A 72,089-nucleotide genomic window follows, 5' to 3' on the forward strand; every position below is an offset into this window, starting at 1 on the left:
TTAGTCAAATGTATATGTGTATGTAAATATATTTTAATCATTTTAAACATCATATGGCTCAGAAACCATATCAATGTTTTTACAGTATTATTTTATACTATTGCTTTTAATGTATGCACTTTACTTAACTATAAGTATTGCAATAATATCGATCCATTTCTCTTGTACGAGAAAAGAGACTGATCAATAAATAACACCTTTTTATTGAACACGCCCGTCTCTTCCTTTTCTCTACAATCTGATGAGACTAAGAATGCACGTACTGACTGAGTAAAATAATTGCCTTGTGCTCACACGACTCTGGAGATACACTCTTGATTAGGGGAGAGCAAAGTTGTCATGTTCTATGGTTGTCAGAAACTAAATCCCTTCTTGTCTAATCAGGGGAGTTAATTCTTTCATGAACATTCGAGAAAGTTTCTAGCGAACTCTGAGCTACGCTGGCAAACCCAAAACTTAAGTCTAGTATCGACAGTAGTAGACCTAGTTAACGTCTGGCCTAGGCCTTTACTGCTGTAGGTATTATTCCAATGCGCAGAGCCTATTGGGAAGATAGGAACTACACTACATGGCGCCCAACGCGTTTGGAAAGGGCGATAAAACTAACGTAAGACATTTAGAGTAACTCAGTCGTGCTTTCTCACTCAGACCCCTTTTCCCAAATACTCCAAAGACGTCTGGAGTGGGTGAAAGGTAATATCCTCCAAAACCTCGCAGGAGGGAACTCCTATGTAAGGTTCTTGGTTTAGTCAACGTTGAAGGATACACTGTTCCAAAATATTGTGCATCTAATCTTTGTTCCATAAGAAACCTGATCTGCAAACAAACAAAATAACCATCCTGACAGTAAAATGTCAGAAAGTGATGAAGAAAGAGAGGCAGTTAGATTAGCAGCTGAAATAACAGCAGCAGATACTGCACTAAAGGATGCAGACGCGGATATAATACTCATTCCGGTCAGCAAAAGGAAATCTATAACCTTAAAACTTATAGAAAATGGACTGACACCTAGAGGTGGCACAGTCATATTCATAATTGAGGCACACGAATATCGGCAGACAGAGGTATACTATACATGGATAAATTTTCCAGCAGCAAATGCTGTAACAAAGTACTTCCATTATTACAAAATAGAGGTTCCACCCGACATTTACACTCCTTTCGAGGAGGTGGAAGTACCACTCAAATTCCAAGAGCATTTGCTCTTATTTGATGGCGCCCTAATACATAACAATCACATTACAAGGCTCGGTCCTTTAGGTAGACCAGGAGCAACGTGGCCGGTCTTAGCCGGATACACACCACACCCAGACATCGAAGGAATGTCTACTGGAGAGCTGTTAATACAGCTAAAACAATTACTAAAAATTCATAGACAATTAGTCCAGTATGTAATGCGGACTTCAACAATTCAGCCAGCGATTAAACTTCCACAGCTGACCCCTCACCAGGGGAACACAAATAAAATCACACCACAGAACATCCAATCCTGCCTAGGTAAAGTTCCGGCTAAACGGGAACAGATACCATTCTGGTTGGCACAGAAAATCACCCAAATAGAGGCGGTGTTTCCTGACACCACCCCGCTAGAAAAACACAGGATTCTGACTATATGCCTCCCAATGGGAATCGCACCACACATAGAGGACTGTGACACTTGGGGTACAGTCTTTGCTTCAATCTACACAAAAACGCACGGTGTTCCATCCATTTCGGTAATACCAGATGTGCTAAAACAAATTCAAGATGAATACGGTCCAGAACCAGCTTTAACTCTTGGTATGAAATTACTGAAAGACTTCAAGCAGGTCTCGGCTATATTACTAGCCAATATAAAAGGTGAAGCAGCAAACGTGGCGATCCGCCAGAGGTTAAAAGAGACAGATATAGCAGACCAACCAGCTGAAATTGCCAGAATCATAGAAAAATCTTATGAAGAACTAGGTAGAGATAGTTTAAGTGGAATACCAGTAAAACCGCAACTGACTGAAAGTCCAGAAAAAATATTTTTTAATAATAATTCACCAAAAAAGAACTGGGATGGAAACAAACAATCCAATCCAAAAGAAAAGAAATTCCAGTCCCGAGGAAGGTCTCCTAGGCGAAGGGAGAAATCTCCGAACCAGAGACACAGGTCACCCCAGAGTGACCCCTCTGGGAAAAGATATAACCTTAGAAATAGGGATAATATTAAAAAACCTGATAGATATCAAGACATTGATACACGTCCCTCTCAATCTTTTCAGACTTCCTCGCAGAAATCGGAAAGAAGAGGACGATCAGAACAAAGAGAAGAGCACGCCAAGTCCAAAGACAAGGAACCTGCTCAACAAAAAAAGAAATTACAATTTCCAAAAAAGAAGGTAGCCAGTATCAAGGTAGTTAACAATGCCGAGAATACTGAGGACACAACTGAAAAACGGAGAGTGGGCTCAGACAATGCTAGACAGCGCAGCAGAAGTGAGCATAGCTCGCAAAGTCCTTATGAATCATCTGGAGACAGTGGACACGAATGAATATCTTCAAGTGGAAACTGCAGACACCAGAGTTAGCAAACCCCACAAGATATACGAGATAACATTACGTATAGAGGGAGATAAGACTAGGAAAATAAGGGGACTATTTTGGGATAACCTCTCCAAGGGTTATGACATCCTTCTAGCTGAAAAAGACTGGCCACCAGAGTTTGTCAGGGAGTGCCCTCATGGCGAAGAAGTAATTATGCCTGCCTTCTCGAATCAAATCCCGATTCATAAAAAATACACACTTGCTAGAAAGTGGGCAGTGGCCTTAGCACCTGCTTTATATAAAAATCATGTAGGATGGGATGAGGATTCTCCTCCTCACAAAATCCAGTTAAAATCACAACCTACTGCACAAAGGCAGTACCCAATTAAGCAAGAAGCTAAAAAACAGGTAAATGAAATACTAGATCAGCTAGAATACCAGGGGGTGATTGAAACTTGCACCTCACAAATGAACAATCCTTTGTTTCCGGTCTCCAAACCAGACAATTCATATCGTCTAGTTTTGGATTACCGACACCTTAACACATGTTGCAAAACCTTTGCAGTGCAAAACTCACACAGTGCTGCACTAATGAATAACATAGTGCGCAAAAAATACAAAACAACCTTGGACATCTCCAATGGATTCTTTTGTCAAAACATAGCACCAGAGAGCAGATATTTAACTGCATTCTCAGTAAATGGCACTCAAAAGCAATTCTGTCGGTTAGCCCAGGGGTACAAGAACAGCCCGGGGGTATTCTCAGTGAGAGTAACAGAATTACTACAACTATATGATGATGAAGCGTTATCTTATGTCGATGACATTTACTTAACAGATGATGACTTGGATACTCACTTGAAAAGAGTGAACACCATAATACTTGGGTTCGCAGCAGAGGGTTACAAATTCAACTTTAAAAAATCCAGAATTGCCCATCTGACAGTCCTATTCTTAGGATATGAGTTATCAAGTGAAGGTAAAAGCCTGGCAGACAATTTCCTAGAGAAATGTGCCGTAATCCAAGCTCCTAAAACACTAAAAAACCTACAGTCAATTCTAGGCTTCCTAAATTTCGGAAGAACATACATTGCAAATTACGCAGAAAGGGTCAAACCCCTTTATGATCTAATTAAACCAGACTTTAAAAGATCCAATTGGACTCAAACACACACAGAAATTTTGAGATCCTTACAAACAGACATGCTAATTAAAACAAAATTAGAAACACGTGATAACACACTCAATCTTGTGATTCGAGTCATCCCAGGGAGATGCGGATTCACATACCTAACCTCTAATGAGGGAGAAAAGGTACCAATTGCATTCAAATCACACTTGTACACAGAAGCTGAACAGAAATTCAGTAATACGGAAAAAATCATTCGTGCAGTTCAAACCGCAATAGCTAGAGAAAAAGACATAGCTGACGGTAGACATATCACAGTCAGAACAGCAGAATCAGCCTTTGAGGCATTAACAACACCGTGTAATTTACCAACAACAACATTGAATCCGGAATGGATACAATGGGTGAATTCAATCACAACGGACAAAGTATACTACTACTTTGATCCAGAACTAGAAGAATTAAAAAATCTAAAATATGAAAAGACGTATCCTCTGCCAATCGACATTCTGCCTCTAAGACATTACGCCTGTGTAATTTATACAGACGGACATGCTCAACCCTCCGTTTGGGGAGAACATGCATACAACCCCACATGTGAGATTACAAAAGAAGTGTGGCGCGGAGGTAAACTAAGACCTCTATTAACAAAAACACACTCAGTTGAAACTAATTCAGAACTACAAACTGAAATAATAGCATTAAAAATGGCGCTGGATAATGCGGATCGCGAATTCCCGACACTTATAGTGTCAGATTCATATTACTGCGTCAAAGCATATAACAAGGATTTGCAGACATGGATTCAGAACGGTTACAAAGATGACACAGATGCACCAATAAAGCAGAAATTGCTCTGGGAACAAATAGCTCTTTTACAAAAAGAACTACCAAAGACTCACGTGACACACTCACTGAGTCATCAGCGTGATGGCGTTCACGTTGTAGGGAATTCATTGGCTGAAACAGCCGCAGCGGCAGCCACTATACCGGCTCCCGTAGATCGAAAAAAGCGTACATTAAAATACATTGACGGTGAAACAATGCTGGCGGTGAAAACGTCATCAAAAGGCGACTGCTCAGCGTTACCGATCAACTATCCACTCAATTATACATACATAATCGATGCAAACTCCGTCCCTTTTGCTCGAATCCCTGGAGTGGGGGATAGAGTGATTCCAAACATGGACAGGAGAAGCTTGTTAATCGCAGACGCACACATGGGCGAGGGTCTCAGACACCTCAAACTGAAAGATTCTCTGGAAGAATTACAATCACGGTACTGGTGGCCAGGCATGAGCCTGCATTACACCATGTTTGTAAAAAACTGCCCAAACTGCAACAGAGATCGCAGTGGGGAGAGAAACAGTTTAATACCTCGTCGTATCAAGGCAGATAATATGACCAATAAAAAGCAGGGCTTGCGATTAACATATACAGGCTAGTTTCCACTTATAATGTAGATCACCAGCACTCGGCTGACGTCCGGACTGTTATACAAAGATTTGCGAGTCTAAATGGCATATACGCTAAGAGCATGCTACGTTCGACCATTGTTTTCACTCAAGCCCACCAGCCTGGGGGGAAACATGGCCGAATGAGCACAGTCCAGCGGGAATCTTCTCACTTCCTTCCTGAGGGTACGGGATGGTGTAAAGAAAAAACCAAGGCAGAAAGCAATCTATAATGGAAAGGATATTAGGTTCGGGAGCTGGGTGGGTCAAACATCTAATAAGTGTCCAACGTAGTCTAAATAACTTGCCAAGAAATTCTCTGAAGGGATTCAGTCCGTACGAATTATTATTTGGAACTAGAATGATTATCTCTGACCTCGACAGTCAGACTTCAGTGGTTAAAGAAAAAAGCTTTGATGTCAAAGACCGTTTGGCTATTTTGCAGGACTTAAACAAAACAAGAAAAGACCTGAGCAACATACAGTTGAAACAACAGCCAACAACCACTGAAGAATCACCACCTGTCCCAGCAAGACCTGTCTGGATTCCAAAAGTTGGGGATCTAGTCAGGGAGAAGATCGCGGTAAAGAAGGAATTTGGGCCTTCTTACAGAAAAGCAGTTCCTGTCTTGTCTGTCAACGGGACAAGATCAGTTGTACTACCGCCACTTGCTGGTAAAAAGGAGAACCGAGTTGTATCCATCGACCTGGTAAAACCACAACATGTGGCCGATAACTAACAGTAGGCCAAGTGGACTCCCAATAAGTAGCAGAACACCAAGGTTTGCTACCAGTACAGAGGTCCTAACAAAGAGGCTCATCACATTCGAAACGCCTACAGAAGAACAACAAGGACTATGCAACGATGCAATAGAACTCAGACCTCTGAAAACCCAAATAAAAACATTTAGCAGAGACACACCAATCTATAATGAAGTACCAAGTGAAAATGCAAGAAACAAAAATCCTGAAGCAATTGGAACAATTGACAGAACTGCATCCGGCTACTTCATCAACTTCGATGATTCCTCTGAAAGCCTCAGTGAATCAAAGACACAGCCATCATCAAAATCCTTTAAAGACAAAGCTAAGGAACTTTTGAACCAACTGAAAGAAACATATCTGATTTCTCCATGGATTGAATTTTGGGTGGGTTTTGGTGCATTTATCCTCATACTTTGGCTCATCATGGTATTAACTTTGGGACGCTTCATTGAGGGAAAATATGCTAAAATGGACACAGCAAGTCAGAACATCAACTTGGTCCTCAAACCACACACATCTTCACACGTCGAGAAAAGAGAACTTTCTTCAGCCAACTTCACAGCCAATCCTATACCTGGTGGGGTAGCCTGGGACAACACTGACTATGAAATTTATGGTCCGGTCGAGATCCTGAAATACCCACACCAAATCAAGATCTCCTTGAGTGACTTTGCAAAACCAAACTCATTTGCTGATGATTGGGACTTCGAAAGCATTAATAACATGATGTCTGACTTAGTAATGTCTGCTAAATTTACAAAACATGATTATTTGCAAGGTTCTACAAATTATAATAGTATGTATTGTTATAACCACTATGGTAACCATTTTTTACATAAATCTGCACAACCTAGAAATGTTTTAAATTATAATCAATGGGAACATTGTGCAACACCTCCAAAAGGGAGCTCAAGAACTGTTTACGACAAATAGTCATATTTTTCTGGTTTTAACACAAGTAATGCTGAAACATTTTATTATAAATTGTCAAACAAGACAGGGATGAAAACCATGATAACCAACACAAAGTTGATATATTCAGATTCATTCTTCGAGGAAATGAATACTTTAGGATTTAATTATTGGGACAAAAATGTTGATTTAAAAAGTGTTTGGTGTACAAAAGAATGGCAAGTACAGGGTTTAGAAGCTTTGTTTAGAGCTTGCATGATCCCAGAACAAATGATATTTTTAAATGACACTGTTCAACAAACCACCTGTCTTGGCCTAGCCAAAATCAAAGATTTAAATAAACCGTCTATTCCAAAGCCAACAATGTTTAGCAATAGCTCTAATACTGATGAAGAGATAGACGTAAACCATATATTAAACCAAAACAGAACACATCCTAATTGGAAACAATGGTTGATCTGGCCCAAAGATACAAATAACTGTCAAGACAGATTCCTGAATAAAACACAGGGGTTCAAAATGACCAGGCCAGACCCTAGATATCCCCAAAGACATCACCCAGGGATAATAACAACCTACAGTGTGGGCAAATTATGCCTTCAGTGGCTACAAACTTCCACACTGCCTGAAATTAAGCAACACCTAACTTTACTTACTGATAGTGCTGACTTGCGTGATTTCATAATAGGACCACGCAAACAGCGTCAAAAGCGTTTCATAGCAGCCTCTGTATATGCAGCATACAATGAGGCCTGGAAGGTTAATCAAATTGAAACAGCAGAGAGAATACGGGAAATTGACCGTATTAATTTGGAAAAATCACTTTCTGTAGTGGACAATGGGTTAATGACTCTGTCCTCCAGAATTTTTTCTTTGGACAGCATTGTGTCGTCAGCAATCGATATATTATCGCAAGACTTACTGTTATTACAACATGGTCAGTCACAATTGCGTTCTATTGTACAGCTTGGCTGGACGTTACAAAATCTGCGTTCAGGCTATGTGCCTTGGCGTTTAATCAACACAACGTCACTATTCCAAATCTTTAACCTTACTGATAGACAAATCGGTATGGCGCAAAAGGGTGCTGATTATACAATCTTGAGCATTGAAAAACTAGAAAGATTACCAATGACAATGTCAGAACGACCTGTCAGTGAATGGATAATCCACGGAATCATAAATATTCCAATCTCAACCTTCAGGTTTCAATACTGCCAAAAATATATACAGGCTGGCATGTACGAGAAATTGGGAAAGGGGTACCTTAAAACAACTTGGAACCTGCCCTATTCGCATGCATGTGTCAGTAATAAAGGACAGAAAGTGTTTCTTAGTGGCAACAATTGTGCTATGTCACTAAGCGGCACGCTTCTGTGTAACGGAATTAGTTTGCATGGAGCCTGTGAAGGGAATTCATACAACCTTTCATGTCACCAGCAAGGCGCACCTGCAACCGAAATAGAACCATTCTTTCAAAGACTCTATAATGGGAGTTACATTCTTATTGTAGACCGCAAATGTTGTAGTCTTATGCCCGGGACTCCTTATCTAGTCACTACGACTGCAAAGGTCAAGTGCTGTGGACGTTCTTTGTTCCCCAGCTCCTTTCCAGACAGGGAGGCAAGGGCATGGCCCAGTTTGAAAATTACTTCTATTCGAATAGATACTTTAAGCAGAATGAAAACAGTGCTTCTTCAGACGCCTACAAGGCTCACGTCATCAAAAGAAACGTATGATCTACAAGTCGCAAGGACGACTGCAGAGATACATACATTATTATCGACTAATTCCCCCGTACATTTCGCGGAAATCCTGAGCGAAATCTTAAATATTTCTGATACCACTGGGGTCTCAAAAGTATTTAAGACAGTATTTTCGATGGCATTAACACCATTCAAAGCCATACTGGGTATTTTTCCAGATTTCGTCCATTCGATTTTTGGCGGACTTCCCCTGATCCTGGGACTAATTGCAGGAATCCTATTCTTAGTCCTTATTTTTCGTTATGGCAACCCATGTCACAGATCAAACTCTCGCGACAATGGAAGATACAATCCTAGCCATTGGATACCGGGACCGGATATCAAAAATCCTGGGACTATCCCGGCTTAGAGACCTGAACATGACTTGGTTTCTATCATTTCGACCAATGTGGCAAAGATGTGTTTTACCTGTATTGAGATGTCTGCTATGCGGAGAAGAATGCGTGTTAGACACCTGTCTGACGCTACAATCGGATGCGCCAGTGGATGCAGATACATTGTTGGTTCCTACCAAGGTTCACGCTTTGTGCTGCCCTCAAAGGCTGCCAATCCTGATGACGGCATTCGTGGAGTCTTCACCACTACGATTGAAGAGTAGTGAAGTTCAAGATGAAAGCAGCATTAATCAGGTACGACCTTCTGTCAGCAATGCGAATCAGAATGTCAATGGAGACAATCATGCGCACGAATGCATGGTTACACCTATTTCCGACTTAGTGGAACTTTCCCATGAAGCTGTTGAAAGTTTTTTCGAAAGCCTTAATGATATGATGTTCTCTCCAGAACAGAAATAGAGACTTTTGAGCAAGCTCGCACACGGCGTTCCCTGAATTCGGCCTTCAACTTTAAAAAAAAAGTCACATGAACAATTTTTCCCACCAGTTCACGGACAGCAATTTTTTAGCAGCCCCAAATTATTTTTTACAAAATTTTCGGGACACTTATCTTCTGCTTAAAGTAAGAAACTATTCCTAGAGAACTAAGATTTCTATTTTTAGATACTTTACAAACTTTAGTTGCCCGCTGGTATGTTCACAAATATTTTATTATGTGATGAAATGGTCTCGAACTTTCTTTCTGTATAGCCATATTAAGAGCCATTTCATGTGTATTTCTCATATACCAAATAAGCAATAATGTCTACAAATGCGTGTTTACTTTAGCGTTTAATTCATAGCTTAAGTGCATACAATATATATGACTGCAATTTTTCAGTATATTTGAAAATTTCAAAATGCATTTATGTATTTTGGGGTGGTGAGGTATACACTATACTCTATAGTATGTTGTACTATGTTATACTATGCATAGATTAGTAAATATGACCATAGTTAGCGTGGAGTGGGTGTCATGTATTCCTATAGGTTCTGAATCGATCCCCCTATTCCTGACCCTATCCTGGTTAAACTAACTATCAAGTTAACTAACAGTCAGCCCATGAGGCAAGAAAAGCCCCCATGATGCAGATACCGTTATCTGACGCAGTCACACTACGGCACAGGAACGTGTTATCTGATTAGGTCATAACGCTTGAGATCTAATTAGACAAGCGACATTCCTCCAGCCCCTGATAAGGCATACGACGTTCTCATAACAAATCAAACCTATGACAACCTGGAAAATCTGTGCGGCCATTGTTTTGATTTCACAGAGAACTTCAGTAAAAGAATGTGCTAACGAGCAAGTCGTATGACATCTTTATTGACGCATCTATGTCCATCCTTACGTCAATCGCGGCACCTTTAAGGTATAAATATTGCCGATCTTGCCCTATGCAAACACACGCGTGGTGACGAGATGGAGCAGCCATACTTGCCGAAGCCCAGAAGCAGAGCAGACCCCGCTGGCAGCAGCCCCGCCTTCCTGACGCGCTGAGAGACGCGCTGCTATCTCCTACCGAGAGACCCAGCACCGGCGCTTTCGGGCAGCCCTCGCAGGCAGCCTGGAATATCGAGAGCAGAGAAAGAGATACCATTCCTCATTCATCCTAACTTCCAGGTACAGAACTGAATAACCCCTCACAGAGAATTCTTTAGTTATTCACTTGGCAAAAACAAACTTAACTTAAACTGTAACTTTCTATTCCCGCCCACGCATTAGACTTAGGTCAGGTACACGGGGTAGGCGTATTTAGAAACACCAGTTGAGTACGTTTAGTCAAATGTATATGTGTATGTAAATATATTTTAATCATTTTAAACATCATATGGCTCAGAAACCATATCAATGTTTTTACAGTATTATTTTATACTATTGCTTTTAATGTATGCACTTTACTTAACTATAAGTATTGCAATAATATCGATCCATTTCTCTTGTACGAAAAAAGAGACTGATCAATAAATAACACCTTTTTATTGAACACGCCCGTCTCTTCCTTTTCTCTACAATCTGATGAGACTAAGAATGCACGTACTGACTGAGTAAAATAATTGCCTTGTGCTCACACGACTCTGGAGATACACTCTTGATTAGGGGAGAGCAAAGTTGTCATGTTCTATGGTTGTCAGAAACTAAATCCCTTCTTGTCTAATCAGGGGAGTTAATTCTTTCCTGAACATTCGAGAAAGTTTCTAGTGAACTCTGAGCTACACTGGCAAACCCAAAACTTAAGTCTAGTATCGAAAGTAGTAGACCTAGTTAACGTCTGGCCTAGGCCTTTACTGCTGTAGGTATTATTCCAATGCGCAGAGCCTATTGGGAAGATAGGAACTACACTACACTCTCTGCGTAAAGTCTTGCCCTCCTTAATTCATCACACCCAAGTGGGTTTCATACCTGGACGCTCCACTAGAAACCATCTGCGTACTTTGGCGCATACGCGCCATTCTGCCAAATCTCTTCAGGATGATGCGTTGGCATTATCACTTGATGCCGAAAAGGCATTTGACCAAGTGGAATGGCATTATCTCTTTCAAGTCCTAGAGAGATTTGGTTTAGGGCCCCAATTTATAGGAAAAGTAAAATTACTGTATCAATACCCAACTGCTCAAGTTCATTGTGGGGGTTTCCTCTCCGACTCCTTTCCAATTTCTAGAGGAACATATCAATGCTGTCCCCTTTCCCCTCTTTTATTTCTGCATGTTCTAGAACCTCTAGCCGCAGCAATTCGTCAGTCAAGCAATATTGTGGGAATTCCTCTTTCAGTGGGGGATTCGAAAATGTATCTGTATGCAGATGACATACTACGAACTATTACTGATTTGCCTCATTCCCTGCCTTCCTTATTTAAAATTATAGAAGACTTCTCCTCTTTTTCTGGTTACAAAATTAATTGGGATAAGAGTGAAGCGCTTCCCATATCAGATGGCACCACCAAAACAGCTATTCAGGGCTTTCCTTTTCACTGGCAATGTTCACAATTAAAATAACTGGATGTTCTAGTGAATAAGGGAACGATTGGAATGGTTACGGATAATCTCGGTCCTTTAATTACACAGATGCAACGTGATTTTGATAAGTGGAAGATATTGGGATTATTCATGTGAGGTAGGGTTCAGGCTGTAAAAATGATCACGCTTCCACGCTTCCTTTATATACTTGGAATGCTCACTCTTCAGATACCTGTATCCACACAGCGCCTTATAGACTCTAAGATTAAATCCTTTATCTGGGGATCTACCAAACCACGCTTAGCTGTACATAAATTGAAAGCGCATTACTCTAATGGAGATTTAAGTCTTCCCTCTATAGAACACTGCAATCTGGCATTGCAATATCTCAAACTACATATATGTTACAAGACAATTCTCACACCCCACAATGGGTACATATAGAGCGTCATCTTTTGTACGCTGAACTCGGTCTCTCAGCTTTTTATGGAACAGGTAATAGCCGCCTGGATTCTCACAATTCACTATGAGCTGCAATGCACAAAATGTGGCAGAGAGCCCACCGTCTTCTGGGTTTTAATGCACGTATATATGCCAAAGCCCCAATATGGAAAAATGCAGCCATACGGGTTAAAGGAAAGACTATCTCCTGGCTCTAACGGAAACAGGTGGGGATTTATACTTTAGATAAACTTTTGCATGAGGATGATATCGAATCTTTCACACAATTGAACAAAGAATTTGGTCTTCCACTTCATCAAGTAACAAACTATATCTTTGCCTTAAAAAAATTTAGGATCACATCCATGGTCACTTCAAACTTCACCAATAGTCTCCTACCTAATCAATTGGGGGACACATAGAGGGGTTATATCTGGTTTGTACAAACTATTTACATTACAATTATTCTCTCATCCCTTATCATGTGCTTTGCTTCTTAAATGGCAAACACGTCTATTGGTTACTTATGATGAAGATGATGATGAAGGGATTGATCTTTTGGAAAATCGAAATAGAGGGGCTAAAGAAGCACGACTGAAACTGCTTATTTAAAATTTTACATGATTGGCATTGGTCTCCAGTAAAATTAAATAAAGCTGAACTTCTCCCTCATACCAATTGTTGGAGATGTGATGCTCCTAGTTGTGATATAATTCACTTTATATGTACTTGTCCATAGGTCCAATCCTATTGGTCCTATGTAGGTCAGGTTTTACAACATACTTTGCCTCTGGGTCTACCATTAACATCAGCTACCATTCTCTTGCATGATTTACGACATGGAAATCTCCGACTCCACCTTCTCAAGAGTCTTGGCTAGTGACTATGATTCAAACTGCCTCCTATGAAAAAGTTCTTTATACTTTGCAGTACCAGTCGGACTTTTTAAAAAAAGTATGGAACCCCTTTTTACAAATCGCTACCAACTCTGTGATAAACAATGTTGCCCATCCTATGGTGGATATTACGGTACCATAATACGTTTCCCCTCCTTAATTCTCTTATCTCTCTTTTTTTCTTCTTTTCTTTTCTTCCTATTTTCTTTATGATTTCTTCTCTTTCTCAACTTTATTGTTACCGGTTCGTGTAACAACATTTAAGAAATGTGATTAATTCACTGACTATTTCATACTTCACATCTTGTATTTTGTATCTTGTACTTGTCTATTTCTTTCAAAGAGTATATCATATTAAATTTGACTTAATGGCATATATATTTTTATGAATTAATATATTTAAATATTGATACTATTATTGCAATGTATTGTCTATATTTGTATTATATATGTTTGTCTTATACTATATAAAATGCAAATGAACAATTTCAACACAAAAAATGGATGGGCTCTCTGTATACTATTGTGGGACTCGGCACCATGCCAAAACATGACTGCCTAAACGAAAACGCAAAGTGGATCTGACTGCCCTCATGCAAAGGTATGACGAATATTGCCTGTCAAAGATTAATGACAATAAACCACACAGCCTCACATGGAATCTAAAACAAAATCACACCTGTATTCGACACCACAGGACAACAAGGAATCACAATATTGTTTATCTTTCGGAGGTCCTGGACTATGTGGTACTTACTGCTAGGCTTCTGTAAGCCCATAATGAGTGAGTTACATGGATTCCCCATAATCTCATTCACAATAGCTTTTTAAATCCTTGCCTCCATTGCTGGAATAATTCCAGCAATCATTTCAGGGGCCAGATTATAGTGTGAGGTTCTTGGGTACTCAACATTAGGCTTTAGCTGTATACGTACAAGCTCAACTCCGTTGATGAGTCCAATTTTCTGCCCTGAAAAATGCCACACTTCCCACTTCACTGTATCTCTGAGATCTAGGGGTAACTCTTCACTTATCATCATCAGGAACAGATCAATTGCTGGAATTTGCTGAACCAATTTAAAGGCAACATCTTCATCATGGGTTTTTGGAATTTCACACCTCTTGAGGTGCAGTAACTAGTGCAATTCAGGTTGCACAACAAATGGCATCCTAACTAACACAAATAACTTAAATCACATATCACAAATTGGTGATTCTCCTCAGAAATTCCCTATTTGTACAGGCACATCCTTTGCTATGGGATTTGTCATTTGTTTATTTGCGATGCCTACAACTTAGATTTTCTTTTCCAAGTGGGGTAGGTTTGGAGCTTTCGGTGTTCTGACAGTAGAATGGGTAGCACCAGTATCATCCAGAAATAATATGGGGTGGCCATTTACCTCACCATCTATGAATGGACCACTCTGGTCTACCTCCAAGACTGCAATCTTCCCCCCTTCTCGGGCACTGTCCGAGGGACTGATAGGAGTCAAAGTCATCAACTGTGTCAAACATTGGATACTCCTGGAAAGGATTGTTATTCTAAAGAAATTCTGATTCAAATTTGGAGTGAATTTAGTGCCATTGGCAGTTTACTGTGGCATTATGGGTTGTGCAAATTGCATTACTGGTGTTTCGGGCGCAGTAACATTTTTGAACCTTGGTCTTGGCACATTTTGTGACTGCACAGGGATATTATTAATCTGAGACTGTGGACATCCTTACTTTTTAACTTGATTTGCAGGATTCAGGCAACTTTTCAGTGTCCAGTGCCCCAACATATTACAATAATGACAGGGATTAGACTTCTTCAAAGTAGCCACATCAATCCCAGTATTCAAAGCAATTGGAATGCCACAACCACTACTTGTGGCTGAAATCCACCTCCACTTTGTATTGCAGGAGCTCCCAGATGATACACTCCCTACATGGGGGGAACATTCCCTACAAAAGGCTGACTTTGACCTCCTCTCTGAGCAGACTTAATTTCCGCCACCATCAGTTTCTCTTTCAGTTTCTTCTACCTTATATCTATTTCATCCCTACAGTACCTGGCATATCCCAAAATGTCATCAACCAACTTATTCTGCCAACAAATCAAATGCATCTCATAATATGCATGATAATATGCACATCTCTTAGGACTCCTGGGCCATTTGGTCAATCTTGACCTAGTCAGTCTCTTGGGGAGATACTTTAGACTTTAACCCATGTTAATGCCACTGTTCCCATTAACGTGCGCGCCTGCCCACTGAAGTCGCCCGAGCACGCAGTGTCCAATATTTTGCGCGCACACAGCACATCCCGTGAGTGGCAAGTGTCTGTGGAGTTCGGTAGGGCTCCCGTTCACCAGCAAGTGGAATTGACACTTGCTCTATTTCTTTTCATAATAGTGCGTAGCTGCGGGGCTTATTGAGGGCCTTTGTGAAAGTATTTGTGTTAATCACAGCGCTGTCATGCGCTACAATTAACCTCTTCCGCTCTACCGCGTTTTCCCGCTGTGCGCTGATTTTTGAAAATCGCGCTGTTTATGACAAAGCCAGCTCGTCATCCGCGTAGCGCAGGTAACGCCCATGACGAGCTGGCTTTGTCATTAGCGTCGAAGGGGTTAACATGAATACTATCTTAAAGGCCCTCAATCAGCCCCGCGGCTATGCACTATTAAGAAGAGGAATGCAGCAAATGTAAAGCAGGACGTGTGCTTTCAGACTCTGAAAGCACACGCCGTGTTGGAGACTCTGCATTTCTTTCCTTAATAGTGCTTAAGTGCGGGGCTGATTGAGGGCCTTTGTGAAAGAATTTGCGTTAATCGCAGTGCCGCCATGTGGTGCAATTAGCATGAATGGTATCTCAAAGGAGCTCAATTAGCCCGCACTTAAGCACTATGAAGGAAAGAAATGCAGAGTCTCAAACAGGACGTGTGCTTTCAGAGTCTGAAAGTAAACTTTCTGCTTTCGACTCTCTATTTCTTTTATTAATAGGGCACATCTGTGGGGATGATTGTGGGTCTTTGAAATAGTATTCATGTCAATTGCAGCGCACACAGGCGCTGCAATTAAAATGCATACTGTGAGAAGTTGGCCTGATATGTGGGCACCCTGTATCAGTCCAAACAACCCTTATGGTGATGGTTGTAAAGTCAACCTTATAGGCCAGCTATCCTAGTGGTAGCATGGACAAAGCAGTCTTAGGCTACAACTTCAGAGAGCATGTGAAGCCAGCAGTTTTACCATATGTAACCCCTTGAATACCAATGAATGGACACCACACAGGTTATATATAAAATATATATGTATTTATTAAAAACACAACCCCTCTGAACTCCTTATGAGGTCAGAGGCTAAAGCACATAACAAGAAACTTAATTATCAAACAGTAAGTTGCACAATATATAGTAGGGCCCTAGGGGCACGTAAAACCATATACTAAAATAGTGGTATATGAACCACGTCACGAATAAAGGATAGGCCTAAGGCCTAGGGAATTGCTGGGGCTACGCTGTACTAACAAGAGTTAGGGAGCAGGAGGCCCACGGGATGCGCGTGCAGTGTCTTTACGCACACGCGAGTTACCATAGAGTTAGAATGGGAACGAAAGAATTACAAACTAGTTCTTTTAGGTCACTTCCGGATGGACTAGGAGAAAGCTACTGAAAACTAGGACACTAGGATAGTTAATAACCACAGAAGCACCGGAGTACTCGCGTTATCTCACCCACAGGAAGCGGGTGTATAGGTGTCAAAGTGTGTCAGGTTTTGTCGCTGATTCCTATGGAGCTTTGAAGAAAGATGCTGCAGGCGACCAGGAGAGAAGTGTACGGTTGGATCCAAGGGCGGATTGAGGATGAAGAGTACCTGAAAGCAGAGGGGACAGAGTCTGGGTTACTAGCCAGTGACCAGGAAGGAACCAGGCGATGTTGCGAAGCAATCAGGTGATGTCATGAAGCTTGACTTTGCAGCCATGTGGACCAGGAGGTGTCGATGATGACCAGGAGCTGGATACAGACTGTCCCACAAAGGATCTCGCAGTTGGCGGCATTGGCTTCCGGATTGGAGTCAACAGGCCTTGGCAAATGCAACCCACGCAGGAATCGAATATTCGCTTAGGTTTAGACCAGCAAGGTCTATGGGGCTTTTCCTTTGCAGAGAAGCAGGGGCCCACCTGGAGCAACCAGGCAGGTGATGAATATTCAAAGGTTCGTCGTCACAGAGGCCACTAGCCAACGGGCAAGCGACCGGACAGACGCGTTGAGCAGGAAAATGCAGAAGGGCCCCACGCTGAACTCGTGGAGTGTGGAGGGCTGATCTTTGGTGCAGATGATGCTCGGGGCTGGGGCTTCTCAATCCCCAATGCACAACTTCAAGAGTGCCTCAGAAGCTGCACAAGAAGCAAGGAGCAGGCTTTTCAAGATGGCCGGACCCACGTCTCTCGTCGCCTCCACGGGTCCCAGCTTTGTAGGGACTGTGGATCGGGGTCAGAGAAGTCTGGAAGTCTGGCTCTCATTGGACTTTGTGCTCAGGCTCCGGCAGGAGCGTTGACAAAGTAAACCGATGATCGCTGGATGGTGCCTGTTTGCACAGGGTGGTCACTCCTTGACCACTAGGGAGATTTTTCAGTAGTCTTCTGTAAGGAGATCATCGAAAGTCCAGAGTTTCATTTCAAGTTTCAGTTCAGGATAAATCTAAAGTCTCTAGACTCAGCTCCTACCTATATACTAATCTGGTGGGCTGGATTACTTGCTAGGTCCCTCCTATGGGTGGGACCAGGGAAGGGGGTGTTTACACCTCTTTCCCTTTGTCCAGTTTTGCGCCAGAGCTGGGGCTGGCGTGTCCCAGCAAATGGTTTGAACCGGGCTATGCATGGGACATCTTGTGTGCCCCAGGCAGTGTCTCATTTCATTCAGCCCCCCCTGCCCCAATACACTCTGGCCTGCCTGGGGTGGTGCTAGCATCTCCCAAGACAGGAGACCTATTGTCCAAGCCTCCCTCGCTGGAAGGACTCCCAGCAGCAGGAGGTCAGACTTGTGTCTGTGGCAGCAGCATCCATTTTGTGATGCTGAGGCTCTGGTTAACTTTAGCAGGGATTAACAGGAACAACATGTCTTCTCCCTCTAGAAGGGTGGAATGCTACCCACGTCGCCAGAACTGGTGAGGGGGTGGTATCCCAAAGCATATGACACCTTACACAACATGTTTTGATAAAGCCAAACCAAAGTTAGCAATAACCACAAGCATTATAATGCACTTAAGAGTATATGGTATGGCTATATCATAGAACAGCTATAAGGACATGGTTCCGAAAGCTGCAGACAGGCTCAGCTCATGCTAGAGCCTCGTCTCACATAAAACCTAGCACTTCAGGATTGTTAAGGCCTGCCATAGGAGTGACTTATAGGTATATATGCGTCCATATATAATGGTCGGTATAGGAATACTATACCTAAGCAAGGGGTGATTACACGACCTTGCCCCAGCTGAGTGATCAGCCAGTTGTGTCAGTTTGGATGGCCAGCCAGGGGTGGCAAAAGATATGCTGCAGCCCCTGGTAGGCCTTGGGTGCACCTATGCCCTGGGTACCTATGGTACACTGTAAAGGGACTCACAAGAGTGACCCATTTCCCAATTGGTGATGTACCTAAAGTACATGGTATGAATTTAGAGAGAGAACAGCAGGGCTGCGGGTCTGATTAGCAGGCCCACAGCCACATTAAAGTAGAAAACCAGTGAAGCAAAAAAGCAAAACGTGGGGTGACCATAGGAAAGCAGACCCTACTCTCCTACAAATACTATCTCCAGGAGGTAAGGGCACTTTTGTACTTTTCGCTCTTCCAGCCTGGCTCTTTGGAGCATATGCGTCTGGTTTTAAACTTCCCAAACTGTGGGTCAGGACTCCTGACCCACAGTTTGGGAAGTTCTGTATTACGGGGAAGTGCTAAAATAATGGGTTCATTTGAAGTTTTATAGCACTGTACTGTGATTTTCATTGAAATGATTCATTTGCTCACCCCGCTGCCGACTGTGGAGACCTTCGTTGCTTTCTATGCTGGAAGGCAATATATGAGCCCTAACTGTCACAAAAAAGTACCCCAATGGACCAACACGTGGTCAGTGGTGTAAGCTAGCTTACTCTACGTGAGAAGCAATAAAAAACGGAGGGAAGAGGGGTGTGAAAAAAGGAAGAGGAGGGGGTGCCTCTCTAGTGAAAGTTTGTACCTAACTCAACCATGAATGTGTGGGAGAGACACTTTTTGTTTTAATTACCCTCACACACCCCAGTGGTGTCATGCTTCATCATCGGGTCACCCCGACTCCTAAAAGTCGGGGTGGGTTCAACCACAGTGTTGGGAGCTCTTTAGATAAATTAAGATCAGGGGTTAAAGATTAAAAAACCTCAGGCAGACCCCTGGTTTCCCTTTCTTCTTGTGTCTGTCTGGGTTAATAAAAAATCTTAAAAAACAGGTCCGTAGGATTATTATGGTCCTAATACCCTGGTGCCGACATGTTTCAGTCCTGGGGGGCCATAAAGGTCCTGGACTTTCTTCAGGGCAAGGAAAATACCCCCTCTGTGAGGATTGTTGGGAAGGGAAGTCCCTATCCTATCCATGAAGAGACAGACAATGATTGTATTATCTGTATTCCTCCATCTGTGAAAATAAAAGGACAGGGACAGACAACATATAACATTACCATCATGTTCACACAGAATCACTGTAATGTTTAGTCCCAATTGGATACTTAGTGGAGACCAGACATGTTAGCATGCCAAAGTTTCTGTGCATGACTGTGTCCTCAGTCTCATTCCCTCTTGTGCCACTCATCTCTACTTCTGCACATACTGTTTCTATATGAAAGGTATTCGTGAAGTGGCGATTTTATTCGCATGCTAACAGTAACTTTGTGTTAGTCATCATATATATCACCTCAAAGAAGAAGAAGTAAGGAGACGCTGTCGCGACGCTTAGCGCGAAGGGCTACAATCAGTTATTGAAGTGTTGCGCTTGTTTTAACCTCACTTATTTTTTAAATACTCACCTGATTGCCGCTTCCCCGGTCCACCGCTGACTTTAGGTCGGATTGTTGTGGAGGGAAGACGGACTCAGCGAACACACCGGAAGTGACTAGACTTCCATTTTACATCCTGCGCAAGTCAGACGGTCCCTGGGATATAAAGGGATGTCCCTCCAAGCGCGCAGCGGCGCCAGTACGTCGCCTCTCGCCAGTAATGCTGGTCGCGACAAATTGGTTGGGCACACTTATTCTAGGGAAACTCTCCTAGACCTTAATACATCAGGAACCCGATGCAATAGGACCCCATTCCATCATCTGAGGGGCCCCTTTCAGTGTGCTTGTGGGTTCTCTCTATCTAAACCAACGGTACTTACGCCCCCTAAAACCACCTGCCCCCAACAACAGCTGACTATCACTCAGCTGAATGTAAGATCTCTAGCTAAACACCATGCCGAAGTATATGATCTCATCGAGGAGAATAAACTGGATATTTTGTTCCTTACTGAGACCTGGCTACAGGACGACATGACTACAGTCCTTAATTTGGCTGTGCCGCCCGGCTATTCCGTGCATACTATAAATAGGCCCACGAGGTGTGGGGGTATCGCTGTGATTGTCAACTCTCGCTATCCCTGCCTTTTCAATAAAGTGGATATTGAAGGATGCGAATGTGCCCGCTTTCGCATCCTGATTAACCCTCATCTGACCCTATCTGGTGTCCTGGTGTACAGGCCCCCTGGGCAAGATGGCAGTTTCACTAATGCTTTTTTGGAAGCAGTAGGTTCACTGGCCATAGGAACTGCACATTTTAACATTTTTGGAGACTTGAATCTTTATTTTGATCTTATTTTAGACAAAAAGATAAGCGGCTTGCTAGCAGATTAAGCAGCATTCCAACTGCGCCAATTAGTCACGAGTCCCACCCATATTGGAGGACATTTATTAGATCCCATCTTTTCTAATATGGAAGAGGTGCTAGTTGATGCCCCTATTCCTTTCCCTTGGTCCGATCATATGTTGGTCGGCATGTCCTTGCCTTTAAAAGAATCATCAGGTGTGGTCACTAGTCAATCTGTATTCAAGCGCCCTTGGCGAAAACTACGTCTTGACGATTTTTACGCCCTGCTCAGAACAGATCCTCCTGAACCTTTTGATAATACAGAGTCAGGTTATGAGCTGTTCTGTACCTGGTTAACCCGGGCTCTGGATTCTTTGATCCCGGCCAGTTGGATCAAAGGCCGCTCTCAAGAATCTAACCCGTGGTATAATGAGTCTCTAATTACCCTAAGGAAAACCTGCAAAAAAATTGAACAGAAATGGAGGAAAATGTATGATCCGGAAATAAAAGGGCAATACATTGCCGCACAAAATATCTATCACAGAGCAATATGCAAGACACGAGCTGCCTACTATGCCAAGGAGATCAGGCTTAGCCCGAATCCCTCAAAATCTATCTTTAAAATTTTGAAGGATCTCAGCGCTAAAAAAGCCTCGACACCGGGAACTGTCTCTGAATCTCACTGCAAAGAATTGGCTTCTTTCTTTGTGGAAAAAGTGCGTGCAATTTATGGATCTTTTCTATCTACACACCTCTACCCATCCCTTTCAGTCCTGAGTCAATCACCATACTCACGGTGATTACTGAAGTCTCCCATTATTTGTTAGATTTATATTGCGCATGGCTGCCCCAGCGACGGGGCATCCCAGCGCAGACCAACAACTCCCAGACAAGAAACGACGGCAAACAGCATTAAGCCGGAAAGAGTCAGGTCTTAATGGCCTTCCGGAACGCAAGATGGTTTTGAATTATTCTGATGGACCCGGGGAGAGAGTTCCACAGTTGCGCAGCCAGCCAGCGGAAGGAACGGCCACCAGCTCTGGCTCTCCAAACGCGCAGGGTGCATGCCAATGCTAAGGTGGCAGATCATAAAGGACGGTGGGGTGCGTAGGACTGCAGCAGTCCCCTCAAACCAGCAGGTGCCTGCGGTGATAAGATCTTATGCGGCAAGCAAAGCGTCTTAAATTGAATACGCTTTGCTATTGGCAGCCAGTGAAGCCTCTGCAGGACATGGGAGACCGAGCAGGTGTAGGGGAGGGCCAACAGCATGTGAGCAGCAGCGTTCTGTGCCCTCTGCTTGACGCTAGCCTTATTTGCACCTAGATATAGGCAATTCCCGTAATTCAATCTTGACCAAATGGTCGCCTGGAGGATGAGTTGGCGGACTTTCAGGGGAAAAAAACCCAGCAGCGGTTTCAAGCCCCTCAGAACGCCAAATACATTCCGGCCACAGCTTTAGATTGGGCGTCAAAAGTTAGTTCACTGTCGAACCAGATACCAAGATTTTTCATGGTCTCCTAAGGCAAAGGGGCCGGTTTCAGCTGGTCAGGCCAGTAACTCTCAGACCACATCCCCCTACAACTTCAAGCAGTTCGCTGCCATCCAGTCCGCAATCACAGCAAGATTCTCCTTAAACTTCAACAGGTTTGTGAAATTTTTTTGGGAGAAGGCGATCACCAGCTGGGTTTCATCAGCGTAAGATACCAGTGCCAAGCCCCTATCCCTCGCCAACACAGCCAAAGGCTGGACGTAGATGTTGAACAATAGGGGACTTAACACTGACCCCTGCGGTACACCCTGGCGCAAGGCAAACTCCTGTGACTGGAAAGGTGTAGCATGAACTTGGAAGGACCTTTCTTCCAAAAAAGACCAAAGCCACTCCAAGGCCAGGTCTCTAATGCCAATTTCCTGTAGGCGTTGCAAGAGAGTTACATGGGAGACAGTGTCGAAAGTGGCACTTAGGTCCAACAGGATCAAGGGCGCTGACTCTCCAACATCCAGGTTTGCCCGGATGGTCTCCGTGACCAACAATAACGCAGACTCAGTGCTGTGCCAGGCCCTGAAGCCATGTTGGGACGAGTCAAAGATGTCATATTGCACCACAAACCTGGAGAGTGTGGCATTCACATGCGATTAGGTCACCTTGGCCAGAAAAGGCAGTTGAGAAATTAGGCGGTAATTGGCTGGCTCGGTGGGGTCCAGCGAGGGATTTTTAAGCAAGGGAATAACCTTGGCATGTTTCCAGGCCCTGGGGACAGACGCTGAGGTCAAAGAAATATTGACCAGATTGAAGTTCAGTGGAGCAAGAAGCGAATGGAATTGGCGGAAGTGGGCAGGCGTCATTGGGTCGGCTGGCGAACCGGATTTGATTTTAGAGCAGAGAACCTCAAACTCAGACTCAGTCAGTGGCGGGAAAAAGGTCAAGCTATTAGTCCCCGTTGATCCCAGAATCCCCGAGTCCACCCCCGCCAAAGGCGGGTTGGGGGTGGGTAACCCCCGGTAGATCTTGTCGACTTTATTCACAAAGTGCGAGGCCAGGTCGGCACACTGTTTGTTCGACGAGATCATAGAGGTCTCCATGGCTCCTCCACTTTTCATGGTCTTCAGAACAGCGAAAATGGTTTTAGCAGGGTTGGTGCTGGACAGGATTTCATCGGCCACAAACTTGGCACGAGCTTGACGGATAAGCTTATGGTAATGTTGAATTGCGGCACGATATTTCCTTTTTGCCGTCAGATCATAGAAGCGCCTCCATAGGCGTTCCAGCTGCTTGCAACCCTTTCTAACCGTGACTTGGGAGTCGTCGAACCAAGGCTTTGACAGTCTGTGAAATTTCCCTCCTAACCTCGCCGGAATGCAGTTGTCCAATCCTGAGGATACCCACTCATTGAAGCTGGAATTCGCCGTATCCATATCCTGTATCACCTGAGGCCTGTGACTAGACATTCAAGTCGAGAAACGGCCCGAGTCGAGCTTGTGCCAGGGCTGCTTAAGAATGGGAACAGGACATGTTGCATCCCCTTTGACTAGAAGTCGCAGGGTAAAGGGGACCAAAAAATGGTCGGTCCAAGCCTGCGGGATGGGCGAAGATGCTGTGCAGGAACTTAAATTTGTAAAAATGGGATCCAATAGGTGGCCGGCCACATGAGTGCCAGTTTGCACCAATTGGGTCAGCTGAAGGGCCTCCAAATCTGCCAAGAAGCTAGCAATCTCAGCCGTCTTGCAGTCATCGAGATGAAGATTTCAGGTCCCCAAGAATGGTGAAATTAGCCATTTTCCATGCAAAATGCGCCACTTTATTGAGTAAGTCGTCTCTAAAGGGACCGGATAGACCTGGCGGGCGGTAGATGAGGAAGCCAGTCAGGATGAAATTGTGATTCAGTGTGATCTTGAATAGGGCGCTTTCGCAGCCTACAATGCTCTCTTTACTAAGGGAGCAGTTGTAGGCTTCCCTGGCAATGATTGCAATGCCCCAACCTCTGCCTGACCCCCTAATGAATGCTAAACAGCCTGTATCCTGAAGGAAGGGCCAGCCAGGATACAGCCACCAAGTCCGGTGTGAGCCATGTCTCAGTTAAAAATAGAACATCAGGGGCTTCTTCTATTAAAAGATCGAAAACCTCACCGTGGTGTTTGGCAAGGGATCTGCAGTTCAGGCTCAGGAATTTTAAGGCTATGCCCTCTCCCAAACGGGCATGCGAGTCCTTGGCTGGGAAGTGACAGGCACAATGTTTGCACTGAAAAGCCTCATCACTTGGATCCCAGACAAGAGAAGGACACTTGACCTCCCGCGCCAAAAGCTTATCTCGCGCATATGAGATGTGGTTGACAACAGTAGAGGCGGGGGTCCCGGCAACTGGCGATGGCCTGGCGCGGACGGGCGCAGACGGTCTTGCCTTAGGCGTGCCTTTGGCGCGTCCGCTGTGCGGGCGCCTGATTGACGTCATTTATGGTGGCCCCGTAGGCAGGCGAGTCAGCAAACACTAGTCTGCGACCTTGTCTCCTCACACAAGATGGTGACCACGCTCCCTCCCCTATCCCAAACAGTGCGTCCCGAGGGTCTAAAGCTGCAGAGCGAGGTAAGAAATCGTGGCACAGGAAATTTAAAACAATTGAGCCCCCACACAGTAAAATACCCAATTAAAATATCAGTGCGAAACATTCAATCTGCGATTAGCGTTGCTCCCGGCTCCCGCCTCAGGAATGTGGAATGAATTCATTAGACTATGTGGGAAAATTAAGTATGGCTCTCCTGCTGACCCCTTAAAACCTTCCCAATTTAGGGAGGCATCTGCGCTTGTGCTTAACCCTCTTCGCCAGATAATTAATTCTTCCTTCGAATCAGCCGTGATACCGGCAAGATGGAAACAGGCTTGGGTATCCCCCATTATTAAAAAACCCACGTTGGATCCCACTAAACCTGAGAATTTCAGGCCTATTTCCCTGCTCCCTTGGCTGGCTAAGTTGGCAGAATCCCATGTCAATAGCACTCTTACCAGCTTTCTCTGCTCAAACAACATTTTGGATGCCTCACATCATGGTTTCCAAGCCGGTCATAGCACCGAGACGGCACTTTTGAGCATGACGGAACATCTGCGGACCATTCTGGATTCTGGTCAAACAGCGGCACTGATCCTGTTGGATCTGAGTGCCGCCTTTGACACGGTCTCGCATGCGGTCTAGCTACATCGTCTGGAAGCAGCCGGTGTCAGTGGACTCGCTCTAGAATGGTTCAGAGCCTTTCTAACTGGAAGTTCCTTTCGGGTTTCGACTCCCCTGTTCCTGTCCAAGGAACGTCCTATTGAGCATGGAGTTCCCCAGGGCTCGGCACTCAGCCCTACGCTATTTAATCTTTACGTACAGCCACTGGCTGCGGTCGCTAAGCTATGGGAGCTATCAATGGTCTCATATGCTGACGATACACAGCTAGTGGTGGCTCTGACGGAGGACTCAGTTTTGAGCGCCACTAAGTTTAAGACTGGCCTAACGGCAGTGGCTAACTGGAGGACCTCAAATTACCTACAGCTCAATGCTAGTAAGACAGAGGTTTTATTAGTGGGGAAAAATGCTTCCGCATGGGGCGAAAAATGGTGGCCCAAGACTTTAGGGAACTTTCCCGACCCAAAATCAGAAGTAAAAAACCTTGGGGTCTGGATAGATTCCTCGCTCAGTCTTAGTACTCACACCAAGAAAACGGCAGCTACATGCTTTGGGATCCTACGGAATCTCAAACCTATTTTAAAATGTTTTGACCCTCCTACCCGCCAGCTTATAGTGCAATTGACCATTCTCTCTCGCTTAGACTATGCGAGCTCCTTGTTGCTAGGGGCCAACCAGGCAGAGATTGGAAGAATGTAGCGAGTGCAAAATGCCGCAGCAAGAATTTTAGTAGGCCTCCTTCGCTCTCATCCGGTTGCGGACACCTTGAGTAAACTCCACTGGCTGCCTGTGGCCAAGCGGATCCAATTTAAGGCTCTCTGTCTCTCATTCAAGATCCTAAAGCTCGCGACCCCACCTATGCTCTGTACGCTACTGACCTCGTACGTCCGCTGACGATCTTTGCGCTTGGAAGGCCAACATCTGGTAGCGGTTCCTCGGGTGAAACGCTCTCGTATGGGAGGTCGCTCCTTCCGCTATCTGGCTGCTAAACTGTGGAATGCCTTGCCGTCCCAGTTGCGTGGCTTAAATGATCTCCTGGCTTTCAGGAAAGCCATTAAGACTTACCTTTTCCCCTCAGATTAGATCCTAGGGCCTGTTATGTTAAGGCCTGCCGTGCTATGTTGAGGCAGCTGCCCTCCTTGCTGTTTGATAACGCCGGGACGCCCCTTGGCTGGGGCAGCTGAGCTCTATATAAAAATATTTAACATAACATAAAATAACATATCAGAGTGCCTGCACCAGGTGACGGTCTCTATGTGCAGAAAACAACGTTTATACCTCTCAACATTGTGCCAATAACATTTTTTAAATTATTTTGTACATACACACATCACGTTTCCAGCTATCACATACACTCTACCTCATACACACTGACCTTACCCAATTAGGGGATGCTGTAGGTATCACACAGGACCGGTAGATGCTGTGGGTGGTCCTGAAATGACCAACAAAACAAGGTCCAGGTGAGATTGTTAGTGGGAGGAGAAAACGAAACTCCCTGAGTTCATGCTACCGAGGAGGGACTAAAAGCAGTTAACTAGCACAGGGTGAGACACTCTAAGTGTCAGTGTATTGTATTTATCCACTTAATTGTTTCAAAGATCTTATCCCGCTCATCAAACCTAGTGTAGTCCCGGTCCTCGTCTTTCGCATTGTGATGACAAAGTTGGGAGAATATAAAGCCAAGAGTAGCGCGAGAACCGGAGTGCTGGTATACCGCCCTCGCCGCTCGGACCGGAAATGACATCAGCGCGATCTGACGTGGGGGATGCTGGGTGTGGGGTGACGGTGTTGGGATTTGTAGTTCTTTTTGGTTGGTAGTTCAAGGTCTATCGAGAGTACTAGGATAAACAAACCATGAGTGTGGCATGGTAACAAGGCGTAGTGACGTAAATACGTCATGGGGAGGCTGAGAAAATACAGCGCCTTGCAAATGGAGCAATGTTTAACATCACATATGGTAATTATACCAGTATCCAGTCATTGCCTGTAATGGAGAGAGGTTGGAAACAAACATTTTTGTATACCACTCGTGAAGTTACTTCCCCATAACAGTAACATGAATTAATTGTGTGGTTTTGAAATTAATCAACATAGAATAGAATGCACACACACAAACACACATGGGATACTAATTTGCTTATGTTGCGAACCATAATCTATTAATTAAGTGATGTTGTCATGTTTAATTTGTGCGCATTTGTTATACTCTAACCAAAATGTGCATGAATATTCTTTTTGTATGTCTAATTGTGGCATAAATGATGGAGAATGGTGAGTAAATCATGCTTATGTGCTGCTGATTCGCTAGGTAATAACTAATTGGGTTATCTTAGAATGGAGGGAGGTAAACAGAAGGGCTATATTTAGAAAATTAACGTTTAATTCTGTTTGTTTTTATAATAGTTTCCATTGTGGCCTATGCAGCACACCGTAAAATGGACGCTGTCTGCGACTCCGAGTTTGCAATGATGTACGCATGCGTGACTAAACTCGAGAAGAGCATGAGCAGCCTGTGCCTGTGTAGTATGGGTCAAGGACAGTGTGGCATGGACATACAACTTGGTGCCAACAAATTTGAATGTCAGCATCATGAGCCTGGGAAGATCTTCACAAATTGCGATTTAAAGGACACAAGCGGAAGAGACTCCTTAGAAACAATAGTAACTTTATTTTTCCAAACAAAATGCTGACTTTTTGGAAATATGAACAATAAGGTGATGAGGTTTTGCTCCTCCACCCCTCGATTTGTCCAATCAGAACAGTCAAAGACCCCAAAAGTACAACTTTCCGACAGATGAGTTAGGGAAAAAGGATATAAAAGAGGACTTTGGGAAGTATGAAAGAAGCTTGCCTTTCGATTTTATCTTTGCACCCCGACATGCTGCCGGACTGCTGATTCCCTCTATGCCGTAAGGACTTTGACATTTTTCTGAACTTTAACTGTTTGAATGGGTGCGGAGTCCTTATGGGAGGAGAACACCAAGAGAGAATAGAGAGGTGGTTTTGGGGAACTATTCTGTCTTTATGCTGATGTTCGTGTCCTGAAATCTTGGTAATATGATTTTTCGTTTATTTCCTGAATTGCTGTATTAATGAATATGAATGTTTGAAATTAACCTTTTCCTTCTTTAGGTTATTGATGTTTTAAATGACTATTAAAATAGAATGAATAAAGAAAGGTCATGCTAGGAGATTTAATCTCTAAAATAAAGAGTAAATAAATGGGGAGTTAAGCTGGTCTTTAGTTAACTTTTACTAGCAAATCCATTGAGGAATAATAGTGGTGTGTTTAAATGTTTCTTAAAATAAAACCATGGTAATAGAGAATAAACTGCAGATGTATATAATGTACAAACTTTAGTATTAGACACTCCGCTATAATCCAGAAGCTCTCTTTTCTGTTTTTTTCTTCACCTAATTCTCAGAGTAGGGCGTATGTGTGAATAAATGACTCGCAGTGTTATGGGCCCCACTGGTGAGTAATGCGAGAATGGTTTTCTCTGGGGATAAGGTGATAGTTTGTAGGAAATTTCTAGAGCTGCATCAGTTATTTCTTGGTAGCAGAGCATAGATTGCAGCCTATAAAATCTTGGCCTTAGGCAAAGAAAATGGATTTTCCGACTAAAACTTATTGCTAGGAGAGCAATTGAGCTTAATTAAGCTTGAGAGAAAGGTAAAGTAGAGGGATGTGCTACTTTATCAGCGAAACAAAAATTATGTGATTGAGAAGAGGTAAGCGCTGTCTACTGGAAATACAGAATACTTGTGTGATTGAGGAAACTATCACTTTGATTTTAGCGAAACAGATGAATGGAGTTGTTTTATGTGGTTACTAACTGGTTTTAGTTGTATAAAGTTGTAAATACAGTGTGCCGATAAATTTTGTAAAGGAGGGGTTAGTTTAAGCTGCAGAAGCCGAGCAGGGCTGACGTCAAAAGTGTTGCGCTGGGATTGGTCCACGTGACTAGAATGGAGTAATCGCTGATTGGTACTTCAGCTAAGGCAGTGCAATCATTGGTTGTGGGAAAGTGAAACGTATCTTATTCTAATTGGTGCTTTAAGTGTAAAACGCGGTGTGATAGGTTTAACAAAACGGTTGTGGAAGAGTGTGCGATTGTTTTGAAAGTCAGGAAATCATCAGAAAATTGAGTTTTATTATGGAGTGGAGAAAGAAAAAACTACATGGTTCCAAAAATTGAAAAGTGTGTTTAAAAAGGATAAGGCAGTAGTGACAAGAGAGGGAAAATTGCTTCCTCCGCCTAAAACGCCTGCATCGTACATGATGACAAAATATGGCTACCATACATGTATATGGTTAGAAAATTGGGCTAGATATACTAAGAATGATGATGCGTTAGATTTTCCAGAAGTAGGATCTTTTAGTCTTGCGGTACTATGAAATTTGAGAGACAAGATGATGAAGCTTAACCCAAGACCTAGACCGACTCAATTTGAAGCATTAGCTGAGTGGGAAGATGAGATGCATGAATTGGAACAAGAAAGGTTTGGAGAGTTCATAGGACCAAGAGGTAGATTTCGTGGACTATGGAAACAAACTCATGAGAGTAGAATGTGGAGATGGAGAAATGCTAATATGTGTGATGGGATGTATCCAGTTAGAATGGTTGATGAAGTGGTAGGACGGAAATACATGAAGAAAAGAAATAATGTGGAGACGGAAAGGAAAGGTTATGAGGATTGTCAATCAGAGGATACAGTGTTAGAGGAGATATTAAACAGAAGACCACCACCACGTTAAGCGAGTTCTGTAAATACAACCCCGAATGCTCCACCAATGGAAGATAGGTTTGCTGATACCTCAAGACAATTTTCAAACTTCAGAGATCTTCCAGAATGAGTAGAAATGAGATATGATTCTAATGTCCCATTAATAGAAACTAGACTTACTGGTACACCTAAACCAAATGGTGAAACTAGAGGAAGTGTGGCTAGAGTAGAGAGGTGAATTGAAGAACAACCAAGTACTTCTGAATATATACGCTCTACAAATGAACTAACTGAAAAGATAAAGGAACTCACTAAAAATATAGAAGCTGTAACTGTCCATGTAACAATAGGTCCCTTGATTCCAGTGTTCGAAAATCAGAAAATAAAATAACCGTCCTTAACAATTCCTTTGAATCAGAGTTTGCAAAAAGTAAGAGACAAGGTTTATCTAGATTTGTTTGAGGTAAGGCATACTAGCCATATGACACCGCCTGACTTGACTTTAAACCAAAGTCTTCCTTATAAGTTTCCAACTGGTGCGGAATTTGATTCTGTGACTCCTGAGAAAAGTATAGAGAAAATAGATTTGTCACAAACCCCAGTAGGACCGACAGAACAGGAATTAAGTGATTGGATTAAAACTGAAAGTAAAAGAGCATGAACCTAAAGTATTAGATGTGGCTAGATTAAAAATCGACATGGAAGAATTAATAATTGGAACAATTGGAACAGATAGGTTAAAAGCATACCAAGATGATGAATTAATGTTTATGTGCAAAAGCATTACTTGGAAAGCAAAAAATATGCATGATCGATAAGAAGGATTGGCAAGTGAGCTAAATGTAGATTTTGTCAAGCATAAAAGGTTACAGAAAACTTACAGAGTAGAATTTACAGAAAAAGACATTGAAAACATGAATACTGCTGGAAGAATAACCCAAATTAAAGAGCTAATTGTATTGCTGAAAAGATGGGGAGATGTTGATAAGTGGAAAGTGAAATGGGCAAAGAAAACGGTAGAAGGCAGTGATAAATCAACATTAGCATTCCCAGTAAGAGAAAAAGAACCAGTAGTAAATGTATTTCCTATGAGAGAAATACAGGGAGAAGAATATGTAAATGTTCCTTGGACTAGACAGGATATATTGCCGTTCACAAATGATTTCCCCAGACTGAGAGAGAAGCCAGTGAAATGGTATCAACAGGTGGATCGATTTGTAAAAGTTTCAAAAGTACTTTGGGAGGATTTAGCTTGATTGTTTGACATAGTAGTACCAGCAGATCTATGGTCTGAGTGCAAGATTACAGTGGATTGGCCAAAAACCGAATATCCACAAGATAAAGTAACAGGTGCTCCTGGATCTGAAGCAATGGGAAAGTATGAACAAGTGATAGTGTTTCTGAAAAATAAAATTCTACCAAAAGAGACAGATTGGGTCCACAGGACATTACAAGAACCAAAAGAATCAGAACATGCATTCTATGAGGGATTGTTATTAGTGTTTAAACAGTATAGTGGATATGAGGCGTTGAATACAAAAGATATGAGTCATTTTGTGTATCGCTTTGTGTTTGGAATGAGACCAGAAATAGGAGACATGATTAAGCATAATTTGATGGGATGGCAGTCATGTTCAGTAGATGAGGTTTTGAGACATGCAAAATACTGTAGTGATGAGATTGAGGTTAAATGATGAAAGCTTAAAGAGAAAGCTATGTGGGCACAAGTGAAAGTATCTGAACATCAAGTAGCACAATTAGAAAATAAAACCACAGAAGGAGGTCAAGGAAAAATTAAAGGATATTTTATTAAAGCAAAAGTAATGGGGGATCTGGATGAGCTTAAGAAAAAGTTTCCTTGTCATAATTGCGGCAGTATAGGGCATTGGAAGGAAGAGTGTAAGTACCCACCAAAGGTTAGTCCTGAAAATACATCATTGAATTTGTAGGTGCAGAATGAGGTAATTCAACAGCCATCGCCACAGCAGCAGATAGTTACTCAACAAAGTCAGGTGCCACAACCTCCACTTCTACACAGTGTAAATCTGCAGCGATACAGTGCAGAAACAGGATTCTGCAGAGGAGAACAGGTAATAAGATCACCTAGAGTGAATGTGAGCCGGCAGTATTGGTTGAAAGAAGATGGGAGTGAGTCGGATGACAGTTTCTGACGGGGCCTGAGAGAGGGAGAAGAGTGCGTACTTGGCGCCACTCTAGAGGTAGATCAATCTGGTCCCTTCGTGAATGGAAAGGTGAATGATATAAATGTGACTTTCCTAGCGGACACAGGTGCTACCCGTTCTACTGTCAGATCAGTAGAAGTCCAAAATCTTCCTCTCTCTGGAGAACACATCCAAGTTGTAGGTGTAGCAAATAGAAAGATCAAAACATCCCTAACGAAACCAGTTGAAGTAGAAATTGGGAATTTCAAAGACATGCACCGATTTGTGGTAGGTGTCAGTAGTCCTGTTAACCTTTTTGGGAGGGACATTCTGTGTAAAATAAACTGTGCCATTTACTGTTCATCAGATGGCACTGAGCTTCAAACCCCATATTAAGAAAGCCTATATAAAATGACCATGTCACTGATAGAATCGGAGAAAAATTGTATATTCCCTGTGTTTGATCAAGAAAAGATACCTGCTAAATTGAAAGAGGTAGTCAAAGAACAAGTGTGGGATTTTACAGGAGAAGATATTGGATCAATGAAAAATGTAGATCCTGTGAAAGTTTCTTTGAAAGAAGGAGTGAGTTACCCAAACATTCCTCAGTATAAAATGACAGCTGAAATAGTTGAAGGAATAACCCGAGTGATAAATAAAATGATTAAACAAGGAATTTTGAGAGAGATAGAAAGTAGTCTTTGTAATTCACCTATAATGGGACTGAAAAAGCCTAATGGAACATTCAGAATAGTACAGGATCTGAGAAAGGTCAATAAAATTGTTGTCCCATGTTGTCCAATTGTACCAAACCTAGCAGTAATTTTATATCAAATTCCACATGATGCAGAATGGTATACAGTCATTGATCTGTGTAATGCGTTCTTTACTGTTCCATTACATCCTGAAAGCCAGCCAATATTTACTTTCCGGTTTGGAGACTGTATTTTGGCATGGTGCTGAATTCCTCAGGGGTATACTGAAAGTCCATCTATCTTTAATCAATTGCTAAAGAAATCATTAGAGTGTTTAAGCATGCCTGGAGAATCAGTTCTGGTTCAATACATTGATGACCTGGTGGTGGCATCAAAAACAAAAGATGCATGTGTTTCAGACACTGTTGCATTACTGAATCATTTGGCAGAAGAAGGACATAAAGTGTCCCCATCAAAAGTACAGTTTTGTCAGAAAGAAGTGCAATACTTAGGTCACAAGATTGCTAAAGGAATTAGGCAAGTTACATTAGAGAGAATTAAAATGATACAAGGAATGCAGCCTCCAAAACACAGAGACAAGTGAGAATGTTTCTAGGAATGGTAGGTTATTGTGGACAAAGGATTAATGGATTTTCACTAATAGCCAAACATTTGCAAAGATTGACAAAGGCAGATGTAAAAGATCCCATAGTGCGGAATAAAGATGAAATGGAAGCTTTTGAGCAGCTAAAAACAAGTTTATGTGAAGCACCAGCATTAGGAATGCCTGATTATGAAAAGGAGTTCGAACTTTATTTTGCGGTGAGCGAGAAGGATGCGCATTGTCAGTTTTAATTCAAAGACATGGTAAACTGAGACAGCCAATTGCATATATCTCAGCTGTTTTGGATCCAGTTGCAAGAGCATTGCCAGGATGTTTGAAAGCAGTAGCTGCTACGAGTGTGAGTTTGGAAAAAAGTGAAGGTATAGTGATGGGATTTCCTGTAGGGGTCTATGTACCTCATTCAGTGGAGATTCTCCTCACTAGGACAAAGACACAATTCCTTACAAATAACAGGATGACAAAATATGAGAAGACTTCTAGGTGCAGATAATGTGACGATTTCCCGATGTGTGAATGTAAATCCATCCACATTGCTACCCGATGTCATGGAAGTTGAAGTGAGGAATGAAGTTGATCACAATTGTTTGAATGTTCATGAATACTGTACTAAGCCAAGGCCTGATATCAAAGATGAACCCTTGCCTGAATCTGATTATGTAATGTTTGTTGATGGTTCATGCCTGAGCACAGGTGAAGGTGCTCTGAGTGTTGCATATGCTGTATATACAATGGCAGATATCCTGGAAGCAACGTGTCTGAAAGGGATTTGTTCTGCCCAAATAGCGGAATTGATTGCTTTGATTCGAGCATGTGAACTGGGAAAAGAGATAAGGATCACCATAGTGACTGATAGTCAGTATAGATTTGAGGTTGTCCTTGATTATGGCCAACTGTGGTCCCAAAGAGGTTATTTAACTTCTGAAGGATCCCCCATTAGAAATGCTAAATTTCGGAAAATGCTGATTGATGCAATTCAATTACCTGATAAAATTGCTGTTGTGAAATGTGCAGCTCACAAGAAAGGAGATGATTATGCCACCAGAGGTAACCGGTATGTTGATTCAATTGCAAAATACTGTGCTAAAAATCTTGCATCTATAAATCGGGACAGAAGAGCTGAACATGTTTCATGTCCTTTAATGCTAAGCACAGTATTTGAGACTTGGCAGGAAGTGAAGCAAAAGCAGGAAGAGGCTAGTGAGGAAGAGAAAGACATCTGGTTAAAAGCAGGATGTAGACAGAGAGAAGAGGATGACATTTGGGTTTATAAAGATGAAAGACCAGTAATGCCTGATAACATGATTTCAAACATGGCCCGAATGTACCATGGTTAAGCTCATATTGGAAGCGACACAATGATCAGGATGTTCAGACAGACATGGTAGAATCCTAAGTTTATGATGATTGCTGAAAGGTTATGTTAGAGATGCCTTGTGTGTCAACAATTGAATCCAAGAAGAAAAACAGTTGTGAGTCTGGGAACCATAGGACGGGATGGAGGTCCTTTCACAGGAATGCAGTTGGACTTTACCTAGCTACCACCCTGTAACCGACTTCGATATGTACTCGTAATCATTTGCTTGTTTTCCTGGTGGGTGGAGGCTTTTCCTACAAGGAGAAACGATGGAGTGATGGTTGTAAAACTGTTGTTGCATGAAATTATACCACGCTACGGTTTCTTAGTAACTATTGAGACAGATCGTGGAACTCATTTTCACAACAAACTATTACAGATGATTTGTAAAGCACTGGACATTCGTCAGAAATTGCATTGTGCTTACATACCAGAGGCTTCTGGGGTAGTTGAGCAAGTGAATGGAACAATAAAAACAGAATTGCAAAAATGTGTTTGGCCACTGGACTGAAATGGCCTGATGCTTTGCCACTTGTTCTGATGACCTTAAAGAGAATACCTGATAAAAAGACAGGACTAAGTTCACATGAGATTCTGATGGGAAGAGTGATGAGACAAGCATTTGTGCTGGTTGATAAACTGTTAACTATTAATGATGATATCATACTGGATTACTGCAAATATCTGTCTGACGTGGTAACTTCTGTGTTCCATCAGGTGGGAACTGAGGCAAACTCAAAAGAAAAACATCCAGCTCATGATCTAGTCCCTGGAGATTGGGTTCGGATAAAAGTACACAGGAGAAGAAACTGCTTAGTGCCTCGCTGGCAAAAACCAGACAAGTCATTCTGGTTAGCACGACTGCAGTTAAATGTGCTGGAGTAAAGAGATGGGTACATGCCAGTTATACCATCCGTGCGTCTGAACCTGAAACTCCACAAGACGAAGGTGAAAGCACAACTGATTCCGATTCTGAAGGTGAACCAGAAAAAGATCCAGATACTGAAGCTCGACCTGTTCGTCGACATCTGGAGATAACAGATGCTAGTTCTGCGTCTGAATGAGAAAGTGAAGCTGTTGAAATACCAAATTTTGAAGATCGACCTGAAAGTCGAGATTTGGTAAGAACTGATACCAGTAAGGACTCTGAGCAAAGTAAAGATAAAACTGGTAATCAGGAAAATACTGAAGGACAGTCTGAAAGCTCTGAAAGCAGGAACGAAAATCTTGAAACTGGTGAAAAGGAAATAACTCATGATGAGGATAAGCTTCCAAGTGCCTGCTATAGAGAAGTTCCTAACAGAGTGAAAGCCCTGACTAAAGAGAAAATAAGTTCAGAGAAAGAAACAGAGATCATAAAGTTCACCATAAATGAAACTGTAGAGAGATCTGAAACTGAAACTGATGACAGTGATGATGAAAATCAATTAAGAAGTTCTAGAAAAAGAGCTTGGAGAGTGGAACTTAACACTGTCGAACCTGAAACAAAGAGAGTTTGTAAAGGAGATAATTGGCCTAAAGGATTTGATGGACTGAAATTTAAACTGATTAATAAAGCAAAAGTACTAGAAGATCAGGTACATAAAATAACCAGTCAAAAGGAGTTGCTGGGAAAGAAAATAGAGATTGTGCAAAGGCCAAAGAGAGTGAGAAGACCAAATCAGAAATACAAGTCACCTGAGTGGACTTACATGGTCTTGCCTCCAATAAGTGAAGTAAATAGCAGTCAAGAAAATTTGAGTTGCCAAAGTGAAGAAAAAGTAAGTGAGTAAACTGTGACTCAAAGAAAGAAAAAGGTACTTAAAACCAGGAAACCGTGGAAGAGAAAAGCATAAAGAAACAAGTTTTGAAATCTTGGTGGAAAAGACACTATAAGTGTAAGGTAAGGGTTTAATGAGAGACAATATTGAAGTGAAAAAGATTGTGAAAACCGCTATGTATAAAAAAATAATAAAGAAAGAAATTCGCTACCAATGATGGAACTAAATCGAAGTGTACCATTGTTAGAAAATGGTGTAGAATGTGGTTAATAGGTAATGGATAATTAATGTTGGTATGGTTGATTGTAGCTATTATTATTCTTTTTAGACCAGATTCTGAACAGATGGAAGCAAATGAGAGAATGAAAGAAAAGAATAATGAATCAAAAGGTGAAAAATTACATCTGTATAAGCCTGAAGTTCATCAAGATAGCTCTATCTGCGATTTCTCTCGAAATACATTTTCATGGTTATTATCTGAGTATGTAAAAACTATGGATGCCACTGACTGCTATGTCTAAGTGAAATTACCTGAACAACAGAACAGGGTCTTGACTCATAACCAGCAAGGCTAAGTCAAATCAATATAAACAACAACACAGATGCCAGTGCTGGACTGCAATTAACACTTCTTATGTCTGGCAATGGTACGAATAAAACATACCAAGCCAATTATTAATTCGGTCAATAGTTTATTTTAGTCGTTTTTTTGTCACTTATTGGATTTATTTTTATTCTTTTTCACAAGTGAAGATTTTTTGTGCATATATATATTATATACAAATACACACAATATTTTTACAATTGTACAAAATTATTACAAATCTACAAATTTACATTATGTCACCAAACATTCATGTTCCTTTCACTCTTCAAACATTCCGCAATTATACCCAAACTACAAAATACAACAAAACCTTTGGAAATGGGGCCCTTTGTCACTGTCATGTTCAAATATATATAGGCATGAGTGTTATTTTATCAGTCAGACCAAATTAAATGATTTCAAAACAAAGTTGGATAGGGGATTAGTCCTATCTCATATGGACAGTATTCTGAAACTTTACTCCGTAACAAAGAGCCAGAAGTGGTCGACGCGTTTCGAATCCCCTATTTTGGGATTCTCCTCAGGACCAAAAGTCTCTAAAACGACAAAAATATAAATATACCAGTCACCTACATTGAATAACCAAACATCTATTCTGCCAATAGAAGAATCTGACCACCAGTCTGCAAATGCCAACCTTAAGAATCCTATAGTGTAAATGTCTCATGTAAGGAGTGTGTCTTTGTATATAATATATATATGCACAAAAAATCTTCACTTGTGAAAAAGAATAAAAATAAATCCAATGAGTGACAAAAAACATGACTAAAATAAACTATTGACGTAAGTAATAATTGGTTTGGTATGTTTTATTCGTACCATTGCCAGACATAAGAAGTGTTAATTGCAGTCCAGCGCTGGCATCTGTGTTGTTGTTTATATAAGTGAAATTACCAGCATCAGTATCGGAGGGTGTGACCTATCATCATCTTCCATTAACATACGGAGTTACATGTAGTGTATTAACACGTTTATTCTATAGAACAGGGAAATTAGAGTATTATTGTTCAAATTCTGATGATGTTTTTGCAAAATTGAAAATTGTAGCTGAGTTGAATCAAATTTAGCCTGCAAAAGTTTTTACCAGCAGTGGGTATATCCTTTAACCAGATACGTGCCATTGGCCGACGGCAGCACTGCCTCCCCAGTGCTGCCGTCGGCCAATGGCCGACGCGACCCGCCCGTTTTGCGGAAGTGCCGCACTTCCGCAAAATCGTGGCCGCCGTAAACGGGTTAATGCAAACAGAATTCGGAAATTGTCAACAATAGTAGATCTTTTGTCAACAGACACAGCTGGAGGATTTTTAATGGTAAACACTGAAATGGTTGCTCTGAGAGCTATGGTGATGCAAAATCGACTTGCTCTTGACATAATTTTGGCAAAAGAAGGAGGAGTTTGTGGAATTCTAAAGGTACAAAAGTGCTGTACCTATATTCCAGACAAAAGTCAAAACATTGAAAGAGATATTACCAATCTTACAGAAGTTGAACCACTGGAGGTTGATGGTGTTCTTGAGAAACTTGGTAGAAGCTTTTCAGCAGTTAGAAATTGGTTTTAGGAAATCGGTAGATCTATTATAGGGAAAGTACTAATTCCAGTAACAATAATAATAGTAGTAATTTTAATTTTAAGATTAAGTTGTAAACTCAGAAAGAGAAGGAGTGTCAAAAGATCTATAAAGAAAGTAATTGAAGAAAAACAAGAAAGGGACCGTGAAAAAGGTGATATTGAGATAGAAGAATTTAAAGAGAAACTTTATCAAGATAGAAAGAAATTAGAAGAAACTAGAGTATAACTCATACTAATTGAAAGAATTTGAAACATGTTGAGATAAAATTTGCGAAAATGTGGGAGTTATTTGGTGATGAATCACCAAAGGAGGGAGTTGATGGAGTGACGTTGGAAACAAAAAAATGTTGTATACCATTCGTGAAGTTACTTCCCCATAACAGAAACATGAATTAATTGTATGGTTTTGAAATTAACCAACATAGAATAGAATGCACACACACAAACACACGTGGGATACTAATTTGCTTATGTTGCGAACCATAATCTACTAATTAAGTAAAGTTGTCATGTTTAATTTGTGCGCATTTGTTATAATCTAACCAAAATTTGCATGGATATCCTTTTTGTCTGTCTAATTGTGGCATAAATGGTGGAGAATGGTGAGTAAATCATACTTATGTGTTGCTGATTCGCTAGGTAATAACTAATTGTGTTACCTTAGAATGGGGGGAGGTAAACAGAAGGGCTATATTTAGAAAATTAACGTTTAATTGTGTTTGTTTCCATAATAGTTCCCATTGTGGCCTATGCGGCCTACCTTAAAATGGACGCTGTCTGCGACTCCGAGTTTGCAATGATATACACATGCGTGACTGAACTTGAGAAGAGCGGGAGCAGCCTGTGCCTGTGTAGTATGGGTCAAGGACAGTGTCGCCTGGACATACAACTTGGTGCAAACAAATTTGAATGTCAACATCGTGAGCCTGGGAAGATCTTCACAAATTACGATTTAAAGGACACAAGCGGAAGAGACTCCTAAGAAACAACAGTGATTTTATTTTTCCAAACATAACGATGACTTTGTGGAAATGTGAACAATAAGGTGATGAGGTTATGCTCATCCACCCCTCGATTTGTCCAATCAGAACAGTCAAAGACCCTAAAAGTTACAACTTTCAGATAGATGAGTTAGGGAAAAAGGGTCTAAAGAACCATGGGCGCCTGTTTATATTTTTTTCTACATGACAACAGGCAAAAAGACATGAATATTTCGAGGGAGAAAGAGATTTTCTCGTTGGAAATATCAGAAGTGTTAGGCCCAATATGCAGGCAGAAGTTGGACAAAAAACATTTTTCTCTTTGCCTGAAAATGTTGCTATAAACTCGGGGGCGAAACAAGGATCATAGGGATATCAGAAGTGTTTTAAGGAAACCTCCTTTGACTGGGTAAAAAATACTAGGTAAAAAATACAGGGCCTCCATATACACAGGAGAGAGGCTCAGACTATGTCCTATATCTCTCTATCACTAGAGTCAATGTATGATACGTGTAGGTTCCATCTCCTGTTAGGTGCTAGCCACATGAGTGATGTGTAATTCTAAAGTTATCAAAGGAGGGCTATGCTTTCACTGGTCTGTATGGACTCCTTTTTTACCCAGTCAATGGAGGTTTCCTTTTAAACACTCCTGATATCCCTATGATCCTTGTTTCGCCACCGAGTTTTTAGTAACATTTTCCGGCAAAAAGAAAAATATAGTTTTTGGCCAACTTCTGCCTGCATATTGGGCTTAACACTTCTGACATTTCCAACGAGAAAATCTCTTTCCCGCTCAAAATATTCACGTCTTTTTGCTAGTTGTCATATAGAAAAATATATAAACAGGCGCCCATGGTTCTTTTTACCACACATTTCAAAGCAGGCAATGACTGGATACTCGATAAATTACCATATGTTATTTTAAACATCGCTCCATTTGCAAGGCGCTGTATTTTCTCGGCCTCCCCATGACGTATTTATGTCACTACGCCTTGTCACCATGCCACACTAATGGTTTATTTATCCTAGTACTCTCGCTAGACCTTGAACTACCAACCAAAAAGAACTGCAAATCCCAATACTGTGAGGGCGGTATACCGGCACTCCGGTTCCCGTGCTACTCCTAGCTTTATATTCTCCCGATTTTGTCATCCCAATGCGAAAGCGGTGGACCGGGACTACACTAGATTTGATGAGCGGGGTGAGATCTTTGAAACAAGTAAGTGGATAAATACAATACGCTGACACTTAGAGTGTCCCCCTCTATGCTAATTAACTGCTTTTGGTCCCTCCTTGCTAGCATCAACTCAGGGAGTTTCGTTTTCTTCTCCCACTAACAATCTCCCTGGACTTTGACTCTTTGGTCATTTCAGGACCACCCGCAGCATCTACCAGTCCTGTGTGATACCTAAATCCTCGCCTAATTGGGTAAGGTCAGTGTGTATGAGGTAGAGTGTATGTGATAGCTGGAAACGTGATGTGTGTATGTACAAAATAATTTTTTTAATTTTATTGGCACAATGTTGAGAGGTATAAACGCGTCATTCTGCACATAGAGACTGTCACCTGGTGCAGGCACTCTGATATATATGATGACTAACACAAAGTTAGTATTAGAATGCGAAAAAAATCGCCACTTCACCAATATCTGTCATATATAAACAGCATGTTGCAGAAGTAGAGATGAGTGGCACAAGAGGGAATGAGACTGAGGACACAGTCATGCACAGAAACCTTGGCATGCTAACAAGTCTGGTCTCCACTAAGTACCCACTTGGGACTAAACATTACAGTAATTCTGTGTGTACATGATGTTAATGTTATATGTTGTATGTCCCTATCCTTTCATTTTCACAGATGGAGGAATACAGATAACACAATTTGTGTCTGTCATACACCAGTCAGGAGCAGCTACTCTGCCCTCTCTTCACAGATAGGATAGGGACTTCCCTTCCCAACAATCCTCACAGAGAGGGTATTTTCCTTGCCCTGAAGAATGTCAATGACCTTTATGGACCCCAGGACTGAAACATGTCGGCACCAGGGTATTAGGACCATAATACTCCTACAGATCCGTTTTTAAAGATTTTGTATTAACCCAGACAGACCCAAGAATAAAGGAAAAACAGGGGTCTGCCTGAGGTTTTTAATCTTTAACCCCCCTGATCTTCATTTGTCTAAAGAGCTCCCAACACTGTGGTTGAGCCCACCCAGACATTTAGGAGTCAGGGTGACCCGATGATGAAGCATGACACCACTAGGGTGTGTGATGGTAATTAAAACAAAAAGTGTCTCTCCCCCACATTCATGGTTGAGTTAGGTACAACCTTTCACTAGAGAGGCCTCCCTTCCTCTTCCTTTTTTTCACACCCTTCTTCCCTACATTTCTTATTGCTTCTCACGTAGAGTGTGCTAGCTTACACCACTGACCACGTGTTGGTGCATTGGGGTACTTTTTTGTGACAGTTATACTACCCAGGGAGGACGTACTCAGGTGAGAAACCTCTCAAACCCTTGAGGTACGGGATACTTCCCAATACCTTGTTTTGCTGGGATAATATATGAGCCCTCAAAAGTGGGGGTGAGCCAGAGATGGGGTTCCTACTGGCGATGCTGCTCATTTCTCTCTCGATCTGCTGCACATTTGCAACTTGGGCTGTTCTTCTTCTCTGACTTTGCCCATCACTGCATCTAATACTAATGCTACGAGCCTTAATGGCAATTCATTTTCCATGTCCTATGATTGATTTATTGATTATTGTATTTCATATTTTACTTTAATATTTTAATAAACCTTTGTGGTTATCCTAAAATTACTGATCTCAAATTCACTTTTCGAGTCAGTCCTTTTCTTTCTTCCTATTAACTGTATATTTATAATGCTGTTTTGAATCTTGTCAACCGCGCAATCTGGTTGCCACGATCATGTAGATTATATAATTGATGACATCAATGCGTCCACAGTTTTATTGTCCCTCTCTTTCACTAGCTTTCATATTCAATAGCTTTTCTTCCTCTTCTTGTGTCTGTACCTCCCCTGAGCATGGCCTCTTTACTTGTGTCCTTCCACTGCTCACATTTAGGGTACTACTTGTTTACTTTTTGAATAATCACTGCATTAGAGCGCATGTGCTTTCCAGTTGTCTCTACCGTATCTGCATCTCTCTCCCTCCCGCTCTGGGTTGTTCTCTTGTCCATTTACTTCTCTCCCCCACCCCATGCTTCGTTTTACTATTTTGCTTCTGTTGTGTACTCTCTGTTGTGCATCTCCCCAGCCCTCTGTGCACTGCTTTTCCCCTTCCTCCCTTCACACCTGCTCCTCTGTTATCGCCCAACACCTTTAGCCCTTTTATTTTTTAATTGATGCTTTCAAGTTAAAAAATGTACGTTTTTTAATTTACTGATACAAGTGGTGTCCACCATCTTGGATTGGTCAATACAAAATTAAAACAAATAGCGCTCACGTCATTCCACTGATGCGTGCATGCGTTCTGATGCCTTTATCAGTAGAGCTAAGGAAAAGACAATACTTTTAATCAAAATGATAAAGTTCATTTATCATCAAATTTGTGTTTGAATTTCTGGCAAGATCAATATCCAAGCTCATATCAGAGGAGAAAAAGGACCAATATATGTATAAACTGGCACGTGTTCTAGCTTTACATTCCACAAGCCTTCTTAGCAAATATCAAAGTCTGTGTTTAGTCAGAATTATTTCCAGCTAATGTTCTCTACAGTAATGATACAGAGCTAATTATTTTTTATGTAGTCACACCAGACAGTAATCCGCAATAACAAGATAATTTATGTAACGTAAGCACGAAAAGCATCGCGTCCACATTTTTTGCGGGTAAAAGGTTGTAACTGCCTACATCACTAGGAGGTCCACTAGGTAGAATCTATACTGCACCGTGCCATGGTTAGTGCATTCTCCGCAGGGGCCATAGCGGCGGGAGCCCTTTGGCCTCCAATGACATCACATTCCACCAGAGCCCAGTTCTCTAAAGGCAGCTCCTGGGTAAGGGATGAGAACCCCTGGGGTTATATTCCCACTCAATAGGTTCACCCACAGACACTTGCGATCAACCAAAGGGACTCAAGTTAGCCCTGTTGACACCTCACTCTTTTAGCCTCCCTCATGCCATATTTTTAATTGATTTTATTGGGGTTGTGTTGTGTATTGTTTACTGTTGCTGTGGCTTTTAGACATTTATCGCTGCTATTTTAAAATCTATATTGTTCTTCCCGATAGCCTGCACGCTAGCCTGTTCAGCAATGAGTGGGTGCCGATCCGGTCAACCGCGGCTGCTGTGCCGATTGCGCGGAGGCAGACACACCACTAACACTTTCTCCTCACTTCCGCTCACAAGTCACATCCTGTTGCGAAGCGGTCGAGTCGTCCACCAGTGCTAAGCATAAAACGGCCGATAAGGCGGACGCGCAGCAGGCCCACCTAAGGCTAGCCAGTCTGCGCCGGGACCGGGCCAGGGGCCAGAACCCCAGGTCTTTTAAATTCTCATGCGTTCAGATATACCGCATATAACCCTAAGTCTACACAAGCAGGGCTGACCGCGCAGTGCCAGCTTTCTTTAAGTGGCACTAATTACCTGCTGGTACTGGGCTTGACATTGGAGGAGGATTTATAAATGCGTGCCTTTGCATTTCAGTGCGGTGATGATGACCACCACACTAAAATGTATCAGTCTAAGCCTGATGCGCGGTACTTGGAGGGCTGCAGAAGGCGATGGGTCTCTTGCCAGCTCTCTCAGGCCATACTGTGACTATCTTACATGCCGTCCACAAGTCACTTGGAACCACAATATAAAATAGTATATTTAAATCAGTCCACAAAACTTGTGAGATTTTCACAAGCCACTCAATTTGCTTGCACCATTCTACAGGCTTCTCCCTTAATCTCAGATAATCGTTTGTGACGCTTTTAGCACCTGCTCCCCCTTCCACGGAAGGAGGTGGTTCTCGCACAGATCTATTAGGACCTTTCTTTTTCACCAATTTACCTTCCCATTTATCTATCACACTCCAGATTCAAACGTTTTGCATCAGCTCTCAAATTTGCAATTTAATTCCTGGTATTCTCATACACTTTACATCTGTATCATTAAAACAGAGTCAGTAGATTTTTTGTAAGGCCTTAGTTCGATCCAAATCTACTTCCTATTTCCGAACTGCTGCAGACAATTTATCATAGACTTCCCTCGCTGATTTGGTAACATCCTTACTCAGAAACAAAAGCTCACTTGTTTGATAAGTATCTAAATGGGCTAAATATAGACTTCATCTTATAATTTCAACCAATTCAAGTTTTAATTTATCAGCATCTACCAAGTTTACCCTCAATGATGACTTAATCATTACTTGACCTAAATTATGTGCCTCCACATTAATTCGAGGTGGCATTTAAAACCTTCAACCGTTTGTCCAGTTCCTGACTATGATGCACTCCAAGGCCTTTAGATAATGCCGCCTTTCCAGGGGTGCTGTTTGCATTTAGGGATGGCTCCCAAGTGAGCATCCCTACATATGGCAATCCCGGAAATTACCTTAGCGGTTCAAATCCTATCTGATTCATCATTGAACCTGAACCCGCACCACAAAGAGAACTCTTGTTAAGTGGAATGAACAAATCCTTCCCACATTCAAAGTTGTAGGGCCTTTTCTGGGGCCTTTACCTTTACTGGGACAATCAAATTGTGTGCTACATTCCCCACAGTATTAGGTTTATATATAGAAACCACAGGAACAAAGGTAACCGGGACAGTGAAAGCATTTGGAGCATTAGGAACTGTGGACTGGAGTACATGGGTCACAAATCCCTGAACTTCCTTCCATTGGGTTCTGAATCATATTTACAGGGGTGGCTCCCATCATATTAGGATTCACATTTATGGTAGCCAGTCGAGGATTTTAATTTGCATTAGTGTCGCCACCTCCCATCGATTGGTTCCCATTATAGGTGGGCGTTCTGACAACAACACGGTTAGAAGACTGCCGCTGGAGTCACTGTCACTATTTTCACTTCTCTCATCTGGTTCCTTTATCTCATCCTCCTTTTCTTCCCTTCCCTTTTCTCAAATTCTTCACCTGTTAATGTGGGATATAATTTGACTCCCTCTATCTTGCTAGTCCTTCATTTCCTTTGTTCTGCATCCCACCCTGCATCAGCGTAAGTATGTATCACCTTTCTACCTCTACCTTTCCTTCTCTCTGGCATGAGCCGTTTGCTCCCAAGCACTGAGCACTTCAAACAGTGTAGGTCTAGACTGTGGTTAGCGCCTCTCATCCTTGCCAAAAGTCCTTCTCCTGAGCCTCTCTATCTCTCCCACACAGTGTGTCTTTTACTAACTATGAGATCAAGCATACATTCACATTGAAGGCTAAACTTTAGAATCCAAATATTAAGGCCTTTGGTCAAGCTTACATGGCAAGCATCTAAGTATACGTTTAAATGCATAGTTGTAGATGCATGCACGGTTAGTTATAAAATAAATGCATGATGCTATTCAAATGAATACGTGATTATATAGGAGTTAACAATATTATTCAAACCACACAAAAGCAGATATATATATATATATATATATATGTATATATATATATATATATATATATATATATATTACCTACTGGCGGTCGCCAGTAGGTATATATAGTTAGGATTTTTTCCCTATGGGATTTTTGAAAATTCTATGTCTAATAACTTTGGCGTTTGTGGACGGAATTGGCTGAAATTTTCTGGAAAATGGAACATTTTGTTTCTGAGCAGCCCTTGGAAATTTGGGGGGGTTTCGTCAAGGGGGGGCCGAGAAAAAAGGGGGGTCCCAAAACGTGTTTTTAACATTGAGTTTTCCATAGGGCGGTTGGCCTCACTTTTAGCCCGAACGGCTGAATGGATTTCCAGGAAACTTGGCAAAATTGTAGGGACTGGTAGCCCGATGTGCCTTTTCTAGGTCTCAATATATGTGCTCCAGTGGATTTTGAGAAATTAACGTTTAAAAAAAGATATATATCTGTAAGCGCGCTCCGGGCAGCGCTCCGGTCCGCGGACCTTAAGCGTACCGGAACTTCGCGTAGCTAAGCTGATTGGCTCTCCGGTGTCTGTCAACATTCTAAACAGTCCGGAGCGGCCGCCATCTTGTCTCTCGGTAGGATTGAGAGACAAGAGGAGGCCAAAACAAAGGCGAAAATGACCATAAGGGGGCATACTAGATCCTCCCTGACCCCCTAGGTTTAATGTGGAGGTTTTAAAAGGGCCCCGCGGGGCAAAAAAAACAAAAAAAATGTTTTGTTTTTTTTGCGTGGGGAGCGCCCGGTCCGCGAACCGGGAAGCGTTCTGGGCAGCGTACTGCAATGAAAAATGAATGATAGACTTTTCAAATACTGTATGTTAATTGATTGTTGTTTTTGTTGATTATTTTTTATTTTCTTTATTTTTTAAGCATTTTTTTTTAATGTGATTGTGTTTCATAATTTATTAAACTTTCTAACATTTCATTGTCAGAAATTTCATAATTATCATGGAATATACATTGTAGTCTCTGAGGGTGTAAAATGTCCTCATTTGCAAGGAGGTTATCTACTGCTTGTACACATTGCAGTAGTTCATTGTCCCAAGTTTCATCGAAAAATTCAATGTCAATTTGATCAATTGTATCAATCAATTCTTGGCTGCTCTCTTGCAGGTCCATTTCAAAAGAAACTTGGTTTTCGCCTTCCATTTTGCCTGAAATTTGGATTAAAAAAATATATATTAGTAGAGATAGGGCAATGTTGGGAATAATTTTAGATAGGCATTTTTTATCAGTGAATTTATCTTTGGGCAGTGTATAGTATCAGAGTGGAAGTAGGAATATAAAAAAGTGTATGTGATTTAACGTAAGTAAATTCATAATTATACAAGAGAAGCCTAACTCCATCCATAACTATAACAGAGAAGTCTCTCTAAATCTATAACTACTACAGAGGGATAGTATATATCTATCAGAAAAAGTTTACCATATTAACTTATAGTGCACAATATACTTCAGTTTTAAAAATAAAAACTTACCTTTAGAAAGAAGTTGAAGGAATTAGTGAAAATACTATTGAAATGTACAGCAAGAAGTAGTAGTCAAAATGGCTGTGTTTTCTTCTCTTCCTTTATATATATTCAGGTATATAACCAATGAAATGTCAGGTAAAAAAAATAGAAAATGAAAGTAACATTTTCATTGGTTGTCAATTCCAACACTTCAGATGTGTTTTGTGAAGTAATTTACCTCAGGGTATTTAGAGAGGTCTACAGGCTAAATGACTAAATGGAATTCCAATCAAATTTGTGAAAATGGTAGGGATTGGTATGTAGTATGAGCTAATCTATATTTGGTGAAATTGTCTCCAGTGGCTTTTCTGTGAACTACTTTCCCACCTTTTTTGATGGTGCGCTTCCCAGAGAGCGACCCGGTACGCGAACCGTTGAGCGCCCCGGTTCGCGAACCTTAAGCGTTCCGGGAGTCCACCATTTTGTGTTTCGGTCGAATTAAGATACAAGATGGAGGGCAAATAATGTTCAGAATGGGTAGAAGGGGGCACGGTAGAGTTATCTTGACCCCCTAGGTTTTCTGAGGGTGGGTGAGGAGGCTTATATGTGCGAAAAAAAAACATTTTTAAAAAAAAATTCGCGAGGTTAGCTCCCGGTTCGCGTACCGGGTAGCGCCCCAGGGAGCGTACTTTGTTGGAAATTAGTGAAAAATGTTAGAGTAAAATAATAATTGTGAGTGATCAGATGTAGGGTAGCTCTGAGAAGAGCTTTTGGGTTTATGGTACATTTAGGTACTTATAAGTAGGTACCAATGCACATTCTTAAATTCAGAGTGAAAACTCTGTTGCCCTCATCTGAGAAGTGAACTCCATCTCCTCTGTAGATATCTTGCATGTAGTAACGCAAGTTATTGTTGTACAGGGAGCCCATTCCATGGTCTCTCATGTAAGCTGAAACAGATTTGTTTACATGCTTCCTCGACTTCTCAATTTGTGGACAAAATTGGTTTGACCACCTCCATTTCTGTCTTTGGCATATATTTGAATATACCAAGGCAGTCTGAGGAAAAAGTGCCATTAATTGCTCAAAGGTGTCCTTTAAAAGCATTTCCAGACCTACACCAGTCAAAGTGCCCAAGTCATTACCTCCACAGTGCACAATTAACAGGTCAGGTTTGGGCAAATGCATAAAGGTTTTCACCAATGGTATCAATTGGTGACATTTTAATCCTCTGTGGCCAAACCACTTAATTTCCACATCTTGTAAATTGAGGTTAGGTAATTTCCTGTTTTCAACGTACCTTTGAGCCCAGTGAATATAACTATGTCCAACAATCCAGACAGAAAACATGGTGAGAGAAGGTTCTCCTGCAGTCAGATGAAGTGTGGCAATGAAATGGCAGTTGAAAAAATTAGAGTTTAAAATGAAAAAAACTGTGGAGTTTCTGTGTTCATGAAGCAGTAACAGTGATTGGTGGATTTTGATTGCTGAAAACAGAAAGTTAGGGTGCACGGATGTGTTCTTTGAAAGATGTATTTTGAATGGTCAATAAAAAATCATTAAATGAAAGAATGCACTGGATATGCAGGTGCACTGAGAGTTCAGAGTTCAATTGCAACAAAGTTGTGTGAACTTGCAAACACCAGAAGTCTTCCAAGAGGTGGTTGCCATGCAGAAAAGACAGAAAGGGCAGAGGGGGGAAGGGTTTTCATTTGAAAAAAAGTGAGGGAAGAGTTTTGATTGGGTGACATGAGAAATATGTGTGAAGAATTACAGCATTTCTGTGCTTTTGATAGCTGCAGACTCTGGAGTGCATACCTTTTGCTCTGCTGAAGACAAATTGGTGTGTTTCTGAGACTGTTTTCAAACTCAAAGTATTTGCTAAGGTGAGAAAATATTTCTTTAATTTAGATAGAGAATAGTGTGCTTTAAGGAGAAAATTATGAATTATGTGGCGCAAATTGCTTGTAAATATGCTCCAACCTGTGCATGGAAAATTTAGATTTTGAATGTTTGTGTTACATAGCCATGTTAAAAGTGACCCAACCATGCAGGAAAGGCAATCAAAAAACGCTTTTATGTGTCTTAAGGACATTTTAAGTAATTTTCCCATGTGCAGTGTTTTGAAATTATGATTTGAAAATCGTTTTTGAGGTAAAGGAATTGTTTTTAAATTTATGACAAGGACATAATGGTGTATGCTTCTTTATAAGGCAATTGACTGTCCCTGATGTTATTTTTCCCATTTTAATGTAAGACTTTTCTCTGTGGCGCAAATTGCTTGTAAATATGCTCCCACCTGTGCATGGTAAATTTAGATTTTAAATGTTTGTGTTACATAGCCATGTTAAAAGTGACCCAACCATGCTGGAAAGGCAATCAAAAAACGCTTTCATGTGTCTTAAGGACATTTTAAGTCATTTTCCCATGTGCAGTGTTTTGAAATTATGATTTGAAAATCGTTTTTGGGGAAAAGGAATTGTTTTTAAATTCATGACAAGGACATAATGGTGTATGCTTCTTTATAAGGCAATTGACTGTCCCTGATGTTATTTTTCCCATTTTAGTGTAAGACCTTTGTCTGTGGCGCAAATTGCTTGTAAATATGCTCCCACCTGTGCATGGCACATTTAGATTTTGAATGTTTGTGTTACATAGCCATGTTAAAAGTGATACAAACATGCTGCAAAGGCAATCAAAAAACGCTTTTATGTGTCTTAAGGACATTTTAAGTAATTTTCCCATGTGCAGTGTTTTGAAATTATGATTTGAAAATCGTTTTTGAGGTAAAGGAATGTTGTTAAAATTTATGTGCGCCATATGCCCCCAAATTTCTTTTTCAGGGGTGCAGCAGGGTGTTATTGAGACACCCCTGCAGCTTTGGAAAAATTCCTAATTTGCGATGAGCAAATTGTTAATCGCAAATTGCACCTTCATTTATATGAGCCTCCTAGCCCATGGAAATGAATGGGTAATTTGCAATTAGCAATTTGCTCATCGCAAATTTGGAATGGTAAAGAATCGCTATTTATTCCTTAAAATTCGCTATTTTGGAAATGCAAAATAGTTATATGATACATATGGCGGTTGATGTCTAAGAAGATAAGAAGCTTAGGGATACATTTATGATGACTGGCGCAATGAAGTTGACATCACTTACTTCATTGGTAGAGCTTTACATGTATTATGTCCTCTGTATTCTTCATCAAGCGTAACTTTAATCTGCAATCCTGAGTAGGCCTCACCTTAAACAAACCTCTGGATAGGCCATTGTCATCCTGAAGTAATCATTTAAAATGCTAGGGACAGATTTATGATAGGTGTATGCCTCTTTTGCGCCACTTAGAAAACACTGTCCATGGGGAAATGACTTAAAATGTCCTTAAGACACATGAATGTGTTTTTTTAAAACGTTTGCAATTTTTTTGGGTCACTTTTAACATGGTTATGTGACTCAAACAGTCAAAATCTAAATTCGCCATGCTCAGGTGGGAGCATATTTACAAGGAATGTGCTCCATGGGGAAAGGTCTTATAATGTAATATGGGAAAAATGACTTCAGAGACACTGAAATGCCTTATAGAGAAGCATACACCATTATGTCCTTGTCATAAATTTGCAAACCATTACTTTTCCCCAAAAACGATTTTCAAATCATAATTTCAAAACACTGCACATATGGAAATGACTTAAAATGTCCTTAATTCAAAATTTGCTATTCCTTATTTTGCGATTGCACTGAAGGATTTGCAAATTTTACGATTCCTTAAATGCAATGTATCAAACAAAAAATATGTAAAAAATGATATTAAGGATTTGGAAACTACCACCAACTTCTAGTTTGTGGTAATTTGCGAATTCTTTTCAAAAAGCATTTTTTTCTAAAAAACAAAAGGTCCCATATGACGCCCATACATGTCCTTAGGGCATGTATGTGTGCCATATGCCCCCAAATTTCTTTTTCAGGGGTGCAGCAGGGTGTTCTTGAGATACCCCGGCACGCTTGAAAAAATTCCTATTTTGTGATGAGCTAATTGCTAATCGCAAATTGCAACCTTCATTCCTATGAGCCTCCTAGCCCATGGAAATGAATGGGTAATTTGCAATTAGCAATTTGCTCATTGCAAATTAGGAATGGTAAAGAATTGCTATTTATTCCTTAAAATTTGCTATTTAGGAAATGCAAAATAGTTTGATGGTACATATGGTGGTTCATCTGTAACAAGATAAGAAGCTTAGGGATACATTTATGATGACTGGTGCAATAAAGTGGACATTACTTACTTCATTGGTAGGCCTTTACATGTATTATCTCCTCTGTATTCCTCATAAAGCGTAACTTTAATCTGCAATCCTGAGTAGGCCTCAACTTAAACAAACCTTTGGATAGGCCACACCTTATTGTCATCCTGGATTAATCATTTAAAATGCTAGGGACAGATTTATGATAGGTGTATGCCTCTTTTCTGCCACTGTGCGTCACTTTTATGATGCAGCGGCGGTGGAAAAGATTTGCTATGAGGCGACAACATTACAAATTGATGCATTTAGGCAGATATGTCATGGTGTAAAAAAAACGTACCACATGAAACCGATGCAGCAGTGATGCAAAAGATGCACCATGTCGCAAGACAGGCCTCACTTGGGGCCATATGTATCAAGCTAATTAGCATTCGCAAAGATCAAAATTCTACGAATTTCGGCCTTTGCTAATGTAAATTAGACAAATGGTATGTATCAAACAAGTTTGATGCAAAATAAGGAGTAGCAAAATTTGCTTTTCCTTATTTGGCAATTGCACTGAAGGATTTGCAAATTTTGTGACTACTTAAATGCAATGTATCAAACAAAAAATATGTAAAAATGACATTAAGGATTTGGAAACTATTGTGGTAAATTGGTGGTAATTTGTGAATTCTTTTCAAAAAGCTTTTTTTTTAAAAAACAAAAGGTCCCATATGACGCCAACACATGCCCTTAGGGCATGTATGTGTGCCATATGCCCCCAAATTTCTTTTTCAGGGGTGCAGCAGGGTGTTCTTGAGACACCCCTGCACCCTTGGAAAAATTCCTAATTTGTGATGAGCAAATTGCTAATCGCAAATTAAACCTTCATTCCTATGAGCCTCCTAGCCCATGGAAATGAATGGGTAACTTGCAATTAGCAATTTGCTCATTGCAAATTAGGAATGGTAAAGAATCGCTATTTATTCCTTAAAATTCGCTATTTAGGAAATGCAAAATATTTTGAAGATCACTGTTATTGTTTTACTGTTTGGTAATAATGGTTAATAACATTTTTTAATATATTTTACCACAGAATCAACTGCAGATTATTTCAAGATTTCACCATGCCTACAATAGAAAGACAGAGAAAGGCTGCAAAACGTCAAAGACAGCAGGTGAAAAAAAATAAGCAGCAGTCCTCTAACAAAAAGATTTGTCAAGTCACGAAGAAAGCACCGGGTAAGAGCACAAAACAATTCATAAGAAATATGTGTAGTAAAAAAAATATTACTACAGAAAATGTTTCAGTCCATAAAACGAGAAGGAAATCAAATGGAAAGGAAAGACCAATGAAAAATGTTACTGCTAGAGCAAGAGATAACTCTGTGCATGATAGTAGAAGAAAACAACAGTTTAGGGAGATTCGTAAACGAATGTTCCGCAACAGGATAATTGGCAATTTGTTAAAAAATATTAAGAAACGTCAACAGAAACTGGTTTTTTATAAGAGAAAAAAAAAAGTTGAGAAAGTTATTGATCAGGCATTTGAAATTAAACGTAAGTTATTTATTTTGATAATCAATAGAATTAGGAAGCTAAACAAGGCAATTTATGATTTCAAAAGAAATAGTAGATGGAAGAGAATAGTTAATCGTAGTAATTTTTGTGAAGTTTTTTCTGGAGAATGGATGCATAGTTCAAGCTGTGAGGCATTTTTTAATGAGGAGAGTTATTTCCAGGATAATGATTTGGTGCATGCAGTTGACACCAGTGGTCGTGCTTATGAAGTGAAAGATGGTTGTCCAGTTGAAAAAGAAAAACTTGTGACAACAGAGGCAGAAGAGGTGTTAGGTAATGAGGTTTTAGGAAGACGTGCTAAGGGTCCTGTGTACACCTGGAAGTGTAGTAGTATTTGCAGTGTGCGACAGGATTCCATCAATTTGCTTTGTGATTTTGTACGGTCATTTAATAAGAAAAGTTTGAAGCAGAAAATAAGGTTGTTGCAAGAATTAGATCCTTGCAGAGTGAGAGAAGTGACAGGTTTGCATGGTCATTCACTGGCTTGTCTTTCCAGGAGAGTATGCCAGAGTGTTTTTCATCATTTCAGGATGCTAGCAGTGCATCATAATAAAGTGAGGAAATTAGTTAGAATGTTGTATTATGCTAAGAGTCCAGCAATTATGCTTAAAAAATTATGCGCTGCTCTTTTGCATGGTTCTGAAATAGATGTGAAGAATATATGTGAAGAAATTGAGTTTTGTTACTTTGGAAGTAAAGAGGAGAATGTTGAAATTGAGCAAGAAGAAGAGAGTCATGTGGAAGATAGTGTACAGGTTTCCAGTACAGATAATTTCCAGAGGGAAATTGCGACATTTGAGGTGAAATCAAGTGAGAGGCCTAATTTCACTTGTGTGTGTTGTCGACGCACTTATTATAAGAATCAGACTAAGTTAGTGGATTTATATGCAAAAAGTGAAAGGGAAAATAATAGTGAATGGAAGGATTTTGCAACATACTTGATGGTAGAAAATTGTTTTGATTTGGGATTGGATCAACGTGTGTGTACTTATTGTTGTTGCAAATTAAATCAAAACCAGATGCCTGCTAGAGCAGTTCATAATAATCTGGAATTGGTTGAGATTCCTTCTGAATTGAAGGATTTAAATACTTATGAATCTATTTTGATTCAAAGTATCCATCCCTTTCAGGCTATTGTAAGAATGGAGCCAAAGACAGGGAAATTGCCTCCATCAGATTTACAGAGAGGATTAAAGGGAAGAGTTGTTTATTTGCCTCTAGATTTGAAGAAAAACATTAACACAATTGGAGTAGAAAAAGTGGAAGAGGAACCTCTGGTTATCTTAGTTAATGGGGTTCCGACAAAGAATAAGAAAATATGGCAAGATTTAGTAGATGTTAGGAAAGTTAAAAAGGCAACATTGTATTTGAAAAAAAATAATAAATACTATAAGAATGTATATGTTGCAGAAGAGGAAGTAAGTGAGGAAGAGGATAGCGATTTGTGTGCTGGTCAAATTGAGAAAGTAGAACCCTCTACTAGTGAAGAAATATATGAACATTATAGTGTTCATCCTTTGCATTCCAAGGAAGTCATGGGGAATGCTATTGAGTTGTTTCAAATGAAACAAGCCAAAGGGAGTCCCATTAGTGTTTGGGAGGAAAGTTTGGAAGCTCGGTGTTTCCCACAGCTTTTTCCAACAGGTCAGGGAGGAAGATATGATGAGCGACCTCATCAAATTCCTGCTTCTGAATACCGGACTTTGCGATTGTATGCAGGAGATGCTAGGTTTCGACAATGCATTCCCTATTTGTTTCATCTCCTGTTTGAAAGCGATCTGTCTGGACTGTCATATGCAGTGAACCACATCTTGAAAAGTGGTATACACATGCAAAACATCTCGGCAAGTGACTTTATGGATAAAGTCAATGTCCAAGACAGTATTTTGGATTCTCACCTGATTAATCTCATGGCGTGTCAGCGTGGTACTAATGAGTACTGGTACCGTCGTCATGGTGATTTAAAATGTATGCTGAGGAACTTAGGTACTCCCACATGGTTCCTCACTCTGAGCTGTGCCGAGTATGGCTGGGAAGACTTACTTGAATTTCTACGAGAGGCAAATGCTAACGTAGATAACATCGAATTCAAGACACCCGGAGAACTGTGCTCTTTGGATCCAGTCAATGTATGTAGGTACTTCAATCATAGATTTGAAGCTATGATGTCTTTCATCATGAATAAGAAGAATCCACCTCTTGGAGAGGTGTTGGATTTCTTCTGGAGAAAGGAGTACCAAGCAAGAGGTGCTCCTCATATACATATGTTGCTGTGGATCAAGGATGCACCTAAATTTGGAACGGATCCAGAAGACTCAGTGATGAGTTTCATCCAACAGTATTCTACGTGTGCTGTTCCAAACGCAAAGGAGAAGAAAAGCCTAAGAGAAAAAGTTCTGCGTTTCCAAAGCCATCGATGTAGAAAGTACTGCCGTCGTAAATTCCGAAACAAGGACAAGTTTTACACTAAATGTCGTTTCGGCTTTCCACGACCGGTGATTTCTAAAGGAAGAGTAAACAGTTTGATGTCTTCGCTGCGACACAATGTCATGAAGAAATCACCTAAAAACACTTACAATTTGAAGAGGAACGAAGAGTCCAAGTACATCAACGACTACAACCCGGTGATTTTGTCCATGTGGAATGCTAACATGGATATACAGTTTGTGGCTGATAACTGTATGGCTGTGGCTCGGTATGTGACGTCTTACATCACCAAAAAAGAGAAGACAGAATTGAAGGATATGTGGGAGGACATTTCCCATGAAAAGAGCCTCAGCAAGAAGTTGTACAGTTTCAGTCTGAAGATGTTGTCGCATCGAGAAATCGGAGCGTACGAATGTTCTGACCGGTTGTCTTCAGCAAGTCTCTATGCCAAGTCCAGGAGTATTATTTGGGCGAGTCTTGGTCTTGCAGCAACGCGTAATCGAGTTCTCAAACCTGTGCGGGAAATTGAGTATTTGGCGGAAAAGGAGCCAAACAGTACCGACATTTTGAAGACAAACATGTTGGATACATATTATCCAAATCGAAGCAGTCACCTCGAGAATGTTTGTCTGTATGAGGTTCTGCAAAATTACATATTCAAGAGGAACATCAAAGAAGATACTGAGAAAGGAGTGTATGCTGTAATAGGAAGTGAGGGATGTCTGGTCAAGCAAAGAAAATGCCACTTGGTAAACCATCGAAAATTGAGTGGCGAATCTCCTGAAAAAAAGGAGTTTTTCTATTTAGCACTTTTGCAACTTTTCAAGCCTTGGCGTGCAGAAGAGGAACTGCTTGGAGATTTCCTCTGTTACGAAGACTCTTTCAATGCCGCCAAGGAGACCATAGAATGTCCTGCTTTTCCCAAATATGTAGAAATGTTGAATGCGGAAATTGAGCAGGAAGCAACGATTGCAGCCGAGATTGCCAGAGACAGTTCTCAGGACAGTCAGAGTTCTGCTTCATTGAGTCAGGATCCACTAGGAGGACCTGTTATCGAAAATGAAGCTGCCACTGCTATGAATGAAGTGGAAAGAGCCATGGCACATGCTCAAGAGGATGCGGTTAACTTAGAAGAGTTGGAAAGACAACTCAACGTTGAGCAGAGGAAAATATATGACGAAGTTACCATGCAAATTGATCATGGATTAAGTCATGATAAGAAAGAGTGCTCATGTACGTCGTTGAAGCCTGTCCGACTGTACGTGAGTGGAGAAGCGGGAACTGGAAAAAGTTTCCTCATTAAAGCAATTTCATGCTATTTGCAGGAAAGGACAGAGTCATCGCTGTCTTGTGTTGTCACTGCTCCAACTGGACTGGCAGCACATAATATTAAAGGGATTACTTTACATCGTTTACTGATGCTGCTAGTGGAGCATGACAACAAATTACAATATCACAAGCTATCTGGAGATGCTTGTTTTGAAGTTTCAAGAATCTTGAGGAAAATGAAACTTCTTATCATTGACGAAGTAAGCATGGTTTCCAATGTCATGCTTGCCTTTGTGCATTTGAGGATGCAAGAAGTTCTCAAAACAGAGTATGATGTGTTATTTGGTGGCAAACACATCATTGTTTTCGGAGATCTTCTGCAGCTGACACCAGTGAAAGGGCAACCTGTGTTCAAAATGCTCACGCATGAAGATACCAGGAAGTGCCTAGGCAGCATTGGCAACGTCAATATATGGTTAAACTTCAATTATGCTGAACTGCATGAAAATATGCGTCAGGCGAAGGATGAAGTTTACAAGACTATTCTACAAGATGTTAGAATTGGAAAAGTGACCGAGCATGGGAAAGAAGCTTTACATGCACGATTACTGTCAAATTTATATCCAGAACAAGATGTTGTGCCTGAGAATATTTTTCAGAAAATTACTGAGAAGAAATCTGTAATATGTTTGATGCCAACTCTTGCAGAATGTGCCAAATTTAACAACAAAATGTTGCATTTAGAAAAGCAAGAGATTGTGAAACTGGAAGCTATTGATAGAGTAGAGCATATGGGATCAACAATTATTTTGTCTGAGAATCTGAAAACAAAATTGGATTCATTAGAGAAGAGTATATCTAAAACTGCAGGTTTTGAAAAGACTCTGAATGTGTGCTTGAACTGCCGTATAATTTTAAGAAGGAATTTACATGTTGAAAGAGGTCTGGTAAATGGATCAATGGGTAATGTTGTTGATTTTGTGAAATACAGAAATAGAGATGGAATTGAATTTTTAAAAATTAAATTTGATGGCATTGAGGAAGTACAGCTAATTGGTCGTTGTTCTGCTAGATTTTTGCTTGTAAAAGACTTATATGTTCGCCGTAAGCAGTTTCCTGTTTGCTTGGCATATGCGGTGACAATCCATAAATCGCAAGGTTTAAGTGTAGACAGTGCATTGGTGAATATTGGCAGTTCTGTGTTCAAGGAGGGTATGGCATATGTGGCATTGTCACGAGTTAGAACTTTATCGGGATTGTACTTGATTGAGTGTGATGTCACAAACATTTGTGCGGATCTAGATTGTGTTAAGGAATACAATAGGTTAAGAAGAGAGTATGCGCCACATTTGCCTCAGTATCCTTTATTTGAGAAACGTGTGGTAGGCCGGAAACGAAGAAATGAGAACAATACTGGGGAGGTTGTAGCAAAAAGACAAAAAGTCAATGAACCTAAAATTACAAGCAGAAACAAAAAGGATTCTGTTGAAGATGTTGTTGGTTTTCAGTTTGAAAACAGTTCTGGTGTCAACTGCTATGCTAATGTAGTGGTTAATGTTTTGTTTTCTCTAAAAAATGTAAAAGAAGAGATTGCGGTCAATTCTGATCAAAGATTTTGCAGTTTGTTAAATTCTGTGTTAGAGAAATGTAGCACTGATAGAAGAAACATAGAAAGTGTGTCTGAAATTCGAAATCTGTTAGACAGATGTTCAGGCCAAACACAATTCTCTCAAAATATTCAGCAAGATTGTCAGGAGTTTTTAATGTATATGCTTGATGTATTGCATGCTGAAGGTGTAGATGTAGATCACCTGTTTGGGCTTTCTTATCAATGGCAGCATGACTGCGAGAACTGTATGGTATCAAGTACTACTAGTGTAGACTCAGAAAGATTTATATATTTAACTTTGCCAGACAGTAAATCAGTCTCCTTTAATAAGCTAGTAAAAGCAGCTGATCACAACATGGAGTGTAGCCAATGTAAATCTGAAATGATGTCCACATTATTTATACGAACATATGGCCAGTATGTCATTTTAATGTTCCAACGATGTAGGCCTGATGGAACAAAATTGACAACTTTAATAAAAAAAATTGTAGCTTCGCAGTTGTCAATATCAGGAAGGACTTTTGTAACTGCAGCAATTATATATCATGACGGCCCTTCAATAACATCAGGACATTACACAGCTTATTTAAAGTGTAGAAATGGCTGGTCATTCTGCAATGATTCTGTTTTAATTTTCAAAAAAAAATTGCCGTATGACCTTAAAAACTCTTACCTGGTGTTTTTAAAACCAAAATTTTAGGGAAATAATCTCGGGATGTGCTCTGTGGAATTTCAAGAAGTTCTTATGGCTCCTACACAATTTGGCCTTGAGGATAAGTGTAGTTCAGAGACATAACTTCTAACCATAGGACTGGATGTCATGAAGAAATATGTGCACTTTCAATGAGTTCAGAAAAACTGTTTCTTTTTATAAGCTAATTGAAGCAGCCAATCAAAACATGGAGTAGAGGGAATGTAAGTCTGCAATGCTGTCTACTGTTTTACATTGCTTTGTGATTAAAAGTGATGTAGAGAATTAAATAATTGTAGTAGTCATAGAGGTAGTGTAAGTCTGCTTCATAGTAAGCAGTATCAGTGTCATAGGAAATGTAGAACATGACTGAGCAAGAAGGGGAAGATATTACTATTCCAGGATTGTGAAAATTATCTTCAACATTTTAATTCTGAAAGTTGCGGAAATGCCAAATGACGGGATTGGCTTACAAGAAATCCAAGAGTTATAAATGGCTCTGACCAGATTTGGCCTTGTGGAAAATTGTGGTAGAGAGCAAGAAATCATTTATTGCATGTAACGTGTTTTTAAAAACGATGGAGATTTTCTTTCAGAAAGTGGCGGGCTGAAAGTAATAACAGCACAAAAGAGTGTAAGCTGTTCATAGGACATCCTTGGACGTCATGGAAAGTAAGTTAACTTTAAGGAGTTCTGAATTTTGATTTCAGATGTTGTATGGGTTTTTTAAACACAATCATTTTGATTGTGTTTTTTTTTCCCCGCTGTTACATGATGAATACCTTCAAGTCACTGTTTTTAGTGAAATTTGATACATTCTGAGAACAGCAAAAATAAACCATTTAACATGTATAATTAATGTTCTACTTTTTGTACTTATGATATACATTTAGAAATGTGAGGTAGATATGGAGAAACTGAGGCTTCTGTAAGTGTCAAAGTTAATGCTTACAGTGCTGCACTTCTGGGTACTTTTTTTTTTTTTGAAAACTGAATAGGCCTCACCTTAAAGAAACCTCTTGAAAGGACACATCTTATTTGTATCCTGAAAGAATCATTTAAAATGTTAGACACAATTTTATGATGGCTTTACATCTTTTTTGCGCTGCTATTGCATCACTATTGTGAGACATCAGCAGTGCAAAAGATGCACCATGTTCCAAAATAGGCCTCACTTCATCAGCATCAAGATACTGTTTGTTTAAAATATATATCTTTAGCATTGTGTAGGGGACGTAGAGCAGCAGAGGCTTCTGTAAATCTCAAAGTTTTTGAAAAACTGTTTCTTCTTGAACCTTTTCCCTTGTCTTTTCAAATTTTTAAATACATGTTTTAATATTTTTGAAATGTTTCTTCTCTCTTTTACAGATTGAAAGTATGAAAAAATATTTGAAAAAGTTAACAAGAATTATAAGGTAAATGTTTTCTACTCTTTTAACTCGCAATCCACTGCTGATGATGTCATTGACTATGTCATGAATGATGTAATAAGTGGACATGACTTACTTCATTGGTAGGCCTTCACATGTATTAATGCATACACTGCTGCACTTCTGTGTACTGTTTCATATGCTGAACTACATCTGCACTATGAGATACCTAAGCAAAGGCAACACAGGTGATGTGATTTTGAAATGAGCAAAAGAAACTCCACGTTTTTCAATTACATTACTTGTGTTTTCTAAGTTTACGGATGACATTGTGCAGATGAACTTTAGGTCTGTCTATGGACACAGAAGAGGTCTGGCCGTTGTTCAAGAGTGAAGTGGACATGTTTTACTTCAATGGTAGGCCTTCACATGTATTATCTCCTCTGTATTCTCAAACAAGCATAAATTTGATATGCAACCCTAAGTAGGCCTCATCTTAAACAAAATTTTGGAGAGGACACACCTTATCGTCATACTGAATCAATCATTTAATCTATCACATTTAACATCTATTAGTTCTACTGCTTCATTTCTTTAATCCTTACTTTCCTGCGTTTGCTACTTCTCTCATTCCTTTCTCTATTACTTAATTATTCTACTCCTTCCAGTATTTTTCTCAGTCCCTCTCTTCTCATACTTCTTCATTATTATTCACTCATTCTGTCTCTATTAATGTTACTGTTTCTGAATGATCTCAAAAAATTTTTAAAACAAGAACTGTAAGTATAAGGATAGGAAACAGACATTTATGTTACAAGAAAGACAGCTATAGGAAGTAAAAAAAAGATACTGTTACTTGCAATCCACTGCTGATGATGTCACTGACCATGTCAAGAATGATATAATATGTGACATGATCAGAAGTGGATTGCGGGTAACAGTATGTTTTCTTTACTCCCTGTAGCTGTTTTTCTTTTAACATAACTGTCTGTTTCCTTCCCTTATACTTACTGTTCTTTTTTTAAAAACATTTTTTTGGTTCGCTCCTGGTTCGCGTACCGGAGTGCGAACTGGAAGCGAACTATAAGAAATAGAGATTGGCAGAGTTTCAAAAATTCTACCAATTTTTTTTATAATGGGGAGGTAGTTCTGAAAAGAACTTTTTTTTTGGTTTTTGTTGTTTTAAATTTTTTTTATTATTTTTCTGAACATTTTTTATATTTTTTTTGTTTTTTCTGAACATTTTGTAATTTTTTTGTTTTTTGGGGGGGAGGGGGGAAACAAAAATGATTCATTGAGAAGGGCTCAACAGGAGCAACGAAAAAAAGAAGAATTTATTTTTTGGGGCGTTTCGGGCAATCATGATTTCTGATAGCTCTCATTATAAGAATAATGCTTCTTTCTCCGTTGCAAAGTGTTTGGCCGCACCACACGCACACTTGCCTTACTTCCCCCATGTCTATTTGAATGTTCGGGATCACCTCCCTCGCCTCTGGTCCCGATATTTCTTTCACAGCAGATGTTCTCACCATTGCCAGGGGATTTTGTTGTTCATCACGAAGCTGGGCAGCACTATAATTATTTGGGTGCCACCTACTCATATGCCTGTGCATCGTATAATTGCCGAAGCTGTACTTCTTGTCAGTGCCCCTTGACAGTCGATCTTTGCAAATACGGCAAAACACATATCTTGCGTTAACTTTTTTTTGCCCTGCTGGAAATGTAAAAAATTGCCAGATGTAATTTTCTTTTCTATTGTACCTCCTGGGCTCCTCTGGCAAAAACTCAGGCTCTTCCTCCTCTTCCTCCTCTTCTTGATCTTCCTCAAACATTGGTTGAGCAGGTGGTCCTTTCTTCCCTTGAGGAGGTGGGGGTGGTGGTGGGGGAACACTACCTGAAGCAACAATGGAAGCCATTTCTCTATAAAGTAAAAGGGTCTTTCTCTCACCAAGATGAAAGTCAGAGTGAGGAAAGAAGGAGGGGTTTTCATCATTTGGGAAAAGCAAAAGTTCTCAACCAATGAAAAGTGTTATTTTTAGGTCACCTGACCTAGCCTTCCATTATTATGAAACCAAAAGTGAAATGAACCAATGAAAAGTTTTATTACCAAGTCACATGACCTCTCACGCTCATGTTACGCGCTGCGGAACGCTCCCCGGTTAGCTTCCGGTTCGCTGCGCTTCGCGCCTCGGTCCGCGCCCCGGGACACTTCCGGGTGCGCTAACGCAATACGTCACAAGACGCATTACGCGGCAACGCGATACGTCGCGCTTTCGCGACGCGCCGCGGATCGCTTCCGGGTCGCTGCGCTTCGCGCCTCGGTCCGCGCCCCGGGGCACTTCCGGGTGCGCTAACGCGATACGTCACAAGACGCATTTCGCGGCAACGCGATACCGTCACTATGTTGATTTCTTACTGGTTCGCAGACCGGGTCGCGGCATCTATTTGAGCTAACGGAAAGCTTCCCGGTTCGCGGACCGGGAGCGAAACAAAAAAAATATTTAAAAAAAATTATTAATAAACATATAAAATATATTTTTATATTTAAAGAAGAATACATTTTACAGCTATAGATATTAGCTTTTAAAAAACCAATGAAATTCATTGAAAAAACCATAGGTTATAGACCATATATAGTTAGGAATTTGCATTTACAAAACCTTGAAAATTCACTGAAAAAACCATAGGTTATACACCATATATAGTTAGGAATTAGCATTTATAAAACCTTATTGTACTCACACAAAACCAATGAAATTCCATATATAGTTAGTGGTACTAACTATATATCACGCACCCGCAATCCACTGCTGATCATGTCACATATGACATCATTCATGACATGGTCAGTGACATCACTGATGACATCACTGATGACATCTCAAATGACATCACTGATGACATCACTGATGACATCTCAAATGACATCACTGATGACATCACTGATGACAACATCCAGTGACTGTATTTTTCTGTAAAGTTAAAATATGTCTTACATATTTAAGAATGAGTGGATGTATAAGTGTCTGGATGAAGGATTTAGTAGGTACATGACTGACTGTATGAGTGAGTGGTTAAATTTGTCTCACTGAGTGCATGGGTTAGTGACTAAACTGTCTTAATTTGTGCATCATTATGTCTGTTGTTCTGTAAACTGCTGCATGTGTTGATCATTAGCTATATGAGTAACTATATGGGTTATTGATTGGTTGCCCAAGCATTTGTATGGGAGACTGAGAGTGTGTGTGGGTGGCTGGGAGGTGTATGACTCTGTGCATAGATGTATGGGTTCAAAAGTGCATGTGGAAACAGCTGTATGGGCGGTTGACTGTGTGCATGACTGTATTGGTGAGTGAATACATATCTCAGTGCTACATGTCAAAGTAAGTACATATGTAAAATACAGTACATGTGAGAGTTGACATATATAAATAACTGTGCATAAGAGCCAGTGAATGTGTGAGTGGCTGTATGGATCATTGTGCTCTTGTATCCAGGATTGTATAAGTGAGTAAATATGTTTTAGTATATGTTTGAATAAATAAGGTGTGTATAACTGTATAGTTGTGAAAATGGAGCTGTGATTGATTCTTTGCATGACTGACTAGGTGTGTAAGTAACTCCATGGATGAGTCTGGACATGCACTCCATGGACATCACTGATGACATCTCAAATGACATCACTGATGACATCACTGATAAAATCTCATTTGACATTAATGATCACATCACTGATGACATCATTCATGTGATAATACGATGAACCTCTTCAGACTCTAATATAACCTTAGATACACTCAGTGTAAACAGACACTCACAGACTGTCACTCATCCATGGAGTTACTTACACACCTAGTCAGTCATGCAAAGAATCAATCACAGCTCCATTTTCACAACTATACAGTTATACACACCTTATTTATTCAAACATATACTAAAACATATTTACTCACTTATACAATCCTGGATACAAGAGCACAATGATCCATACAGCCACTCACACATTCACTGGCTCTTATGCACAGTTATTTATATATGTCAACTCTCACATGTACTGTATTTTACATATGTACTTACTTTGACATGTAGCACTGAGATATGTATTCACTCACCAATACAGTCATGCACACAGTCAACCGCCCATACAGCTGTTTCCACATGCACTTTTGAACCCATACATCTATGCACAGAGTCATACACCTCCCAGCCACCCACACACACTCTCAGTCTCCCATACAAATGCTTGGGCAACCAATCAATAACCCATATAGTTACTCATATAGCTAATGATCAACACATGCAGCAGTTTACAGAACAACAGACATAATGATGCACAAATTAAGACAGTTTAGTCACTAACCCATGCACTCAGTGAGACAAATTTAACCACTCACTCATACAGTCAGTCATGTACCTACTAAATCCTTCATCCAGACACTTATACATCCACTCATTCTTAAATATGTAAGACATATTTTAACTTTACAGAAAAATACAGTCACTGGATGTTGTCATCAGTGATGTCATCAGTGATGTCATTTGAGATGTCATCAGTGATGTCATCAGTGATGTCATTTGAGATGTCATCAGTGATGTCATCAGTGATGTCACTGACCATGTCATGAATGATGTCATATGTGACATGATCAGCAGTGGATTGCGGGTGCGTGATATATAGTTAGTACCACTAACTATATATGGAATTTCATTGGTTTTGTGTGAGTAAAATAAGGTTTTATAAATGCTAATTCCTAACTATATATGGTGTATAACCTATGGTTTTTTCAGTGAATATATATATATATATATATATATATATATATACGTTTTTCTTCCTCCGATGGAACCGGGACACACAGACTGCGGTGCAATGCAGGGTCAGAGGATTCCCTGCCAATTATAAATCGTTTCACTAAACGCTCCAGAAGTAGCGCGATGCACTCTCATCCAGCGTGCATCACCACTCCATTAGACCAGAAGTTCGTATTTCATATATTTCAATTTATTTCCAGCATGACAAACAGTGCATGGAACCAGCCCAACGCGTTTCACCGAATACTAGGCTTGATCGCGAATACCAATAATACCAAATATAACATGTTGTGAATATGCTGTCACTGAGTGGAATATATAAGGACATTATTTTTGTTGTTGTAATACTTTATTCGATAAAAACCTACTTTATCATAAAAGTACATACAATTCATTGTTAAAAAGAGGTATAAAAACTTTAAAAGGTAAAATCAAGCCGAGTATTCGGTGAAACGCGTTGGGCTGGTTCCATGCACTGTTTGTCATGCTGAAAATAAATTGAAATATATGAAATACGAACTTCTGGTCTAATGGAGTGGTGATTCACGCTGGATGAGAGTGCATCGCGCTACTTCTGGAGCGTTTGGTGAAACGATTTATATATATATATTACCTACTGGCGGTCGCCAGTAGGTATATATAGTTAGGATTTTTTCTCTATGGGTTTTTTGAAAATTCTATGTCTAATAACTTTGGCGTTTGTGGACGGAATTGGCTGGAATTTTCAGGAAAATGGCACATTTTGTTTCTGAGCAGCCCCTGAAAATTGAGGGGGGGTTCGTCCAGGGGGGGTCGAGAAAAAAGGGGGGTCCCAAAACGTGTTTTTAACATTGAGTTTTCCATAGGGCGGTTGGCCTCACTTTTAGCCCGAACGGCTGAAAGGATTTGCACGAAACTTGGCAAAATTGTAGGGACTGGTAGCCCGATGTGCCTTTTGTAGGTCTCAATATATGTGCTACAGTGGATTTTGAGAAATTAACGTTTAAAAAAAGATATATATCTGTAACAGCGGACCGGGCAGCGCTCCAGGACGCATACTTTTCGCGCAACGGAGCTTTGTGAAGCGAAGCTGATTGGTTCTCCGGCGTCTGTCAACATTCCAAACAGTCCGTAGCGGCCGCCATCTTGTCTCTCGGTAGGCCAAAGCGAAGGGGCAAATGACACGAAACTTGGCAAAATTGTAGGGACTGGTAGCCCGATGTGCCTTTGCTAGGTCTCAATATATGTGCTTCAGTCGATTTTGAGAAATTAACGTTCAAAAAAAGATATATATCTGTAACAGCGCACCGCTTCGCGTACTTTTCGCGTTACGGAGCTTTGCGAAGCAAAGCTGATTGGCTCTCCGGTGTCTGTAAACATTCCAAACAGTACGTAGCGGCCGCCATCTTGTCTCTCGGTAGGATCGAGAGACAAGAGGAGGCCAAAGCGAAGGGGCAAATGACCATAAGGGGGCATAGTAGATCCTCGCTGACCCCCTAGGTTTGATGTGGAGGTTTTAAAAGGGCCCCGCGGGGCAAAAAAAATAAATAATAATAATAATCGAACGGCTGAATGGATTTGCACGAAACTTGGTAAAATATTAGGGACTGGTAGCCCGATGTGCCTTTGCTAGGTCTCAATATATGTGCTTCAGTGCATTTTGGGAAATTAACGTTCAAAAACAAGATATATATCTGTAACAGCGCTCCGCTTCGCGGAGATAAAATTATATCTGTATTACCTAGCTGTTGCTAACACCAGTTAGCGACGGCTAGTAGGAGATAGCGACCATCTTGGGCCACACTTTGCATGTGAGTGATATTTATCACGAATGACATGCAAAGTGGGCATGCCAAGATGTTAGCGACTGGAAACAGTCGCTAACATCGCTATCTCCTATTATCAACTTTTGGAAATATTCGAGATAAGCGCGAATATCTCCAAAAAGTAAGAGCTGCCCTGAGCAGTTCTTAGCCATGTTATCCAATGGGAGGTGGATAACATGGCTAAGAGCATTAGCTCGGTAATGCATGAATATCGCTGAGTTTTCAGCGATATTAATGCATTGCGGTCGTTTTTTATCGTATTTGCGATAAACCTTGATAATAGCAAGGTTTATCTGCGATAATTTCTGACGGTAAAAAAATCTTTGCAATGCATCGTTAGGGATAAATATCGCTTAACTTTGGTAATATGCCCCAACGTCTGTTAACGTTCGATTCGAAGGAAATCAGGAAGTGTTGAAAAACATTGTCTGCGCCATCTTGTCTTTTTTCAAATGCCACACTTTTGTCGTGCACGGCAGCCATTTTAGATGCCTTGACCAGACCCACTCTGTGCACGCTGTCGATCCTTAGCATGGCTCCCCACCCTCGCAAGCATCTCACCCAGGCAGTGGTCACCCCCGCTCTCTGTCTTATGCATGGGTAATAAACCTCCCCCCATCTGCGCTGCTCTTCCCTGAGAATCACACCCTGTGCCCGCCCGACACCTCCCTTTCGCCCTATTCACTACCGCACCCTCTGACACTCCTTTTCCTCTGTGTCCGATTGTCCAGGCCGGTCCTAGGCTATCAGCTAGCCCTGCAGATGTAGTTTATGGCCACAGCTGTAAAGAATCACCCCTCTTCAAAGGAGTTATAGTAGATCAAGGCCCACACTCGATGAGATCCGTCACAGCAGAAGCGTTGCTATTATCTGAAAACCATCCTGTATTGTGATTGGGGAGGGGACCGAGCGTGAAGCGGAAGATTCCAGGGATGACTCTTTGTACATCAAAGTTTTTACAATTATGTGTCACATTAAAAATATATAGCACTCCGACAAAGTAGTAAGATTATAAAACTTTAATAATTTATAAATATATACAAGAAAACAAAAATAGTAATAACATATAAACATTTTTAGGGAAAAACAACGAAGTAGCGGTCGGCTGTGCGAATAGTCCCAACGCAGCACAACGTCCAGATTTCCGGCGTGGGGCGTCGCGGGGGGTGGGTCATCAGTAGCAAACTGTTGTGCGAATAGTTCCAAGGCAGCAGAACGCGCCGAAATCTAGATGACACGAAAGTGATGTCTAGTAAGTTGCCACCCAGCAAATAACGGCGTGGGGCGTCGCGGGGGGTGGGTCATCAGTAGCAAACTGTTGTGCGAATAGTTCCAAGGCAGCAGAACGATGGCACCAAGGTGATGTCCAGTAAGTTGCCGCACTGGTTTTGGTATCCTACAATGCTGCTCCGAATAACGGCGTGGGGCGCCCCGGGGGAGGCGGCGTGAACGGGCCTCTCCAGGTGGAGTGTCATCTGTTGTAGGGGGCGCCCCTTTACCGTTTCAGTTGCCATTCCATGTGTGAAAAGCCGCAATTCAGCTGAGTTGCGCCCACTCTTGCGGTGCAGCGATAGGCGGCTGTCACAGGACTCTCAAAATGGCGGCAGGCTCTTTCCTTTTTGGGCCTGGTCCACTGAAATGGCCCTGGGACACCTTGGAAATCGGACGCTTGTCTGCTAGGTCTTGGACCCCATTCTCGAAAGCGTCCCCTCCGCCTTGAGAATTCATCAAAAGTTTTGGGGGCCCGACTCCTGCAGGCTTCTGGTGGGGAGCGGCTGCCATGATTGCTCGCGGAATGACCACGACGGAGCTACGAGATGGTGGTGCTCTCATGCTGACGCCAGTTTAGTCTGAAACATCCAGAAACAAGGTGGGGCTTTCATCATTTGGGAAAAAAAAAAGTTTTCATCCAATGAAAAGTGTTGTTTTTAGGTCATATGATCAAGCCTTCCATCATTAGGAAACCAAAAGTAAAATGAACCAATGAAAAGTTTTATAAACAAGTCACATGACCTGTTATGCGGCATAGGGTATAAAATGCGGAGAAAATACGTTGGCACGTGAGGCGGCGTCAGTAGCGGACCGATGTGCGAATAGGCCGAAGGCAATACAACGCGCCAAGATCCGGATGGCACCGAGGTGGTGTCCAGCAAGTTGCAGCACTGGTGTGGCCATCCTACAATGCTGAAAGTCGGCGTGGGGCGCCCCGTTGGCCTGTGAGTTTGCGTCAGTAGCGGACCGATGTGCGAATAGGCCGAAGGCAGCACAACGCGCCAAGATCCGGATGGCACCGAGGTGGTGTCTAGTAAGTTGCCGCACTGGTGTGGCCATCCAACAATGCTGAAAGTCGGCGTGGGGCGCCCCGTTGGCCTGTGAGATGGCGTCAGTAGCGGACCAATGTGCGAATAGGCCGAAGGCAGCACAACGCGCCAAGATCCGGATGGCACCGAGGTGGTGTCTAGTAAGGTGCACTGGTGTGGCCATCCTACAATGCTGAAAGTCCGAATAACGGCGTGGCGTGCCCGAAGGGGGGGGGAGCCGGCGTGAATGGGCCTTCCTAGGTGGAGGCTCGTCTGCTGTAGTGGGGCGCCCCTTTACCGTTTCAGTTGCCATTCAGCTGAGTTTCGGCTGCTCTTGATGCTACAGCGACAGGCGGGTGCAAGAGGACTCTCAAAATGGCGGCCTGTTCTTTGGATTTGGGCCTGGTCCACTAAAATGGCCCTGGGACACCTTAGAACTCGGACGCTCGATTTTTTTTTCCTTTCCTGTACATGCAAAAAAAGGTAAATGCCCGGTACGTTACACGCTTCATCTGCCACGATGAACTCTCCAGAGGAACCGAAAGAAAATATAGTTGTGGTAACTATACCATGCATCGTCATATGGAGAGGTGGCACCAATTAATTATAGTGCTGCATAAAAGAGAGATTTGGAGGAGAACCCCTGACCTGCTAGTACATTCATCAAAGAAGTGGCACTGAGAGCTTCAGAGGCAAGGGAAACGGTCCCAAATATTTAAAAGAACTTTGGAAAGATTAAAATGACATGTTTAGATTGTGGCAAATTAATTTCATGTGGACAGATGAGTGTTACTCTAATAAATACAGCATATGAACATCATCATAGTCGATGGTTGGTAGAGACATTTTGACTATATCCTGGACCTGCCCGTCCTCGCCCAAAATGGCGCCGGAATAAATGGGACTCGTAACTCCTTGTTGTGTACTGGTTGCAGAACCTTGAAATCACGAGGTACATATGCAGTTTTGAAGCACATGGCGGGCGGGGACGAGAATTGATTGAATATTTCGACATCCCTATTGATATTAAGTTCTGATGTGTTATTGATTACTGTACTGTTGAAAGTTCGAATTAACGTCACCCATGGTACTTGCCCGCAAATGTATATCTAGATAATTTTATTGTAACTGGCCCTGTCGTATTTTAATTATAAAATGTACGTCCACCGATTCCGTAACTGTTAGACACCTTAGTTCTTGCAACCTAATGGCCCGCCCGTTACGTTCCTCTACAGTGTAAATGTCTATTCATCATATACGATTACAGTTTGCTCTGTGGCAGGCCCACGTGGTTATAGGCTCGTATTTGTATAATGACATTTTCACAATAAAGGTTTTTAAAAGAAAACATGGTAGTAGTATATACATTGGTAAAGTTTTTAATAATAGTGACTGTTTTAGAATCATTAAAAGGCAAGTGAAATAAAGCAGACCAATTACATGAAGGGTAAAAGGTATAATACGAAGGAACGCAGTAAAGATAAATGGTCAAGGGCTGTTGTGTTTTCTATTCCTGCAACATAAAGTGATCGATAAGAATCTCATATTCAGGCGTATCGGCGACTAAGACAGCAGGTCGACCCTCTTTTGCTCAACGGCTCCGTCATGGGACGAAGAAACGCTCTTTTTCTCGAAAAAAGAATATATTTTACTTGCAGGACAGTTGTAAAATTTCCGGAAAAGTACATTAGCCTGGAACATTATAACATATATTTAAGAAAAAATAATGTTCGGAAGTAATGAAAAGCGTAATTTTTAGGTCATATGACCAAG

Source organism: Lissotriton helveticus, chromosome 5_1 (assembly GCF_964261635.1).
Source record: "Lissotriton helveticus chromosome 5_1, aLisHel1.1, whole genome shotgun sequence".
Classification (NCBI taxonomy): domain Eukaryota; kingdom Metazoa; phylum Chordata; class Amphibia; order Caudata; family Salamandridae; genus Lissotriton; species Lissotriton helveticus.